Here is a 59,968-nt window from a genome sequence, read left to right on the forward strand (position 1 = left end):
TTTATTGTCTGCCGTTACCATATCTGGATCCACACAGCCAAAATATAACAATTTACTTTCTAGAGGTATATCTTATTCAAATATATGTTCAAGAGCCTCCTGTATTTCTTTCCAGTATTCTTGAATATACATACATTCCCAAAAGATATGATAATGGTTTGCTTTATTGCATCCGCAGTTACGCCAGCATTTTGGAGACTTATTTGTATATTTAGCTGTTAGTGCTGGTGTTTTGAAATATCTAATAATGTTTTTCCAACAGTTTTCTTTCCAGTTTAATGAGCTTGTTGATTTCCATTGAAATTCCCATATATTTGTCTACTCTTCATCAGTGAATGTTGTTCCACTTTCTGTCTCCCATTTTTCTTTTATATAATTTGTGGATTGTGTTTTCATACTTCTCAGACTCTTATATATCAGAGGGACTATTTTGTACTTTATACCTGATGTGTGAGCTTTTTTAATTATATCTATTAGTTAATTATATCTGATAGATATTATTGCTTCTTTCCATGATGGTGGAACAGTCACATTTTTTAGGGTCCAATTATAGGACCGGGCCAAGATGGGTATTATCTCTTTTTGGAATGCCCTATACCACTCCCCAGTAAATCCATCTGGTCCTGGAGATTTGTTAAATTTAAGCTTAGTAATGGCCTTTTTTACTTCGGTTTCTGTTATTTCTGCTGTCAATAATTTGTTTTGTTCATCAGTTAGTGTTGGTAGTTCCAATTTATCAAGAAAAATGTCAATTTCTTTGTTTTTATCTTCAGGCATTTTAGAGTATAATTTTTTTGTAAAACATTTCAAAAACAGTTTGAATATTCTCTTGTTTGTTTTGTATTGTATTGGTCACAGGATCTCTGATTCTATATATTGTTTGGTCTATTTGTTGTTTTCTTAATTTCCATGCCAATATTTTCATAAATGTGGGGCCACTTTCATAATATTTTTGCCTGGGGAATGATATTTTTTTCTCAACCTCTTGAGTATATAGCATATTAATTTCATTCTGTACTTTTTTAATTTGTTTTAATATTTTTGGGTTTTGATTAATCTTGTGTTCCTTTTCTAATGATTTTAGTTGATGCTGTAATTTGTTTAATTCCTGTTGCCGGAGTTTCTTGTTTCGTGAAGCAAATGATATAGTTTTCCCTCTTAATACTGCTTTTGCGGCATCCCACAGTATAGGAGGAGTGACCTCTTTGGATTATTAAGAAGGTTTAGTTTAAATTTCCATAGTGTGTCTTTGTATTTGCTATTTAATTGTAGTTTTAAATAGACTGGAGCATGATCACTAATATCTATAGTTCCAATATCACAACTCGTAACTCTGGCTCTATCTGTTTTAAACATAAGGTAATAATCAATCCTTGAGTAAGTATTATGCGGAGAAGAAAAATGTGTATAATCTTTTGTATTTGGATACAAGTCTCTCCATATATCAATTATGCCAATATCATTCATCATTACATTAATTTTCCGAAGAATAGGTTTGGGAAAAATTATTTTCTTATTTGTGGAGTCTAAATCAGGTTGTAGGTGTATATTTAGATCACCCCCACAGATCAGAATACCCTGCGTTTCAGAGGCTATGGTCTGAAATATATTTTGAAAGAGATTAATTTTACTATTAGGAGGACCATAAATATTAACAAAATAACATATGTTCCATTTAGTTTGCCCTTACCCAGAATAAAACGACCTTCTTTGTCAGCATATTCATATTTTTTTTCAAAAATAACTTTATGAGAAATCAATATTATAACCCCTCTCCTGTACCCTGTAGGGTATGATGAGTAATAGATCTGGGTAAATTCCATTCTTTTAAGTTTTTCATGTTCTGAATTATTCAGGTGTGTCTATTGTAAGTATACTATATGGGCATTTTCTTTCTTCATTTTAGTCAATATTTTTTTCCTTTTGATTGGATTAAGTAGGCCATTAACATTAAATGAAATTATTTTTGTCTCGTCACTTATGTTGGTTTAGTATTTCAATATCTCTTGAGTAAGGAAGACAATAACCCTGGAGAACAATATACGAAACAATAACAAACACTACAAGAACCTGATGAACATATTGAGCTTCCAAGTTAGGGGTCTCAAACAAACAACCCTGGGACAGTCTGATGATATCTAGCGTGGGAGGGAGACCTTTCTTTCTGTGGTGATATTCAGGGCCCCCCAGTTCACCGTATTTACATGAGATGAAAGAAAACATACCTCACGTGTCCGACGTAATATGACATTATTGAGCGATACAGAGAAAAAAAAAAGAAAAAAAAGAGCAGAAATTATCTCAAGTTTTGCGGTTCATAAAAATGTACCAATTCAAGTGTTTGTTGCAGATGGCGTAGACAGACTTAAATTATCTTCTATATGCCTGTAGACGCTCTCGGATGTCAGTCGCTTGTTGATTTGTTTTCTCTTTTGTCTTTTTATGCGAGACAGTTTCCCACGACGTGTGTTTGAGTTGTTCCATTAACGATTCTGTCTGCGGCTTTTTTTCCATCGGAACCCTTTTTTCACCATGTCTGTGTATGCCTCTTCAGCTGTATGGTACGTGTGAACCCCGTCCTCATAGTACACCCGTAGTCTTGCTGGATATGGAGTTTGGAATCGGATCTTCTTTTCTTTAAGTACTTTTTTCACCTGTGAGTAATCCTTCCTTTTCTGGAGAACCGCGGGAGGATAGTCATGATCGAAGTATATTTTTTGCTCTCCCATGAGGATTTCTTTTTTCGCCCATGCCTTCCGGATCACTTCTTCTTTCGTTCTGTACCTGAGGAATTTTACTATGATCGATCTAGGTTTTGCATTCGTTCTGGGTTTCGGCACGAGCGCCCGATGGGCTCTTTCTACATACAGCTCCCTGTCTGGGGGAAAATCCAAAGTGTCCCGCAACAGTTGTTCTACGAAATCAACCATAGAGTTTTTCTCTGCATCTTCAGGCACGTTGTATATCCTTATATTGTCTCTTCTTGATCTGCCTTCTTGGTCAATTTGTTTGTTTTCCAATTGCGATTGTATTTTAATGATTTTTTGCATGATTTCCTCCACGTTTTGCAATCGGGTTTCAGTTTCTTCAATACGATCCTCTGCGTGGCTGATTCTTTGATTAGTTTTATTTAATTCGGTTTTGATTTCATCCAACTGGCGGTTGTTGTCCTTCCGAAAGTCTTGAATTTCCTCCAGGATTCGTTCCAGATTGATATACGTGTTGTCAGGGTTACTAGGCTGTTGACGATTAGCATTGTGTTGCTGTGCTAACGCATGTGTTCCAGCGGTGCCTACTTGCTGTCTGCCTTCAATTTCCACAAGTTCCGTGTTGGTTTTCCTGCTCTTTTTTTTCGTCTCCATTGTTGCCCCACTATTATCGATTATTTTGAAACAGTTAGGGGTTTTTCTCAAGTTTAAGTGGGGTTATTAATATCTTCGTCGGAGGAGACGATGCACTATGCTGCCATTCCCTCACTCGCCGGAACCGGAAGCCGCAGATGGCATTTTGGAACATTCCTTCTTGCAAAAGTTTGTGCCAAGCACAAACAGTGCTTTTCAAATCAATCCATAAATTTTCGATGATGTTCAAGTTATGCTCAGACACGACAAAATGTTCTAGAATGGCCATCCCAGCATTCTAGAACATTGTATCGTGTCTAAGCATGAATTACTTGGTAAATCTGGAACCATGTTCTGGGTCATTGTCGTGCTGAAACATCCAACCCTGCCGTAACCTCAGCCCGTTTGCTGATTTCTGAACATTATTCTTCAGAATCTGCTGATACTGGGTGGAATCCATGCGACCTTTAACTCTGACAAGGTTTCCAGTAGCTGTGCTTGCCACATATTCACACAGCATGATGCACCCTTCACCATATTTACAGTAGGGAGTTTTTTCTTCTCATGAAATGCTGTGTTTTATTTCCACCATGCAAAGTGCCTTTGGATGGGGCATCTGTCCACAGCATATTTTCCAAAATGATTCAGGCTTGTCCAGATGAACGTTAGCATATCTCAAACAACTCTTCTCGTTGGCAGAACACAGAAAAGGCTTCTTCTGCATCGCCTTCCATTAAGCTGTTCTTTGTGAAGAATGCGCTGAACTGTGGAATAAATCACAATGACAATATCATCAAGATGTTCCTGCAGCTCTTTAGAGTTGGTCTGTGGTTTGTCTGTGACTATTCTAACCATTCTTCGTCTTTGACTTTCAGATATTTTTCTTGGTCTAGCTAGCACATCTTTCCTTCACAAGAACTGTTCCTGTGGCCTTCCATTATCTTACTATATTTCTGGCTACATGTACATGTGATTTTCAGGGTTTTTATTTGTAATAAATTTGCAACAGTTTCAAAAAATAGTTTTTTACATTGTCATTACAGGATATTGTGTATAGAATTTTGAGGAAATAAATTAATCAATTTTGGAATAAGGCAGTAACATAAATAAATGTGGAAAAAGCTAAGCGCTATAAATACTTTACGGATACAGCTGATGCCAGACATTTCTTATTAGTTCTGTGCTATGGCACTGGCCTACACACACTGTCTTCTGTGGTTAAATGAGTGTTGACATTATTCTGCAAGACTTACCTCAGATGAGAAAGTGTCAGCCCAGAAGGTTTCGAGCACAACTCTTTTCTACTGGAGCTCGACTGGCTGGATCATCTGGATGTTTTGCCTTACCCGATTCTTCGCCTCCGATCAAAGTTAGACAGACAAGTGACATATAGAGGGTGAAACAAAAAATGTTAAAGAGCGCAAAACAGCAGTAGGGATATAGCCTAGCTAGTGATGCCGGCAGGCTAAGGTTAAAAGTGGATGCTCAAGAAATTAGATAAGACTAGTGATGCAAGATGCGAAGTTTGAGTACATTTTGTTGTAAAACAATATGAAGGGTATGTTCACCCTTTGTAAGACTTTTTGCAAAGAGAAGATGGGGACGTGTTTATGAAAAGAATGAAAATGACAAATTCACTCAATGGTGCTCTAAACACAAACAACACCTCTGCAACAAACAATGTCACTCGAGCATACTCTCAAGGTTTAGTACTCAATGAGCTTGGTCATTCAGAGAAAAAGATGCTAGGCCAAAGGGAGCCCATTAAGACAAGTAGTATTCACTCCAGAGCCAAATGGAACTCCAGATCCTTATTGCTGCACTTCCTCTGCAAGTGATATAACTGGGAATTGGGTTTAAATCAGCTTACATGTATCTCTTCAGCAAGCACACTCTTTATCAAAGACCAGCACAGGCCTGTTTGCAGGGTTAGCTATAATGAATTTCTATACAGCAGGATACATTTAACTGTTTGGTGGGCATTCTGTCCCATTTGCTGCAAGTAGATAGACAAAAACAGTGCAACATGTTGCCTCTCTGTGTCTGTGCTTGCACTTTGAGCATTGTAACAGCATTTTTGTGTGGTTCATTTATCGTTGCAGGAAGGCTGAATAAACTTCACAACAACTACATCAAATAACCATTTGGAAACTTCCTGCTTCGGTCTGAACTTTGGAACTCGTGACTGTGGCTTTCTGCTTCATCAGTCTCTCAGTCTCTATTTGTCATTTTGCTGTGCTCATCTGACACCTAAAGTTTGGTTTTATTCTAAACCAACATCCCTAGGAGTGGGCAGGGAGAACCAGCTCATTTGCATTTACATCATAGGCGTAAACAGCTAAAATTCCATCTAGTCCAAAAATTGTCATTTTTAACAGGGTAAAATAAATGATCTGAGGAGTACTTTGCCCGGTAAATTTACAAAGATAAAAAGTAGAAGTTAATATTTTCAAGACATAAATACCTTGGGCTACAAACACTGTTTTTGTAGATAACTTGATTAAATTTGTGTTATTTTTAAAAAAATGTTGCTGGATGTTTGGAAATAGTAGAAGATTTATCTTAAAGACACTAAATGCACTTGCAATATGAAAATTTTCTTTGCATTCATAAAGTACAGCTTTATTTAAAGTTTGTGCCAACACTGGCAGGTGCTCTGGGGCTGGAGTCGTCAATGGCAGGTGCTTCGGGGACTGGAGCCGTCATCGGCAGGCGCTCTGGGGCTGGAGCCGACACTGGCTGGCACTCCTGGGTTAATTGCTGAAACTGGTAGATGCTCTGAGGCTGGAACTGCGTTTTTAACAAGTTCACTGGCCTATTCTGTCATAATTACTCACACTCACATTTTTACAAACCCCCTTTTGTTCAGTTTTGGAAGACAAATTAGAATAATTTGGATAAAAACTGAACATCGCAAGATATTCAGTGTCTGCAAAGTAAGGCACACATTCACATGGACTGTGCAGAGAAGATGTATACTGATGTACTGAAAAGTTGCTTTCAGGCATTTGGAGTATACATTGCACTGTGCTTGTGAACGTGTGCTCTGAATAAAGGTCTCAGGGGTTTGGAATGGCATGAGGGTAAGTAATTAAAGACAGAATTAACATTTCTTGGCAGTTTCACAAGCAGCAATACATTTCTTCAATTCTATATGCATTTTAGGAAGAAAGTTGGTTAGTCAAGGCCACACAGAGTTCACATGTATCAAAACAGCTTCTAAAATACAGTTCATCAACCGTAAGGCAAGCCTTATAGACAGATATGTTGTAGTATTATAGATACATTATACAGAGGGCTTACTGTATGTACTGAATGTTATTGTCATTGTGTTGTTAGTGTCATTATCTCACCTTTAGGTACATAGGCGTGGACAGCTATTTGACCCAAACGATCACCCACAGATTTCACTGTGCTTTCAAGAGCATGTCGTAAGCATGTTGTGCCAATGTGGTGTGGATGCACTTCTGGTTCTGTAAGAAAAACAGTTTTGAGGTTAGTAAACAGCAGTGAAGCACACTCAAAAGAAAATCAAACTCTAAATTGCTTGGGTTTCTGTCCTAGAGGTTTTCTAGTCCCTCTCTGACATTTAGGCTTTTGTCTACTCACAGTAAACGTCTGTCAAAAAACTGTGAAAAGACAAAGGAAAACTTACCCTTGATTCGGAGTCCCAGTCCAAAGTCAATAAGCTTGATCTGCATCAAAGCTGTATTGATTAAAATGTTGTTGGAGTGCATGTCATTATGGAAAACCCTATGGTTTATGCACTCTTGAGCACAACGGACAACCTGGACCATCAATCTCTTCGCAACACTATCCTCCAAGTGTCCGCAGTGGCAAAGAAAACTTGCCAGTGGTTCACAGGGCTCTGGATACTCCATGACCAGGTGAAAGCATTTTTTCTCTTGAAACCACTCAAAAAGGCGTACAGTGTAGGTGCTTGGAGGTTCCATGAGCATACTCAGTAGCACCACTTCTCTGGGACAGCCAGGCTGGAGAAAAAATATAATTAAATGTCTTATATTCAATATAATTTGTATTCAGTGTCATATACTAATATGCATTGTTGTTAAATCTGTTGTTACATTCTTCGCTTTTTGCTTTCTTTCAATGAACTTGATGGCAACCTGTGGATGAAAAGATGGAGAACATTAGTAAACTTCTTGCATAAACATTCAATCTTGTATTGCGAGCACAGGTCTATTGATCTGCAGTCACTGTACTAAAAAAGAAAACAGAGGAAGTGTAGAAGAGGTATACCTTTTGCTGATCTGACTTTCGTATTGCCATTTTGACGATGCCATAGCGTCCTCGTCCCAGCTCTCTCACCATATCATACTTGTTTTTCACTGAAAGATATAAGAGATGTTCATTTAAGATTCTTGTTATGCCTGAACAAGCAGAATAAAAAGTCTGTGTACAAAGTAATGTAAGAGATGTAAAAAAGAGTTATTCTGTATTTGGGTGCCTGTCTTTATTTGAAATAATGTTTGGAGTGTTCTAATTGTTACAGAAATCCTTAGCTATTATTTAAAACCATCTAAAACCAGAATCCACTTTGTTCTGTACTTTACAAGTATCAATGCTAATAATAAATGCTGTTAAAAAACACCAATAAAAAAGAATCATTGTTTCAGATGTACCTGATCCAGGCGATCGGTTGATTAGCCTTGAACCTGATGTAGCCTGTGTAGGGTGCAGTCCTGATGGGCCTGGGACTGGCTCAGTCTCCTCATTTCTTCTCAAACCTGGTGCACAGTTGGGATGATATATATCAGTACATTTTATAAACATTCTTAATATAATCACTTAAAAAATAACTCAAACATGTATACAGCATTAGTTACAAAAACACAATAAATACTTGGCAAAAATACTTCTCCACCCATTGCAGCTTCTCTCAGAAAAACATTGCATAACTTTAGTCTTTTTTACACTTATAAATAAAACTTTACTCTACAATCTAGGGCTGGACAATCATTTATTATTAATATAAATTTGGCATTGGTTGGTAATTGCCTCAAATAGCACTGAAATAAATACTTATTGTTTTATTAAATAATCAGATTTTGTAGGACTTTCTAAATTTAACTCAATAAATTAGGTTACTAATTTAAAAAAAAATCCAAGCCAATAAAATAAACACATTTGTAACCCTGGAGCACAAACCAGTCTTATGCTGCGCAAGAATATTTTTAGCAATAGCCAGAAATACATTTTATGTATCAAAATTGTTGATCTTTCTTTTATGAAAACAATCATTAGAATATTAAGTAAAGAAGATCATGTTCCTTGAAGATTATTATCTGTACATTTCTACTGTAAATCTATCAAAACAATAAATAATTCATTTAGACAGCTTTAAAGGCAGTTTTGAACCTTCAGATTGTAGATGTTCAAATAATTTTATCTCAGCCAAATATTGTCCTATCCTAACAGATTATATACATCAACAGAAAGAGTAAAACCAGAATGCTGGACAGAGTGACACCAGTTAACCGGTTTTAGCTGTTTTTTTTTTAGCCGAATATTAGGGGCATTTCTACAATTTAGCTTTAATCTAATTAAACACACCTGCTCAAACTGATTAAGTCTTTCATACTTGTATGAAACCTATAGTTAGGTAGGTGTGTTGGAGCATGTTGTAACTAAAATTGGAAATCTGAGTTTGACACAGCTGCTCTAATACTGATCTATATGATCACACAGATGATGATAACAGATGAAAAGGTAACATTCTGCTGTTATAGTGTTTTGTAAAAACTACAGTACTAGTGCACAAACATTTTTGTCAAAACACATGCGTTCTACCCTCTTTGCCAAAAACAATATTGCTGATTGTAAGAATGCACATTAATGTGTAGACAACTACTGTAATGTATGTCTATATTTTCCCCCAGTACTGCGGCAAAATATAAAGTCCAGCTACTCCCAGCAGAAAGACACTGACTGACACCATGAGAAAAAGACTACAATATTGATACTGCATTATTATCCAAAGTGTGAAATGTATTTATTCATACACTTTTTGTGTGCCCACTTATCCCAGTTTAATGTGCAGACAATTTTAAAAGCTGAAAATTACGTTTTTCTCCAGAAAAAAAGTTGGCACTTAATATAGTAATAATTTGATTTCTACTTTAAAATGTTTCTTTTCAGATTTATTTTAAACGATTGTTGTTATAGATATTTACATTTATAATAAGGGACATAACCCTAACATTGTTGCATGTAAAGTATATTCTCTCATGCACAACAGCATTGGCACTTCTATACACTGTAGTATGTGTTCCTGCATCTTTACATAAGCGATTAACACATTTTATTTGTTTATAAGGTAGGTAAAGTACAGTATATTACTCTTTTTTTTTTTTTTTACAATCACAATTAACTTGTTTTCAGTGTAAATATACACCCATACAGTATACTGATGCATCTAAATTCTATTGACTATTAGTGTAAATAGTGTAAATTAGTGTAAATAGCATCGACCTTCTTATAAACACAATGTAAATAGCCTCTATTGGAATAACCAGACAAATCTGAGGATTTAAGGGTTTATCTATGTAAAACTCATGTTTCTTGTTTGTATGCTAATTTAAATAAAAGGTGAACTATTAATTGCACTGGTCTTATTTCTAAAATAATACAGAGCTCTAAAGGGGAAGGTTTTAATTTTTTTTCTTCATAAGCATTTTTGGCAGTTTTTCTGAGGCTTTTAAATATTGTTTATATCTTTATCAGAATTATATAATATTGATGGAAATTTAAAAAAATATATATATATTGTGATAAACATTTTAGTCATATCATCCAGACCCACTACAAAATATGCAGATTTCATATTTGGCCCAAACGAGTAATTAAATAACATTTATAAAACATGGAGGGATAAATCTGTTCCAAAAATACCTGATACACTCGATGACTCGACTGGCATTGAAGCAAATTCAGTCAACGGTCCTTCAGTCATTGATGATGGCCCTGCAATGGGCTCGGAGTCCTGATTTTCTGTCATAGCTGTAAACAGATGCACAATGTGGTTATCTGTACATTATGATATATTCATAATATAAAGACTTATAAAAATAACAAACATTTATACAATAATAGTTATACAAAATACGACTACAACATAAAACTACTCTAAAAACTGGGCTAAACAATAATTCACGATCACTTTATATCACAAGATGTTTTTCAATAACAGTGATATAGGATTTTTAAAATAATATCTGATATTAAAGCATTTGACAGTCAACTGGTGCAATTGTAGACTTTCAGTGTCAAGTCTTTCAGAGGCTTTTTGACCCCTTTTGTGGTCTTAGTTTGCCCTTTAAGCATCAAAAATGACCAGTCTTCACTAAACCACTAAAATAAAGCAATTTTAATTACAATCCTCAAATCCATTTTGCATGAAGAAACAACTTCATTATTGATTACAAGCTATGAGAATGTCTAGATTTTCACTGGTCATTGTGTACGTTTTTTTTAATCAATATTATCAGTATATACAACAGAATCAGTAAGTACCACTCTTATTTTTTTACTAAAGTAAATGAAAATATTTTCTTATGCTATAGGGACCTGCATATGTGCAAAAACGTAATCATAAAAAACATAATTTTATGTGCTGTTAAAATGATCACGGGTCCTTTTCGATGCTTAAGTCATCAGGAGGATTGAATATTGTTTATCTCAATATCAGAATTATATTATATCAACAGATACTAAGAAATATATTGTGATAAACATTTACAACACCCACAAATGGAAACATTTTTTTTCTAAAACATTGAGGAATAAATCTGTTCCAAATGTACCTGATACACTCGATGACTCGACTGGCATTGAAGCAAATTCAGTCAACGGTCCTTCAGTCTTTGATGGCCCTGGAACGGGCTCGGTGTCTTGATTTTCTGTCATAGCTGTAAACAGATGCACAATGTGGTTATCTGTACATTATGATACATTCATAATATAAAAAAAACAAACATTTATACAATAATAGTTACACAAAATACAACTGATATTTGATCATCCTTTCAGGAACCATTTCAGCTTCTCTCACAAAGACAAAGACAGTCATTTTAACAGTTAAACATGTACAAACTAGGGCTAAGCAATAATTCACGATCAGATTATCTAACATTATGTTTTTCAATAAGTCATATAGGATTTTTAAAAATATATCTGATATTTCAATATACACTGTAAATTCTAACATGTTCAGTTTACTTAAAAAAAGTTTGGAAACCGATTGCCTTATTTTTGCAATATAAACTTACAAGGAAATCTTAAGTTAAGTTTAATTATTGCCTTGAAGTAAGAAAACTAAAACTTATAAAGTAAACTAACTGTTAAAAATTAAGTAAGTTTAATAGAAAATTCTAGTTAACATACTTGTCATTATTTAGTAATCTTACTTAGGGTTTTATAGTAAGATTACTTTAATAGCTCTATTTAACTAATACTGTTCTACCATGTTCAGTTAACATCTTGAATGCTAGTAGTCTCAACATTGTTTTAATCCACTATTTTAAGTAATGTCAACTAAAGAAACTACGTGCAATCGGTTTCCACATTTTCTTCAATTAAACTGAACATAAAATATGTAGTTCAACCTACAAGTAATGACATTATACAGGTCTTAAATGTAAACATTTTATTTGACAAAATTAGCAGAATTTCACAATACACTTGTGATATTTTAGTATCACAATACACTTGTACACAATACAGTTTTGTAAAAACCTGTTGTAAAGTGCTGTAATATACTGTAAACAGCAATACAGACAAAAAATATAATAAACATGTTCAACCCTAAAACACAAGTTTTCGAAAAGGTTTGAAAATCTATCAAAAAAACTTTAAATACTTGACACTTGGAAAAAAGATACTTGAATTAGTGTAATTAAACATCCCATTGCACCAGCACCTTAAACATGGCAGCATATAGACACTCACAGAGGAACAGATATTAAGCTTTAAAGCTAATTTGTTAGACTGTGTAGTTTAGATTTTCCTACAGAAAATATCACATTAGTGTGGTCAAAAGTATTGAGTTTGGTATCAATCAATACTGAAATATTAAAAATATCCATTTTCCACCAGCATTTGAGTGCTACTGAGCTCGTTCTTAAACACCATTGATTGGCCACTGTGTTCACATGCTCAACAGAAATGATTGTGATTGGCTGTGACTGTCATAGGTTTACCATTTTTCACTGAGTCCAAACAAAGTTACACAGACACTGAAGTGTTTCAAAGCCATGTCGATAGCTGATTTGTTTAGAAGCTAACATATAAGCTATCTGGTGATGAATCGACTGATCGACAGTGCTTTGAAGTTATCCAGTGTCTTTGTATCTTTGCACCTGGTGAACAGTGGTGAAGTGTGGTAAAAATAATGACCTTCAAAGCCAATCAGTCATATCTACTGAGCATGTGAACACAATGGCCAATCAGTTCTTGCAATGTTAGTGGGAAATGGATGGACTTTTTTTTTTTTTATTTCAGTACCGATTGGTACCAAACTCAATACTTTTGACAACCCTATAAATCACAATACACTTTTTTGGTAAAAAAAAAAAAAGTGTTTTAAACACCAAAATGCTGCAGTCCTAAATGTAACACTGCAAACAGCAACATGTTAAAAAGCAACACTTTGTAATTAAACATGCCATTATACCTGAACCTTTAAACATAAAGCACAGCAGTATATAGGCACTCGCCGAATAAAACACATTACGCTTCCCTCCCAGCAAAAGCAACACACGTTGAACAAATTCAAATGCATTGCTCAAAGTCTTTGTGGTAGTCCGAATTCAGTGTGTAAATCAAAGCAAAAAAAGAGACATACTGCATGTGGCAAAGTCCATAACCACTTTTCCTTCCAGTATAAAGGCCCACATTGCATCCATAATGAGGTTCTTTAGACATCTTCACACACGACAGTCAGCAGGCCAACATCTTCTGCACTGAAGTCCGACTCTACAATTACATCCTATGAATAGAGAAAGAAAAATAAGTAAAGTTTGATATTCTAAATGGCACTAATAAAGCCTGTAGTGGCCAGGAGACCAAAAGCAGAGGTGAAAAAAATACAATTCCTTGTGCTTAATTTAGTAACACTTTAGTAGGAACCAATTACCCTATTAACTAGTTGCTTATTAGCATGACTATTTGTGTTTATAGTACATTTTACATTCAAATACTTCTTATAAGAAGGCCTTGCTATGGTGCTCCTTCTTCAATGTAGACCAACACGATGGATTTGCCTGTACTGCTTCTACTAGGCTTGTCATGATAGTGGAATTTATTACCAATCCATATAGTAATTTTAAAAACATCCATTTCCTGCTAACATTTGAGCATTGTTGAGTGTCATTTCTGTTAAGCATGTGAACAGAATGGCAAAACAGGGCTGTTTAAAAATTGTGCTCAAAAGTGCTTAAAATGTTAGCAGGAAATTTGCTGCTTAAAATTGCAGCAGAGATTGGTACTAAATTCCAGTATCTTGAACATGAAACTATTCTAAAGAAACAATAATTTTTTTTAATTAAAGAAACACTGTAATGTAATAAAACAAACTGCAGTAAAAGTACTTTTAAAACATTTTCAAGAAATTAAATGCAAATGTGTGAGAGACCAATTGGTGCTACATAATCAATATAAATATTTTGTAGGGAAAACTTAATAAATTGGGAACCGATTCATGAATGCATTTGGTTTTGCTAGATTAAAGCAGTGAGTCAAGTTTGCATTATTTAGCACACTTTTTAAAAATGTATTAATAACTATTTTTTAATAAGAAAATTGATGTTTTAGTATGGCTTTTAGAACAAGGGTGCAGCCATCTACAATCCCACAGCAGGTGACTTCACAGGGTTGGTTATAATACGGAGCATCTTTGACTTTGTGGCTTTTAACACTATCTTTTTACATCTTAATCCAGCAGGTTCTTTCAACTGAAATTATATTTCTCTCAACATATTACATAGGTATTACACTTATTAAGATTTTTTTTCAAGCTAATCTTCCTCCTTTTCAAAACAAGTGTGTTTAAAAATTAAAGAAATGCATTCATTACTTCACTGGCCTATGAAGCTAACTGACCCTGTGACGGCACAAGCTGCTGTATTTGCAACATAGCAATGCTCTTGCTCCAAAGGCCATAATATAACATCCCTCTTACTTTCAAATACTTACATTAAATGCATTTGTTTTATTTTTATAAAATTGAAAATTTTTATTAATAAGTGAAGTAAACTGGAATGACTGCTTCATTTCCAGTCTAAGAAAGCAGAAACAATAATACTACTTACAAAACACATCCTGAAAATTTCTTTAGACTCATCCCTCTAAAGGACTGAAAGACTCCGGAGAACTGCTGCCAGATGACCTTGAAAAAGTAAAGACAGGTAGACATGCATTATAGCCCAATGAAAACATCAAATGCAATTTATTGCAATCAAATGCAAATTATGATTCAAAGATGATGTCACAAAAATACCTTTGAATTAACATGTTGAAAATTTCTTCTAGTTTTCTTCTGCAATTTTCTCCTTTTTTTTAATTTTTTTTATTTCAATCAATTGAGGAGTGTTTGTCCAATGCAGCGTAGAACTTGGATCTCACATTTCTTCCTGATATTCGATTGAATTCTGCAAAGATCCAATCAAAACATTATTAGTCATTAATAACATTCAAAAACACAAATTCACAAAATCACACAAAGTTTTGAAAAGAAAACAAACCTTCTGCAGCACTTGCATCAGCTGGTGTTTCCTCTATGACTTCCTTCTGGATGTCACTGTTGTGCACAAAAACGTAAAGTGTTATTGACATGGCTAAGCGAAATTCTAAAACAAAAAACAGAAATCAGAAACACATGCAATGATACAATGCAATGCCATTTAGCAACAGATGTTACACTTTAACATGACATAGTTAAATGTTCTTGAATAATAAAAGCTGCCAAATACTCCCGGCACCTGTCATCAAAAGCATGAGCTATACTTGTCACCAAACAGTAATAAACACAACCCCCAATTAAATATAATCATGGCATTGTTGCTGGTGTGCCTTACTTTTATGCGCATTGAAAGTGGAATAAATATTTGTCTCAATTGATGTCTTTAAAAGGACACTGAACTTTCTGACTAGGGTTGCACGGTTTACCGGTACTATGGTAGTATCGTGATACTATGGCTCCAAGATACTGGCGGTGCCACTGTAGTTTGTAAACGGTAGTATTGTCATTAACAGTCTGCCCACAATACATAATGCTGCATGTGAAAAAGTCACTAAAATACTTACACGATTCAGCAACAATAGATCATTGTATTTTAATAGTCTATGGAGCCTTCTAAGGTTGTAAAACTGTAGAATTTGCGCCCTTTATAGTAGCCTATTGCATATTTTCTGATGGTTCATTTCAAATCGGAATTAATTTATTTCTGTTCCTGTCAATATGATATAATAGCTACAACAACCGTGACAATCTATTAAAAAGAATGACTCATAAAGTGAAATTTTGAATTACTTTGGATTCTTATCCGATAATAAGTGTGAAAAAAGTATGACAGATGAAAAACCCAAAATAGCAACAGGAAACAATTTTTGACCACTTCATATAGCCTAGGTTTGTTGGAAAAATGCTCTTTTCTTTATGTATCTTTATTTTAATGTATTTTTTTTGCTGGAATGAATACATTTTAGGTAAAGAGATGTGCAAATACTTTTTTCAACAATAAGGGAATTATTTAAATTCAAGTAGGCCTATAATAACATATACAATATATTATTTCTGACATTTTTCTTTATTTCATGGATTTAAGTTATGAATTACAGTATTGCAATACTACTTGGTATCACCATACTTCAGCTGGTATAGTATTGTAACATAAATTAATGGTATCACAACACAACAACCCTATTTCTAACTAGTCCTCAGATGATTATTCAAATGGACAAAATATTCGGACTATTCTTGATCATGCAGTTCTTTGCTGAGAATTTTGTTAAATGTACTTTTAATGCATTAAACGATTTAAAATTACCCTGACACTCAGTATGGAGACAAGGTAACGTTAATAGAACAATTCATGAATATGTTCTATGGCTTGTGCGGTATTGTTCAAAAAGTTTTCTTTGATGTGTAAGTGCAAAACTTACATTTCCACTGCATATCAGCTCACAAACTGGTAGTCTGAAATAAAAAATAAATAAAGGGTATAATGATATTACAAACCAAATATGCCACTCGCAATACTCTAATGGTGTGCTACATTTTAAACAACCTTGTAATTGTTCAAATTTATTTGCCCTAAATTGTTAAAAATTAGTGAAACCTTCTTTAAAAATGCAAACTAACAGGTTTGGCAAAGCCTGTTTCTTTACAGAAAGTTTGCTTATAACAAAGGCTTGTTGATGCCTTTGTGTGATATTGAGCAAACAAAGGGATGTTTCTGTGCTTGGTTGTACGAGTTATACCACTTCATCATTAACGTTATCCATCACACATATTCAGTCGCGTCTGGTCAGATTTATTTGTCATTACAGCAATAAAAAACACTCAATAACGTAACGGCAACACTGGAATAAACCTTCAAAACGGCATAAAGAAAAGACAAATAGCATATAAAACAAATAAATGAGTTAATTAAATATCTCTCGCATTTTCATAAGTTTAACTTTAAGTTTCATAGAGATTGTTAGCATAAGCACACTTTAGCATCATGTGTAAATATGTATCTGCCTCATACAGTGACACGAATCGTAATCGCATCGAAATCCTAAATTACCTACGACACTCACGGGTCCATTTTGAGCTGAAACTGCTTTATAATGTTCTAAAAGCCTCGGCGGGTTAAAACTGCTGCTGCCCCGGCGATCATGGAGAAAAAAACGACTGGTCTGGTCATGAGCCGCTCGCTGACACCGGACCGAATCACAGCTGATCTCCTCACCTGCTTCCTGCAGGTGATCTCATAAAAGTAAATCTTAAAAAAAAAACACGCATATTTTCGTCACAACAAGCGCCACTAAAGTTCAGCGATAACTAACGTTACTGTATTTGTAATGCGGATAAATAGGTTTCGTTTTCTTTTTTAAAAATGTAGACCTACAGCTATGTGTTAACTTTACATCTATTTGAACGGATCATTGCGCGCGCTCTTGCTCTCTCAGTGCATCATTTAAAATGGCGCGGCCCGCTCTTTTAGAGCATAACGCCCACTTTACAAATTACTACTAACTTTACAAATTATTAATAGTTATTAAAAAGGACTAAGCAGCTAAAAATAGCTTATCTAGTAAAGTAGACAGTATTGCAAATAACGTGCAGTGGTCAAAACGTTTAGTCACAACATCATGGGCTATTAATTAGTTCACAAAACAGCAAACAATTTCAAAAGTGCAGGAAATAAACAGATTACTGATACTATACAAATAAAATCAAAGTAGTAATTAAAACGAAAAGTTTACCTTGATTTACAGCAGTACATCTTCTCAATATGAAATCCTGTCCTTCAATGGCGGTGCTGGGTGGCGGTTGGTTGTGACTCGGGATGGGGGATGGGAAATCACCACCCAGTACGCATGCGTAACAGCATGGCTTAGCCCTTATAAGCAATTTTACTCAAATTACATTAGTTATGGGAACTTTATACCTTACTATGTCAGCAACACTAATGCATTTTTAGTAAACTCAACAATTAGCTTAAAATTAAGTAAACACACTAGAATTTTGACATTAAGGAATACTATTCGCATTTACAGTGTAGTAGGCTACATTAAATATGTATAGTAGGTTACATTTTGAGAGTTACACCTCGTTAACTGTAGTTTTTTCTTGCATCCAAAGAACTGACAAAATTAAGTCACTTTAAAACGGGATTTAATTGCATTGACAATTCAATTGTCAAATTGAAAATTTTTTCAGGGACAGTCACAAACTTAGCCTGAAACAACACCGAATAGTGGATGATCCGATTAACGTTAGGCCTAAAATATTTAAAGCAAAAGTATCAAATGATTTTAATATTTTACAAAAATACTATTTCGAAATACCTGTAATTCTTCCAACTGATGTTGAAGCTGGTCCGGCGATCGGAGTTAGTTTAGTTAGATTAGTTGATGAAGAATTCATAAGTGGAAATTTTTCAAAAAAACAAGTCAAAGATTTAACTGTGCTATAAAAACTCTGGAGGTCTGTCGAGATACACTACAGATTTTCTTGCAAGTTCAGTAACAACTGAGAGATTGGCTTCGCGCGTTCGAATTTTTTTTTTTTTTTTTTTTAATTAATATACGAAAGTGAGAATATATAATCACAGTATGTTAACAAGAAATCAAAGAGACAAAAAGAGCAACAATTTTGGAAAAAGAAACAACAACAGATAACAAAAAAATAAACAAACAAACAACAAAAAAACAGGAGGGGTAAATACATTACAAGTTAAAGAAAAATATTATATAATTTACAAATTTCAGTTGTTTTTAAAGCCTTTTTTGTAAAAGAGACACTGTTTCAAAGTAATACTGCATTTCAGTAAGCAAAATATAAAAAAAAGGTTTTTGGTTTGAAAATTTACATTTATGGATGTAAAATTTTGTTAATAAGACAAGAAGATTAAGAAAATATGTTTTCTTTTTATGTAAAGCCCCCGTTCCATAATCAACAAAACCAAATAAAACATTCTCCCACAGCAAGGAAAATTCCTCATCAACATTCTCAATTATAAAAAGTGAGAAGTCTTTCCAAAGCAACTTAGAGTAATTGCATTGCCAAAATAAGTGAACCAGGGACTCAGGGTGCTGCCCACAAAATGAACAATTAATATTAAGATCTTTTTTATATCGTACTAAAAGAGTATTGACTGGGTATGTACGGTGAATAATTCTGAATGAAACTTCTTTTATCTTATTTGTAATTAAGTAGTTATTTGGGATGAGCCATATTTTTCTCCAATCAACATCCGAAACAAAATAATTCCAGTAAAAAGTAACATTTGGAACTGATACAGTTCCATTAAGAAATAAAAAACGTATTGTTTTGTTTGAAGAAGTTGCAGAGAAACAATATTTTCCAATCATTGTAGTAGAAGGGTCTAAAAGAGGTAAAACAGAAGGATAGGGGATGCCTTGGAATAATCTAATAACACCAGATGGTATAGCATCAAATACCACAGCAAATTCTTTAGGGGGGATGGGAATATTGAATCGATTAAGAAATTCGTTATAATTTAATAAATGGCCATTTGAGTTAAATAATTGACTAACAAGCAGAATATTTGCTTCAAACCAGCGCTGAAAGAAAAGAGATTTGTTTTTATATACAATATTTTGGTTGTTCCAAATAAAATATTTGTGAGGAGAAAAGTTGTGCTTGTATAATAGTGACCAGGCAAGAAGAAATTGTTTATGAAATTGAGATAATTTAGCTGGTATTTTCTCAACCTTATAGTTACAGAGTAATAAGAAATTAAGCCCTCCAAATTTAGAAAATATGTAATTTGGAATAAAATTCCAGATTGAGGTTGGATTTTTGAGAAAATTTTTTCCCCATTTAATTTTGATAGTATTATTAAATGTACAAAAATCCAGCATATTAAGACCCCCATTCTCAAAGCTATTCATAATTACCGATTTTTTTATATAATGGATACCATTTTTCCAAATAAAATTAAATAATATTTTATCAGTATGATTTAAAATGGATTTGTCAACATGGAGAGATTGAGCAGCATACGAAAGTCTGGAGATACCTTCCCCTTTAGTAAGAAGAATTCTTCCCCTCAGAGATAAATCCCTCTGGAGCCATAAGTTTAATTTTCTATGAGTTTTCTCAATAATAGGGTCAAAATTAATAGAGCATCTAACTTTTTCATTTGTACAAATAGAGATACCCAAGTAAACTATATTATCTTTAACTGGGATATTATTAATAGTAGAAAGACTAGATTCTTTTACTGAAAGTAATTCACATTTAGATAAATTTAAAAAAAGACCAGAAGCTTTGGAGAAGGATTGAATTGTATTAATAGCAAAGGGGACACAAGATGCGTCTCTTAAAAAGAGAGCAGTATCGTCTGCTAGTTGGCTGATTTTTAATTCCCTTTCCGCAATGATAATTCCTTTTAAGGCACTTGTTTTAATATATTGAGAAAGTACTTGAGTGGCCAAAAGAAAAAGATAGGGTGAAATGGGACATCCTTGTCTGATACCCCTCTGAAGGCTAAAGCGACTTGAAGTACCAAAACAAAATTTCAAGGAGCAATTACTGTTAGCATAAAGTGTCGTGATAGCATTATAAAAAAAATCACCAAAACCAAATTTTTTAATACAACGAAAAATAAAATTGTGCTCTACCATGTCAAATGCTTTGTAAAAGTCTAGAAATAATATAAAACTTTCATCAGAAATAAAATCAGAATAATCAATTATGTCTAAAATTAATCTTATATTATTAGAGATTAATCTGTTTTTTAAGAAACCAGACTGCGATTCATCAATTAAATAACTCATTACCTTTTGTAATCTTTGGGCAAAAATTTGAGCTAAAATTTTGTAATCGGTATTAAGTAAACAAATTGGACGCCAGTTCTCAATATGTAGTGGATCCTTTTTGGCCTTTGGAATTAGATTAATTAAGCGCGTTCGAATTTATGGAACTAGTTCCATAAACCGTGACGTCACGGCCCAAAGACAAACCAAAGAAATGTTTATATTTGATTTTCATGAGAAGGATGTAGCTAAAAAAAAAATTACATTTCTGTGTTAAATCTCTTACATTTTAGGCAAGTTTTACCAAAACAAATACAATTGGACCACACTAACTATCTTGACTCTCTTGCTCATTTAAAATTAAAACCCTTAAAAGACTTTCGACTTTACGATGTGGATGTCATAATTACAAGACTTTAGTTTGACTGTTAAATATACAACACACAGTAATGAATGTTAAATGATTTTAAAACAATTATGTTATATGATGTTCGTAATTTAAAAACAATAATAAAAAACTCAGCGCTTATTTTCACAACATCAAAGATGTGTGGGAGGTCTAGATAATCTAGCCTATTTCTGTAATAAAAACATAAAAAATAAATAAATAAAAACTTCATTAAATAAATAAATAAATAAAACATGAATAAATAAATAAATAAATATTATTTTTATTTTAAGTCTCCCTAAACCCCATATGGTTTATTCCATTTTCAATGCATGAACATTAAAATATCTTAATATTTATTTTAAAGTATTAACAATAACATTGTACTAAAGTTGTTATTATTTCAGAATTCAGCATTTAATTTAAATAAATAAACATTAATAATGATTATTATTATTATTATTCATCTCTCCGCCAAAGCCAAGGTTAAGTCTAGATAGGATACAGCTGCGGATACGCACTTCAATATAGCAATTTTTGTAAGACTGTATAATAATAAGTAATATTTTACAGTTATGTGACGGTTGGGTTTAGGGTTTGGGTAGGGGTAGACGTCAATAAAATACAATTTATTGAGTAATTTATTAAATAACGTAAATAATTCTCGTTAACTTCCGGCCGCAATCGTATCTGATCTAGCAAAAACCGCCATAGCGGTTAACCATCGGAGAATGGAGGGAAGCAACAGGTGGACAAAGAGCACATAGAAATAAAGAGTTTAAAGAAGAAAAGAAGCAAAATGTTGCTAAATTATCCGTCTGTCTAGTGCTTCATGTACAGGTCAGGTGTTCATCTGTAAATATGCCTGCTGTATATATTCTCTCTTTAGCGCTATAACTCGGGGTATCTACTGTACGTTAAAGCTAATATTTGCTAGAAGTGTGCTGTAGCGCAATTACTATCATCACGTTAAATAAACGTTGATTTTATTAATTGTAAAGTTACATGAGTGTTTAAAGACATAAGATATTTACGGAATACACAGCAGGGGAATGGAGCTGTAGTGTGTAACATGTTAATGACAAATGCGATCACGTTTAATGATTTTCCTTTAAAAAAACAGCCTCATTATTAATTATCAAACTAGTTTAGAAGTTTTTGAAAATTTTGTTGGCCAATTTATGAGGTTTAAAGCTTGTAAAAGTAGCACTAAGTTAGCTCTGGTGGTGCAGTAAACATCAGATACAGCCAGGGGCTGACATGCAGGCAGAAGGAAAATAAGACCATTTATCTTAACATATTGAATAAAATGTATTGTTTTACTAAATGTTGGCTTTAAGCTATTTTATGATTGAGTAAATACAGGTTTGTTTAAATATGTGTATTTTATATTTAATATATGCATCTAAATACAGTTTGTAAGTGCTCCTTTATCTTTATTTCTTTTCTCCTATCTCAGAAAACCGATGTGCAGTTGTCCTATAAGATTCAGGCGGCCAAGGAGCAGCAAAAGATCCGACTGGATGGGATTAAGGTGTTGATCCTCAGGATGAATAAAGAACTGATTGATACTGTAAGGAGACCAACTGAGGCTGAAGCCTTCAAGATGAAGCAGCTCGCAGAGGCAAATAAGTGAGTAACACATTTGAGGCCCTGTTTCCACCTGCCATTGTCAAAAATGGTCTGCTGAGATGCAGTATTGCTCATTACTTGTGAATGAATTTCATTGAAATTATTTTCTGTGTGTTTCATCTACATTACTTTCACGGAAGCACTCACAATGCAATCCAGCGGCACTACTAAATTAATGAATATTGAGCAATTGGGAAAGTAATTCATGTGTTTGTTACAATACAGTGAAGAATGAAGTCCTTGTGATTTATTGCTCTTTCTGACAACACACCCTCTAACAGATGTGGGAGTATGTGATTTTTTTGTGGTCATTCAAACATCTTACTCTTAATCTTTACTACAAGAAACTTTAGTCCTTTTCTAAACATGAACAAAAACAGTCCACTCAGTTTTTTGAATTCTTCTAGATGTTGAAAGCAGATCATTACAAAATGTTTGAAACCCTCTTAATAAAATGGGGTTTGATTTGGATTAAGTTGTAAAATATGAGGCTGTTATAATTTAGGCCCTGTATATTCCTGGAATTAAGATGACATTTGAATTAAGATTAAGATAGTAAGATTTTGGACAATGCTAAATACTGCTGTAAACATGGTGGAAGGTCCTGAGCTTGTCTTTGCTGCCCCTTTCAGAAGTAGTTGAAATCTCATTCTGTCAGATTGCTTTCATTGCTAAAATGTTTATGTGGTTCAACGCATTCAAACAGCCATGAAAGATTACCTTCCCTTTGCCTTCTGTTTGAGCTGTGCTACCTAGAAAGGGTAGGGTTTAAAAAATAGAAAAGCACAACTACCAGACATAATATTGTGGAAAAAACAGGGAAATCAGAAAAACCTCAGCATAAGTAAAGCAGGAAACCTCAGCTGACTGTGCTCCACCTTGGGGGGATTCAAAGAGGGGTGGCACTACAACACCATTGCACTTAAATGCAGTGATTTTGCAAGCTGCAGACCACTTCTTTGTTCATTGTAAGTAATGAATTAATATAATAAAATATCTTCATCTTTGAGGAAAGCTCCTGTAGTTTTTCAGCTGTGATGCACCAGGACCTCTTAAAGTAGAAATGATTACTTTTCCCCTGTTGTTTAAAATATTAAAGACACACTCACTTTCCCAAATCATCTGCAGTAATGTGGTAAATACTAAAATGTGGGGTTTTAATATTGTTTTGACATGTTAAACATGTAGAATGCATGGTAGTCTTGTTTTTGGTTTTCATTTGGAATGCCCATACAGAAATCTTATGTATGGGAATGCAAATTACAAAAACATACAAGAAGTTTAGATTCCACATATGTAAAATATATGTCATATTTGCAACCTATATTTTAAAAATATTGCAAAAATGCCCGTTTACATTTATTTTTTTAAACATTGGAATTGCAAAAATACACACACCGGCCACTTTATTAGGTACACCTGCCCAACTGCTCGTTAACAGAAACTTTGAATCAGCCAATCACATGGCAGCAACTTAATGCATTTAGGCATGTAGACATGGTCAAGACGATCTGCTGCAGTTCAAACCGAGCAACAGAATGGGGAAGAAAGGTGATTTAAGGGACTTTGAACGTGGCATGGTTGTTGGTGACAGATGGGCTGGACTGAGTATTTCAGAAACTGCTGATCTACTAGAATTTACATGCACAACCATCTCTAGGGTTTACAGAGAATGGTCCGAAAAAGAGAAAATATCCAGTGAGCGGCAGTTCTGTGGGCGCAAATGCCTTGTTGATGCCAGAGGTCAGAGGAGAATAGCCAGACCTGCTTGAGCTTATAGAAAGACAACAGTAACTTAAATATCCACTCGTTACAACCGATGTATGCAGAAGAGCATCTCTGAATGCACAAAACATCAAACCTTATGGCAGATGGGTTACAACAGTCGAAGACCACACAGGGTGGCACTTCCTGGGTGGACAATAGAATATTGGAAAAAGTGTTGCCTGGTTTGATGAGTCTCAATTATGCAGTGACATTCGGATGGTACGGTCACAATTTGGTGTCAACCACATGAAAGCATGGATCCGTCCTGCCTTGTATCAATGGTTCAGGCTGGTGGTGGCGGTGTAATGGTGTGAGAAATATTTTCTTGGCACACTTTGGGCCCATTGGTACCAATTGAGCATTGTGTCAATGCCACAGACTTTGGACCTTTTATGACTACAGTTTACCCATATTCTGATGGCTGCTTTCAGTAGGATAACACACAAAGTCATAAAGTGCGAATCATCTCAGACTGGTTTCTTTAACATGACAATGAGTTAACTGTACTCAAATGGACTCTACATTCACCAAACTCAATCCAATAGAGCACCTTTAGGATGTGGTGGAACGGGAGATTCGTATCATGGGTGTGTAGCCAACAAATCTGCAGCAACTGGACCAAAATCTCTGAGAAATGTTTCCTTGTTGAATCTATGCCTCGAAGGATTAAGACAGTGCTGAAGTCAAAAGGGGCTCCAACCCAGTTCTAGTAATGTGTACCTAATAAAGTGGCCGGTGAGTGTAAATGTACAAATGTGTTAAATATATTGAAAAAACAAAAATTGGATCCAAGATGGCCGACTTTAAAATTACCACTATGGTCACCACCCATATTGAAAAGTTTGCCCCCTCACATATACTAATGTGCCACAAACAGGACGTTAATATCACCAATCATTCCCATTTTATTAAGGTGTATCTATATAAATGACCCACCCTGTAAAATGCAGAACAACTACTGCAATGGTACTGAAGTACTATAACTACTAAAAGTCAGTTCTGCTACTGCAATACTTTTTAAATAATTTATTACACGTGGGTACATAAGTATTAAAAGTGCGCTTTAGTTTTGTTACGTCTTGCAGTATTGTAGATGTATTTCTGTGGTTAGTTATACTTTTGAAAAGTGCAATACAATATACTATACCAAGTTATTAGAGCTCATTGAATCTAAAGCAGATTTCAATTCTTCTATAGGGCTATACAATTTATCCCTCTAATAATCATTTAACTTGGGAAGATTTAACTGTTTAAGAAATAGTTTTATATTTTGGGAGTCCAAATCCCATTCTGAGGAATATACATGTTGATAATAATTTTTAAATACAACATTGATATCCTATAGGTTGGGTGTATATCGAGCCATCATGCCTAATAGCTGGTATATTAGCTTTAGGGTGCTTTCACACCAGTGAATCGATTCAGTTGTTCCGAAACAGCGGTTACAAATGTTACATTGTTGCTCTTTGCTCTTGGAGCGGTTCGCTTTCACACTGCAAAGTTTCTAATCGGACCAAAATAGCTAAAACAAGTCACGTGCGAGTAAACTGTCCTCACATTGGTCAGAGTGTCAGGGTTTATTTTGCAGCGTCCCGCTAAACTGTCAGGAGAGGTGGTGGTTTGGTGGTGATTGACAGGGTGCATGCGCGCGATGTGTCTGAGGAGAGATGCGGTGGGGAGGGGTGAGAAGGGTGCGCGACGATGCCTATTTGAGGACTGGGAGGGAGACTCGAGATTACCGGGAGATCATCACTCGTTTACTGGCATCCGGAGACTCGCGAAACTTCCCGCCATACTCATAATTCTCTCTTCAAACGGCCGTAAGCCTATTACATATCCATAAAACACTGTGATATAACCGCGCTCGGATCGGATCGCTTTCTCACTGCAATCGAACCGCTCCAGGGTTCGTTTCAATCGAGCCGAGACCACCTTACTCAAGCGATCTCGGAGCGATTACTTTGGCGCGGAACAGAGTGCGATTGCCCTGTTCACATATGCCAATCGAACCGCGCTAACTGGGCAAACGAGACACGTTCCGAAACAAAAGTGTAGGTGTGAAAGCACCCTTAGATTCATCTTAAAGCCAGTAGTTTAGAAGGGCGTTCTTTATGAAAATAATATGATTGTCTAGTGCAGTGTATAATGAACTCACCTCTCTGTAAAAATAATGCTGCATTCACACCAGACGCGGAACGGGCGGATAAATCGTGCGTAAATAGCCGCGTGAACATAAGTTTACTCGCTTCATTCGCGCGTCAAACCCTGCTTCATTAGCGCGTCAAATCCGCTTCATTCGCACGTTAAATTCACTTCAGATTCGCATGATGGGAAGGGCTTCTGTCTGCTCGGTGACTCTAGCTTCGTTGCTAAATGGCTATTATGGATTTTATGAAGAAAATAAGTGTTTATGTGCTTTATGAAGGCTAAAAAACAGCGTGGATACATTTAGGGCCGTTTCCGAGTCCACTAAATACTTTCAGATGTGCATCCAGCTCTGTGAGCACATAAACCCCTTCAGAAACTGAACCTGGATGACGGAGGCTTTCAGCGGTGCTTCTGACTGAGCCAAGCCCAGTTTGATGACCTTTTTGTCGGTGTCAGCTAGAGGATTTTCCCCGGGACACTGACAACAGGCGATACGTCACAATCATGCCCCCACAAGAGCAAGCTCCTGATTGGTTAACGCAATGCTAATGTCCGCTGAAGTTCAGATTTTCAAACTCGAGAGATTTGCACGAAACGCGCATCAAAAGCGAAAAACGCTCAATTCGCGCGGATCGTGCCGCAGGATGTCTATTCGCACGTTTTCATTAGCCCCTTTCACACAGTGATACCGGTAAATATCTGGAAAATTTCCGGAACGACTTTACCGGTATATTCAAAAAAGCGCTGTTCACACAGGCGAGGACGTTACGGAAATTTTCCGGAAAAGAGCATTCACACATCCATTCCAAAATACCGGTAAATTCTGACATCATTCACCACAAATGAGCTTTAAACGGCTGCGCTTGTATTTGTAATTATTTGACTAAATTACAAACTCTGTGGATGATCAATATTGTGAACAACCTTCGCAGGATCACTTTCGCATGTCGAGATGTTCATAATATGTGCATGTGCAGGCGCTCACAGGCACACGCAAAGCTTGAAGGTAAACAAACAACGGCTTATCATAAGCATCTCATCGATGATTATTTACACAGTTGGCATAAAGAAGAACATATAAACGTGATCTGACTAACTTCTAGCAGCTAAATGTGTCTGGAAAAATATTAAAAGGTTTTTATTCTCACAAACCGCGCGGACGTAAATGCGTCTGACTGTTGTGATTGGCTAAAGCAGACGTCTCACGTCAGCACGTTCTAGACGTGCACGCGCTTATTACGGTAATCTTCCTTCTGCATTCACACAGCGCAGCATTCCGGCAAATTGCCGGTAATGTTACAACTTCTCTTTCCGGAAAATAGCCAGAACGAATTTACCGGTATTTTCAAAAAGGACCTGTTCACACATACAACCTTTCCGGTCTGTGTCTGTATGTGTGAAAGGGGCTATAGACTTAACATGTAAATCACTCGCGCTTGATGCGCGTCTGGTGTGAACGCAGCTTAAGGATTTTAATTTTGATTTAAGTATATTTACCGTTTTGGCTTTGGTTTCACAAAATGTATCTTTTAATTTCTTTTTTAAATAATCAATTTGTTTTTCTAATTACGTTTTGCTTTTATCTTTACGCTTTTTGTTAAAGGATGAAAAGCTTATACACTTGCCTTTAATAAAGCGTTTGTGTGTGTGTGTGTGTGCGCGTGCGTGTGTTTGTGTGTGTGTGTGTGTGTGCGCGCGCACGTGTGTGTGTGTGTGTGTGTGTGTGTGTGTGTGTGTGTGTGTGTGTGTGTGTGTGTGTGTGTGTGTGCATGTGTGTGTGTGTCTCATGGGAATCAAAATTTTAATGTGGAAAAAAGTGAATGTGAATTTGAAAGTGAATTTTCAGTTCGGTCCTACAGTTATTAGTATGTGCAGTAACTTTTTCTTCACTGTGTCTTAACTGTCTTTACTGTGTCATTAAAACAAATTACAAAACATTAAGCATTTTGTTTACATTATTTGCAAATAATAATTTTTCATTCATTCATTCATTCATTCATTCATTTATTTATTTATTTATTTATTTATTTATTTATTTATTTATTTATTTATTTATTTATTTATTTATTTATTTATTTATTTATGCTGTTTCATAGCCTAACCAGACTTTCTCTACATTCATGTGGCATTGTATGGGCCAAACACTGGTGACTATTGCACATTCTATATTGTATGCATAATCATACATAATATGCAAACCCAAAATATTAATAATTTTCTCTACAAAGAAATAAAAAAATAGTCAGTGAATTTCTTATATTGTGATTTGTGCAACTGTTTTCATGGAAGGTGTGACTGTTGCGTTTGTGAGAGAGAAATAATAATATGATATACTTATATCAGAGAAAGAATATTTTATGATTTATGATAAATTTATAATTTACTGTATTTAACAAATGATTAGGCTACTCAATGATTGATTGATTGTTGATAACCCTTTTAATCGATATTGATGACCTATTACTCTTATTTTTGATCATACAGTTAACAAACATGCACTCGTTTTCCATATTAACTGAAATATGTAAACGGCACATTCACACTGTAAAAAATAATACCCAATATCTACTCAATAAAATTGAGGTAACAGATTACAACCAATATTATTTATTAAATTCAACAAATAAATAAATTAGCTTATTTAAAATAAGTAACTGCAAAGAGTACTTAAAAAAATAAGCAAATTTTAAACATTCATTTTCTTTTTGGCTTAGTCTCTTTATTATTCTGGGGTCGCCACAGCAGAACAAACTGCCAACTTATCCAGCACGTTTTTACGCAGCGGATGCCCTTTCAGCTGCAACCCATCTCTGGGAAACAAATTTTTAAACAAAAATATGAATTTAATGGAACAGAAAAACCAACACAATGTTAATGAAAACTACTTGTTTTTATTTAAATTTAACACAAGATTTGTCGAGTCTGTTTTTCAGCTCTAAAAAAATAACACCCTATTGCCCCAAATTTTCCGGAAAGGTCTGTATGTGTGAACAGGCCCTTTTTGAAAATAACAGTACATTTGTTTTGCCAATTTTCCAGAAAGAGAAGTTGTATCATTACCAGTAATTTGCTGGAATACTGCGCTGTGTGAATGCAGAAGGAAGATTGCCGGAAAGAGCACGTTCAGTTCTAGAACGTGCTGACATGAGATGCATACTTTAGCCAATCAGAACACTCAGATTCTAGAGTGTTTACTAGACAGTCACCTGTAAAAACACCTTTTCTTTGTCACAGTTAAAATGCATAGATTTAACCCAGGAGGACACAAGCTCTGGAAAAGAAGTCAAGAGCCGTGTTTCCACTCTCGCCAGGCCAATCGCGTTTGCACAGTCACTTCCGGGGCCTGATTGAATACCTTGGGCCAAAGTGGGCCAGTGGGGGCTTTGAGGTCAAATCAAATCAAATCACTTTTATTTTCACATCATCAGCAGCACGTGTGCTATGATTAGTGAAAAGCTTAGGTGCTGGCTCCAGACATTACAAAATACAGATTCAGTGCAAATACAACGGCAGTGCAAAATACAGACAGTGCAAATAAAATGACAGTGCATATACAATGACAGTGCAAATACAACGACATTGTGAAATTGACAGCGTTATGTACGATGAATAGGTGTCCATATAGTTGTAGGCAGTATTGTTTAAAGTATTGATTGGAATAGTGGAATGAAAGCAAAGTTTACCTGAGTCTTTTAAAGATAAGGGGCTCTTTTTTGACGATCCATGCGCAAAGCACAGGATGCAAACGTATTAAGGGCATGTCAGAATCCACTTTTGCTATTTTAAGGATGGAAAAATCCGCTTTGTGCTGTGGCGCATGGTCTTACAGGGTTGAGCTTATTCTCTTAATGAGTTATAGGTGTTTTGAGAATAAACCAATCAGAGTCTCATCTCCCATTCCCTTTAAGAGTCAGCTGCATTGCGCCATGGTGCATTTCCTATTTACATGACGGACTTTGTAAGTGGAAAAACTGAGTGCTTCACTAGCAAGAAAACAGTTAAACAGAGCATCTACAGCGCGAGAATAAGAGATGAGCCTCCTCGTTCTTTACTTTCACTTTCACTCTCGTGGATAAGGAAATGTGTTGTACGCGCGGACATCTATTAGCCTATACATAATTAATTTTGTTCGTTAAGCGCAAAGATTTGTTTAAAAATTTCAAAATTCAGTTCTAATTTTCAACAAACGAATAAATGAAGAATAATAACGAAGTGTGCTCAAAAACTTGTTAGCTATTTGCAAATACACATGCTATGCCCCATATGGTCTTAAACCTGACAGTTGGGCAAATCTAAGCTTGTTTTAAATAAAACAAATATAAATATGCATATAATAAATAATACTGTTAATAATAATACCATTATACAAAAGCAAAATGTTATGAAATAACTGAAAAGACATGAAAGTGTGGTTTTTATATTTATGTAGGCTAGAAAATATTATTTTAAAATTTTTTAAATTTATTTTAATTCTTTTTCATTTATTAAGATATTTGCATATTGCTGTACACCCTGTGTGTATTAAGCAGTGTGTAAGCAAGGCGCACAACTAATGCTCTCTGCGCTGGACTATAGAACTGATTTGATCTGGTCTATTGAACAGTCTATTTAAGTTCCTCAAAATAGCAATGTGCCTCAACACGCCTCCTTTTTTTAGCCCAGAACATATGAGCGCAAATGCATTTGCTATTTTAACAGCGTGGCGCAAAATGTCAAAACGACTCTTGTACCAAGCTGAAACTAGCTAACAACAATTGTGTCACACCGCATTGCGCCGGGTGTATGATAGGGCCCAATTTCTATAAGAACTTTAACACCTTTGATGATGATGATGTCAGTGTCTTTAGGTGGCCACTTGTAGAAGACAGCCATTCTGGTCAACATTACTGCCATCACAAGCCGTTCAGTTCCTTATTGTCCAACACTACTGAGCAACAGTAAGAAAAAAATTTATAAAAAATTAAATATGTTAACAATCTGTTATCATGTTATGATGTGTATAAAGCCCAAAATATTAAATGTCATAAACTCTACCTTTAGTCTTAGTTAAGTCAGTTAAGTCTCACTCCATGAGCTCCCCAGCAGCTGTAAAGATTCACAGGTCACAGTGGCTTCTCTCTCAAATTTAACACTCACCTTAAAAATGTAATGACTGAAAAAACAACTTTTTTTTTTATACACTGTAAAATATTTGACCCTAAATTCACAGTAAATTACTGACTAATAATTGCATTAACTTTACCAGTAAGCTACTGTGACTTGTTTTACACTAAATCACTGTGAAATTACAGCCATATGTGACTTCAAGGTAGATAGTAAAGCCCATTACTGTGATTTGACAGTATTCTCTTGTAGAATTAACTATTTTACTGTGAAGTTACTATTAATGGCAATATTCAGTCATCTGTCAGACAAAAGTCTTTCTCCAGGCTGCATGGCAGAATGAACTGATCCTTTGTCATCCCACTCCCTGAGAACACGACAGTGTAGGTAAGAAACTTGTTGAATGCTCGAAAGTGTATTTTAGAATTTCTAAGTTCATATTTGCAAACATGGAGCCTGTAGTGTCAAACCATGCTCAAAAACACAATTTCACCACGTGCTGAAATACTTAACCGGCTGTTTCTTTTCACACATTTATATATTCATATGTTTATTATTTGAAAATTCTCTGTAGTTTTATTGTACATTTATAAGTTAATAATTAATAAAATGTTCCTGTTTTCTGACTAACATTAATATAGTAACTGCAGTAAATGTATGTTTCTTACTGTTGATTCTTACTGTTGCACACAATAAATGCATTTTATAGTTAATTTGCTGTTAAGTTTTTAAACATTTGTATAAAATAAATCAATCTGCAAAGTAGTTTTTATACCTGTGATGAATATTGTGATACTGCATATCCTGATAAAACCTTAAGTAAATAATTGCAACTAGAAAAGTTCATGTCATCATAAACCTGATGTTAGCTACTGGTCTGTCTCCAGCAGGTCTGCATGTTCTGTTAAGAGACTGGATTCTGTGAAGTCTCCATCAAAGTTAAAGAGAACAATTGAGTCAGCGTAAGTTTTAAATGTAACAGAATATGTGTCTCTGTCTGTTTAGAGCAGATGTCTTAAACTCGATTTACCTGGGGGCCGCTGGAGGCAGTCTGGGTGAGGCTGGGCCGCATCAGGTTTTCCACAAGAAATGAATTATTAATTATTAGAAGATTTGATTTTTTTTTTACACAAAATAAGATAAAAAAATAAACAAATAAAAAATGTATAAGAAAATAAATCAATCAGTAATAAATAGTAGTAATAATAATTATAATAATTAGATTTAGAGGGATTACTCTGACTGTGATTTTGGTGTTACATTTAGGTGTAGCAACTATAATGAGTTGGTGGAAGCCGTAGCACCAGGAGGAAATACATGCAAACACAGGAAGAACATGAAAACTCCACACAGAAATGCCAACTGACCCAGCCAGGGCTCGAACCAGGGACCTTTTTGCTGTGAGGTGTTTCTGCTAACCACTGCTCCACCGTGCAGCCCATTTTCTGCTTAATATTTTGGGAAAATATATTTTATTACCCCAACAATTAACCCAGTTCTTAATATTATTTAAATTCTGGATTTAATCTGCTATGCATCATTGTATATCTCTTTAAAGACATGGCTGTTTTGCTGTTTTAATGTTCAGATGTTTTAAAATGTTTATACAGATTCAGACTGAAAATATTACATTAAATTATAATTTCAGTGTAAGCCATGAGTGGCAGTCTTTGCTTGTCACAAAACTGTGGACTTGGGTGAACATGTGGATATGGACACTTGTAAAATGATGAGTGGGGGGGAAAGTTTATGTATTGCCATTAGTTAACATTGCTACTCTGCACATTGCTGTTCATTCATGAAACATGACAATAATCCTAGACCTTTTGTAAGTTTTTAGTTGTAGGATCGTGCAAAATCATAGTCCTCTCACTCAGATGCTGTGAAGTCCAAATGCTAGACACAGAAAAAGATGCAGGAATGGAGGAACACAGCAAGCACCTTACAGGAAGAGCTGGAGGATATTAGAATTAAAGACTCCACATTAAAATTTCACTTGTGTTGTTTTATTAACTTATTATGTGTGTCTGTTTGGCAGTGATGTAAATCTGTCACTATGTTAAAACTACTAATATGCACAATAAATAATTTTGCTAAATTGTAACACTATTGAATCCTCAAATGACATATTAATTATGATGTACACGTGATTACAATGTTGTAAAGACGTTCAGGTCTGACTGGACTGAAATTAAACTTTTTAAGAACCTGATTGCCGTTGACAGCTTTATATAATGAGTGTGATTATTTTATATGTATAATTAGGCTATTAAAACACTTAAATTACGCAGCAACATATCTTAAAAACAACCAGAATAAGGCATATTTACACGTTCAGATGACGTGCAGAAAAGACTTTTCTTTTTTTATTAATGTCTGGGTAACAATAACATCATAGAAATGCAAGAATGTACATGAGTTTTACAGAGGAGCAAAGAATCAAATAAGCACATAAAAGAGAAAAGAAAACAACAATAAGAAGAAAAACAAATTAACTTATGTGTTAAGAAAATTAAAAATGAAAATAACCGTTCTAATGGCTTTAATATTTTTAGAGGAAGCAATAGTTCTAATGTACTGTTGAATTTCCTTTTCAAAAACAATAATACAAGGTATACGCTGAGAATTTACAGCAGAAAAGACATTTTTTTTTTTTTTTTTTTTTTTTTTTTTTTTTTTTTTTTTTTTTTTTATTGTAGTATTTACAAACATAGTACAATAGAATACATCTCACAACAATTATGAACATAATAAAAATAAATAAAATAAAATGAAATAAATTCTTTCATTTATACAATGCATAAACATGCCAGGGGTAGAACAAAGAATAGGTAAGATAATGATAATCATATAAAAAAAAAAAAACTTATTCAATCAAATGAAATTTACATAATGCCTCATATGTTTTTTTAGCTTTTCTGTTTTTTATGTTACATAATGTAGTACCATATTGTTTAATCTCCTTTATAAAATGAACACAATTTGGCTTAGCTTTGGCCCATTTCTTGACATGGATATGGTATTTTCCAAGTAATATTATTAGTTGTATAAGAAAACATGTTTTGGAGTCAATTCCATCTTGTACAAAAGCAAGTATGACATCATATAACCCAATTTGTATTAGTGTACCAAATGTCCTTGAAATAAAGTTAGAAACATCAATCCAAAATAATCTTGAGTATACACATTGAAAAAAAAGATGAGTAACAGATTCTTTAATAATTCCACAAAAATCGCAAAAGTTTTCTCTATCAACTCCAAATCGTTCAAATAATTCTTTTACAGGATAAATTCGGTGTAAAATTTTAAATGATACCTGTCTTACTTTATTACTTATAAAGAACTTATTTGTAAGTAACCATACTTTTTTCCACTCAATACTTCCAAATTTTGATGACCAGAAGACTGTTGAAGATGGTATTTGATTCTTTTTTAATACATCTCTAATATATTTATTACTACATTTATCTTTAAGAATGTTAATATCACCAATATATAATACATCATCACTTGTCTTTGGCTGTTGGTCCACATTGTATATTGAATTACGTAACAGTGATACAACTTTATTTGGTATTGCATCAAAAATAACAGCATAGTCTTTTGGTTTTACAGGAACTTTAAATTTTTTAAGGAATTCCGAGTATGAATAAAGCAATCCATGTTCGTCAAGTAATTGACTGACTGTACATATTCCATTGTCATACCATGATTGAATAAATATAGATTTCCTTTTGTACAAGATATCTTTATTATTCCACAGAAAATACCGATGAGGTGTAAAATTATGTTTATAGACCAACTGCCAAGCCAACAATGCCTGCTTATGAAAACTTGCCAATTTAATAGGGATTTTATCAATAGAGAAATTACATTTTAAAAGAAAATTTATGCCACCCAAAGAGTTAAATATAAAATTTGGAAAGATATGCCACAAAGTTTCTTTATTTTTAATGTATTCAATTATCCATTTTATCTTAAATACCTCATTGAGATCTGTAAAATTTAACACTTCAAGTCCTCCAAAGTCTTTGCTGTTATTTAAAATATCTTTTTTTAAATAGTGAGCCTTTTTACGCCAAATAAAATCATAAAGAATTTTATCCAATTCCTTAACAACATTTTTCGAAGTTTCCATTGACAATAATATATATACAGACCTTGAAATTCCTTCTGCTTTAGACAGCAACACACGACCATATAAGGACAGATCTCTCATTAACCACATATTATATCTGTTTTTGATCTTTTCAATGGTGGGCTTAAAATTTAATTCATTTCTTTGTTTCAAATCCTTGCTTATTATTACACCGAGGTATGTAACAGTGTCTTTTATTGGAATACCACTAACTTCTTTTAAGGGACAGTCTTTAAGAGCAAATAAAATAGATTTACTCTTATTCATCCTTAATCCAGAGACCTCAGAAAATTCCTCAATACAATTAATAACACTCTTCACTTCTTTACTATTTTTTACAAAAATTGTAGTGTCATCAGCTAATTGACTGAGTTTTATTTCTTTGTCAAACACTGAAATTCCTTGAAAATCAGCTTTTTTAATATGAGTAGCCATTACTTGTGCAACTAATAAAAAAAGAAAAGGCGATATAGGGCAACCTTGCCTTATCCCACGGCTCATTTTAAATCTTGGACAAGTCCCATGAGATAATTGGACTGAGCTATTACAACCATTATAAAGAGTTTGAATTGCATTTTGAAAAAAAATGCCAAAGCCAAAAAATTCAATAACTTTGAATATAAAAGAGTGTTCAATAGTATCAAACGCTTTATAAAAGTCGATAAATAATATTAAACTGTCCTCTAGTATAAAATGGTTATAGTCAATTAGGTCAAGAATTAATCTAATGTTATTTCCAATAAACCGTCCCTTCAGAAAGCCTGATTGTTCTTGATCAATTATCATATTTAAAGATTTTTTAATTCTTTTGGCCAATATCAGAGAGTAAATTTTTGTATCATTGTTTAGCAAACTAATTGGTCTCCAATTTTCCAAGTACAATTTGTCTTTATTAGATTTTGGTATTAGTGTAATTACTCCTTGTTTTAGTGAAGCTGGAAGCTCTCCAATTATAACTGATTCTTTATAAACAGCAAGTAAAAAAGGTGCAAGAATATTATCAAAAGTTTTATAAAATTCCCCTGTCAACCCATCACTTCCAGGAGATTTATTTTCTTTAAGGCTCTTTATACAATCTATTACTTCTACTAAATTGAAATCTTCATCACATGAATTTCTAAAATCAGAGTCAATTTTATTACTATTTTCTGATAAACTACTAAGGAAAAGTTCTATATTAGTGGGTTGATTAAAGGAACTATATAATTTACTATAAAATTGAGATACATAGTTAGAAATCTCCTTAGGATTTTCATTGATAGAATTATTTATTATTAATTTATTAACAGATGAAATTTCCCGATTCCTTTTTTCTAAGCTAAAAAAATATTTAGTATTCTTTTCTCCGGCTTCCATCCATTGTTTTCTTGACCTAACAAATGCACCTTTTGCTTTTTCTTCATAAATATTGTCTAGATCGTTCTGCAATGTTGTAAGTTTTAATACATCATTGCTTGACATATCTTGGTTACTTCTGCACATAATAGAATAAATTTCACTAATTATCTTGTTTTCGTTTTCTTTTTTCCTCTTTGCAATAGACTTTCCATAGGATATAGCGAGTTTTCTTATTTCAAATTTAGTTTGTTCCCAGTATTTTCCATACATTTGGGTCATACATGCCTGTTTCCAATATTTAATAATTAAGGTTTTAATTTGAGCTTCAAACTCTTTACATTTCAGCAAATTATTATTTAATTTCCAGTATCCCCTCTTAACCCTGTCTGACTGATGGCCTGAAATACAAATTTTTATTGATATGCCCTTGTGATCAGTTAAAACAGATGGTTCAATATTCACATATTCTACTTTTTCTTTCATACTTTCTGATATAAGCCAAAAGTCAATACGCGATTGGAGAGATCCATCCCTATTAGACCAAGTATATGCTAAGGAATTTGTATTCTTATACCTCCAAATGTCAACTATATTTAACCTTAAACATACGTTGCTTAATTCATTTGCACTATAGTCAACTTTCGGGGGCAATCTATCTTGTTGTCCATCAAAAATAGTGTTAAAGTCACCACCCCAAATAACTTCAGCTGAAGGGAATTTTAATTGCAAGTTATTAATATGACCTTCAATATCTTGAAAAATTAATCCATTTATTTTTTTATTGTTGGTGGCATAAATATTTACAATAATAAATTGTACCTGGTTTATTTCAACAAGTAGAATGACCCAGCGGCCATTATCATCCGATTTTTGAGTTATTGTCTTCCCTAAAAACTTATCCTTTAAAATAGCGACACCTGCTGATCTATTTGAAGCGCCAAAAGAAAACCAAATGTCACAACCCCATTGACTCTTCCAAAAAGACACATCTTCTTTGCAGGCATGAGTTTCTTGAATAAAGCAAAAGTCAGCCTTTTTACTTTTACAAAACAGAAACAAAGCCTTTCTTTTTAGCAAATCTCGTATACCCCTGGCATTAACAGAAAATATTGTTATTGACATAACTCAAAAAAATATACAATCCTTAATTATAAAAAAAAAACAATCAAGTGAACAAGTGAACAACAACCGAATAAGGTTTAAGAGTGTTGAGAGTGTATAACGGGTAAAAAATTCTCTCCGTCTTTGAAAAAACAGTCACGTTAACTTAGTCCTGAAATCCTTTTCGCTTTGATTAAAAAAAAAAAAGATAAATGACCTCCTTTGTTTTTTTGTTTTTTTTCTGTGTACCACAAAACAAAGTAACTATTTTTTATGGAAAATATGTTATTGAAATTATCAGTAACAAATATGTATACATCTAAAGAGTGAAAGGAAAATAAATTATATATATTTTAAAGAGGTCACATCATTAACAAAATTACAATGTAGCTAGAACTTTTTGTGTTACAAAAAAATCAGTGTCTAAAACCTATATTTAGAGCAATTTATATCTTAATTTCTTTACCATCAACTATTGCCTTGATTCCAACAAAGAAGGCCTTTTTTCCCTCTTTCCTGGCTTTGTCGATTGACGGCCAAAGGAGATTCCGCGTAGCCCTGTCTTTGATCGTGAAGTCTTCTTTGAAGTACATCTTGTTCTTCTTGAGAAAGTCATTTCCCTTGGCTCCTTTCCATGTGAGGTCTCGCGCTGTTCTGGAAGTGAATCTTATTATCACTGGCCTTGGTTTCTTTCCTTTGCCGCCGTCTGCACTGGATCTTCCAACTCGATGAGCAATGTCCACATTACTTGCTACAAAGTCACGCTCTTGCTCGACGACCACCTCTTTGCAAATTTCCATTATTCGCGCCTTGACATTCTCATCTGGACGCTCAGGCATCCCTTCCAAACGAAGATTCCATCTCCGGCCGTAACGATCCTGCTCATTCATTCTGTCCTCCAATTCTGAGATGCGCTTCAGATTAGCTTCATTCTTGTTTTTTAACTCTTCGTTCTCCTTCCGAATGTCGAATATTTCTGAATGCACCGCCTCTAGGGCATCTTTCAATAAGTTGATGCTATTCGAATTTTCTTTAACCATGTCTTTTATTTCTTCAGATGATTGTCGAATTATTTGAATGATACTTTGCTGTACCTGGCTTAATGTGAGGTCATCCGTTGCATCACCTTTTGCCACCCTTTTCGTTGGAGGTGCTTTTGATGGGGTATTCGGAGCAGAATCATTTTCTTCTCCTTCTTTGCCGTGACAACTATATGAATGAGTTTCACTAATGAGCCTTTTTTCCGTCGATCGCTGAAGTTCAATGTCCATCTTTACGGAGTCAGACGAGTCCATGGTAACTTTCAGGAGTTTTCAATACGAGTAAAAAAAATATGTAAATATGACTACTTAACTGTAACACGTTCTAACCACTGATATAAAACTTAAATATAAAGTGTGACTGATTAATTACATCGAAATCTGTAAGATACCCGCTTTTATTTTCAGAGCCAAAGCATGTGCGTCTAATCAAGCCGCCATCTTGCGCCGCCCCCCGCCGCAGAAAAGACATTTTATTAACGTCCAGAAGACGTCCATGACGTCATTTCAATTCCCGTTTTGGATATATTTTTCAACCATGACGCAGTGTCAGAGAGACGTCTTTTTTCAATGGTCAGCGGAGGTTCAAATGTTTGCCGGGAACCTTTATGTAGGCCGCCATCCTGAATAAGCCCTACTATCAGAGTTTTCCAAAGTGGCGCTCACTGCAGAGCTGAGCGCGGTTTTCGGAACGCGCGTTCTAATGATGACGTTACAGAACACGGGCTTCGCAGGCTCACGCACACAGAGTTTTCATTAGTAATCTTCCAATCCGTTCAAGCACAAGTTGTACTTACAGCTGTAAAATCGAGTTTGTAAAAAAAGCTCAGTGCGAAAACGATCGAGATTCGCTTTGCTATTTTGAATTTCTATATTTACTTGTTGTTGTAACAAACATAAATGGAGTACATTTGGACATTGATTGATTTTTTTAAAGGGGACAGAAGCAATTGTTCCCGCCCTGTAGCAGAAAACACCAGCTCAGGTGAGTTAAGTGACAAGTTTACTATGACCCTTCATTTCTCCTATTCTACTTTGATAAATGTTTTCCATAAATACAGTTTGTTCATATGAGCAACATGAAATGCTGGTTGTGATTCAGAAAGTGTGTCATAGGGAACAAACTAAAGCCATCCCTTACAAAAATACCCTGTGGTACTCCATATGATAAAAGAGAAGAACCACAAAAACTGCAGTGGTTATTGTGTAGTGCTGTGTTGTTTTATAAGGTTTTGCTGTATGTAATACTGTAATAAAGTGTATAACTTTGATATATCTGAAATATTTACCACATAATTTTGTTTACTGTAATATTGTCCAGATACAATGTAATAATTTCACATTTTTGTAGTATTTACCACAGGATTTTCTTGTACTGTATGCAATATTCCTGTATGTTCTTGTGGTAATGAGTTGCTATTGCCACGTGAAAACAACTGAAAAATCACACGCATAATTCTAAATTCTTGTGATACTCCTACTACAAGTGCTGTGGTGATCCTGTCATGCATGTTTTGCTCTGCTTATTTGTTCTGTGGTAAATTTATTCTCAGCAGGACCGCAGGATTACCAAAGCCCATTTTTGTAAAGTATATAACATGGATAGGAGTGTAAAATTGGGTTTATGCGACCATTTGATGACACAATATGTAAAATGTATAGACTCAACCACAGTGTCTTAAAAATCCTTTTGTTTGAGGAAACTGTCACAGATTACAATTACTTGTCAATTGATTTTAAAGAAAATGTTGATAATATAAAGAATATCAAATCTATATTATGAAAATTGAATAAAATGTTTATTGTGTCTAATCTATTTTAGGAGGCAATAAAAGAAAAGCAGAGGAAGCTTTTCAGGATGATAAAGATCAGGAGGACTTGATGCCAGCAAAACGCTGTAAACCACCACAGTTCCCTGATGAAAATGATGAACCCGGCCCCAGCTCAGGTCAGTTTACTATGACAAGACCCTTAATTTCTCCAATTCTACAAAAAAAAAATATATATATTTAAGGCCCTGCGCAAACTGTTTTTATTAGGGATGCTCAAAATAACCGACTAACTTAACTGAAAGGGTGTGTTTGTAACTGATTAATAGTATCAGTTTAACGATTAAAAATATTATTTTATATATTTTTAAAGCTTGGCTGCATAAGAGGTCAATCACAGCGAACGCGCTTTTGTGTTGAGAGGGGCATCTGTTGAATGGTTTACTAACTGCTGCCAGTGTTTTACATGCTGCTTATGCGCTCTGAGCGCCTCACGTTTTGCTGTCGAGCGAAAAAAGCTTGTTATGTCAGTCGCATCTTTTTTTTTCTTCAATCAAATGGAAGCACTGCAGGGTTTCTGTTGAGGTGACAGCTTGTGTTGTCAAGGCGACTACAGCGAACTTTTAATGATGAGGAGAGACTTGTGGTCGCTGTTTCAAGTTATCCAGGGCTGTATTACTTTACAGATCTTGAATATCACAATATTATTAAAAATTACAATTATAACATTAACAGCAACACGACTCATGCACAATACTGGTCAGCGGATTCAGTTGTTTCCTAGTGACATACAAAAAAACACCGCGATTCTTTTTTTCTTGTCAACATAAAGGCAGTGCAGTGTGCCTTGCGCTTTTGGAACAGAAAGGCGTGCTCTTTGTGATCGGCCCCTAAATGAAAAATATAAATACAAATATTTGTTAGTGCAAACACACGTGTCTACAGACGTATTTTGCCAAAGAAGTAAAATGAAAGAGGAATATTTATGGTCACATTTTGATACAGATGAGTTGACATAAACCATTGCTGATGCTGATGGCCGTTGTGCTGCTTGGAGCCGCGTCAGAAAGCCCAGTCACAAACCTTTTTTTCCATTTGTAAAATTACAGTTATTAGTGATTCTTACATAGTATCAGTTTAAAAAAAAAACTACATAATCTACGAATCAATCAAATCCATTGTCTTGATTTTTCTATAATGATAACTCAACACCAAACTGAGGCTTTGATTTTGCAGCTTATAAAACATGTATGCAAATTAATGCAATATCATATGTAAACAACAAAATTGTTATACAAAAAAAGTCATCAAATGAGCCTTGAGTTTCATTGTCATTTTCTTTCATAACACGCAGCGTGCGCACAGTAAGTCATAATCATGAGACATAATCTTTAATCTAATGACTTTTATTAAAAATGTTGACGGGTTTTGTTTAATAATTATAACAGCGGAGCATTTATTAAATGCATATTTTCTGTGGAGTGATCGATTTGAGGTAGCCTGATATTTTTATTTGCCGGAGGAAATGGAGTTTGCAGGACTTTGCGTACAACCCAAAACAAAAAAAATAAGTGATAATGGCCTTGATTTCACTTCAAATTTTCCGTTTAGCAATTCAGTTCTTGGCGAGGCAGTGGCGCAGTAGGTAGTGCTGTCGCCTCACAGCAAGAAGGTTGCTGGTTCGAACCTCGGCTCAGTTGGCGTTTCTGTGTGGAGTTTGCATGTTCTCCCTGCCTTCGCGTGGGTTTCCTCCAGGTGCTCCGGTTTCCCCCACAGTCCAAAGACATGTGGTATAGTTGAATTGGGTAGGCTAAATTGTCCGTAGTGTGTGTGTGTAAATGTGTGTGTGGATTTTTCCCAGAGATGGGTTGCGGCTAGAAGGGCATCTGCTGTGTAAAAACTTGCTGGACATGTTGGCGGTTCATTCCGCTGTGGCGACCCTGGATTAATAAAGGGACTAAGCCGACAAGAAAATGAATGAATGAATTTAGTTCTTTAGCCCTTTTAGCACTTGTTATTTAAGCACTTTAAGCACTTGTTATTTAGAAGAAAACACTTTATTTGACATTGTACTTTTAAAGTATTGTGCAAAGCATAATCATTGAAGAGAGTCTACCTCCGTCTCAGTTTACCAGTTTTTTTAGCACTTTAAGCTCTTGTTACATTATTTGTGTTATTATCGTCAATATTTGAAGTAAGTCCTTCTGTACAGTTTCTCTAAATAAAATTAGCCAAAATTAAGAGCATTAAAAAGTATTAAAAATAATAAACGTTATCTGACGAAGTATTACATTTTCGAGCCCAACAATTGTAACCATACCGAGAAACAACCGTAACCGTACCGATCTGTTCGTAGAAGAGCGACTATTGACATTGACGACATGGACAAAGGCCCATTGTGACACTTTGATTAATGCCACTGCAGTTGAAGCTTGTGCAAATCGTGCTGGTATTGAACTTTTTTTGAAGGTATTAAAAAAGGTAGTAAAATGTATTAAATTCAACTTAAGAAGTTCTGTATATACCCTGGATAATCTGTAATTAACTCTTCCATATTTTGATGCACTTTAGGAGGCAGGAAAAGAAAAGTCAAAGAAGCTTTTCAGGATGACGAAGATCAGGAGGACTTGATGCCAGCAAAACGCTGTAAACCAACACAGTTCCCTGATGAAAGTGATAACCCCGGCCCCAGCTCAGGTCAGTTTACTACCACAAGAACACACTTTTCCACAGCTTTGTTAAAGAGATATACTTCACCCTAACATGAAAATTTTGTCTTCATTTTCTGACTCTTGATCCAAGCCTTTATGATTTTCTTTTTTCTGTCAAACTAAAAAGACGATATTCTGAAGAAAGCTGGAAACCTGTCATCATTGAATTCAATAGTATTTGTTTTCCTGCCGTGGAAGTCAATGGTTAGAGTTTTTTTCTTCAAACTATATTCTTTTGGCTTCACCAGAAAAAATAAACTCATAAAGGTTTGGAACCACTTGAGGGGAGTGAATTGTGAGGAAAAATGTGATTTTTGGGGTGAACTATCCCTTGAATTTGGTGCTTTAAATTCTACATTGTGATGTAGGAAGTGAAGCGTTTTAATCAATTAACCAAGAAACAAACTAAAAAAGTTAATTAAAATAAATTAGAAATAACCAATTAATAGGAGTGTCCCTGAATCAGGATTTACATAGTCGAATCTAAATTTACAAATTCTGTATTCGACTGATAGTCAAATCATATGGTTTGGGGCTTGCGTAGAGGAGGGCTGGTGTTTGTGGTAGTGGAGATTGACAGAGTCTTATAATAAAATAAATAATTAAATAAATGTTTACAAATGGAGTGCAAAACTGACATGCAGAAAAACAAATATCTGGTAAAGGTTGGTATAAAAATAGGCTATATACGAACTTAAGGGGTAAAAACTGGTGGTTCGATGTGAAATCAGACATTGAGGAACCCCCATATAGCCACAATGGCATGATCCTCATTTCATAATTTACCTCTGCAAATATTCGACTGAGAGATTGGTAGTTGCGAAGCTTTGACTATTCGGGGTCACCCTATAGCGAGTAGTATTAAATGAAGATTAACAAAAATAAGTGATAATCTGTAATTAACACTTTCATATTTTGATCCACTTAAGGAGGCAGAAAAAGAAAAGTTGAGAAAGCTTTTCAGGATGAAGAAGATCAGGAGGACTTGATGCCAGCAAAACGCTGTAAACCAACACAGTTCCCTGATGAAAGTGATGAACCCGGCCCCAGCTCAGGTCAGTTTACTATCACAAGAACACAATTTTCTACAGCTTTGTTAAAGAGATATACTTCACCCAAATGTGAAAATTCTGTCATCATGTTCTGACCCTTTACTTGTTCCAATCCTTTATGATTTTAATTTTTTCTGTCAAACTAAAAAGACGATATTCTGAAGAAAGCTGGAAACCTGCCATCATTAAATTCAATAGTATTTGTTTTCCTGCTGTGGAAGTCAATGGTTAGAGTTTTTTTCTTCAAAATATCTTCTTTTGGGTTCACCAGAAAAAATAAACTCATAAAGGTTTGGAACCACTTGAGGGGAGTAAATTGTGAGGAAAAAATTTTATTTTTGGGTAAACTTTTTATTTTTATTTTGGTGCTTTAAATTCTACATTGTGATGTAGGGAGTAAAGTGTTTTAATTAATTAACCAAGAAACAAACTAAAAAAGTTCATTAAAATAAATTAAAAATAACCGATTAATAGGAGTGTCCCTGAATCAGGATTTACATAGTCGAATCTAAATTTACCAATTCTGTATTCGACTTATAGTCAAATCATATGGTTTGGGGCTGGGGTAGATGAGGGCTGGTGTTAGTGGGAGCGGAGATTAACGGGGTCTTATAATAAAATAAATAAATAATCACATACGGAGTGCAAAACTGGCTCGCAGTAAAACATATCTTCTAAAGTTTGGTATAACAATAGGCTATATACGAACCTAAGGGGCAAAAACTGGTGGTTCGATGTGAAATCAGACATAGAGGAACCACCATATAGCCAAAATGTCATGATGCTACTTTCATAATTTACCTCTGCACATATTCGACTGAGAGATTGGTAGTTGCGAAGCTTCGACTATTAGGGTTTACCCTATAGCGAGTAGTAATGAATAAAGGCAGATTACCAAAATAAGTGATAATCTGTGATGAAGTCGTCACGATACCATTAATTCAGCCCACGATACTATACCAGCTGAAGTATCATGATACCAAGTAGTATTGCAATACTGTATTAATTCAGAACTCAAATCTATGAAATAAAGCAAATAGTCAGAAATACTATATTTTAAATGCCATAATACTTCAATTCAATTCCATTATTATTAAAAAAGTAATTTTTGTACAGACTTTTTCTGCTTTTTTGTATTTACTGTGACTCTTTTGTTGTTATTGCAATGATAATAATAAAATAAATTAATTAATAGTTGATCATGCTAAATGATCTGTCATGACTGCAGCAAACTATGTCCCGTATGCAGACAATTAAAATGAAAGTAAAATAAAGTGGTCTATTGATTATTTGCTGGCACAAATGTTTGAGCATTTCAGTAACTTTTCCACATATAAGAAATTGTAGAATCGTTAATGATGATACTACCATTTGCAAACTACAGTGGCACCAAAATTTTGGAGCCATAATATTGCGGTGCAACCAAAGTATCGGTAAACTGCAAACCTGAAATGATCTCTTCCATATTTTGATGCACTTTAGGAGGCAGAAAAAGAAAAGTCAAAGAAGCTTTTCAGGATGACGAAGATCAGGAGGACTTGATGCCAGCAAAACGCTGTAAACCAACACAGTTCCCTGATGAAAGTGATGAACCCGGCCCCAGCTCAGGTCAGTTTACTACCACAAGAACACACTTTTCTACAGCTTTGTTAAAGAGATATACTTCACCCAAACGTGAAAATTCTGTCATAATTTACTGACCCTTTACTTGTTGCAAGCCTATTTGATTTTCTTTTTTCTGTCACACAAAAAAGACGATATTCTGAACAAAGCTGGAAACCTGTCATCATTGAATTCAATAGTATTTGTTTTCCTGCTATGGAAGTCAGTGGTTAGGTTTTTAGCTTTTTTCAGAATATCTTCTTTTGGGTTCACCAGAAAAAATTTTGGTTGAACTCTCTCTTGAATTTGGTGCTTTAAATTCTACATTGTGATGTAGGAAGTGAAGCGTTTTAATCAATTAACCAAAAAAAAACTAAAGAAGTTAATTAAAATATTAAAAATTACCAATTAATAGGAGTGTCCCTGAATCAGGATTTACATAGTCGAATCTAAATTTACAAATTCTGTATTCGACTGATAGTCAAATCATATGGTTTGGGGCTGGCGTAGAGGAGGGCTGGTGTTTGTGGTAGTGGAGATTGACAGAGTCTTATAATAAAATAAATAATTAAATAAATATTTACAAATGGAGTGCAAAACTGACATGCAGAAAAACAAATATCTGGTAAAGGTTGGTATAAAAATAGGCTATATACGAACTTAAGGGATGAAAACTGGGGATTCGATGTGTAATCAGACATTGAGGAACCCCCATATAGCCAAAATGGCATGATCCTCATTTCATAATTTACCTCTGCAAATATTTAACTGAGAGATTGGTAGTTGCGAAGCTTTGACTATTTGGGGTCACCCTATAGCAAATAGTAATAAATGAAGATTACCAAAATAAGCGATAATCTGTTATTAACTCTTTCATATTTTGATCCACTTAAGGAGGCAGAAAAAGAAAAGTTGAGGAAGCTTTTCAGGATGACGAAGATCAGGAGGACTTGATGCCAGCAAAACGCTGTAAACCAACACAGTTCCCTGACGAAAGTGATGAACCCGGCCCCAGCTCAGGTCAGTTTACTATCACAAGAACACACTTTTCTACAGCTTTGTTAAAGAGATATACTTCACCCAAATGTGAAAATTCTGTCATCATGTTCTGACCCTTTACTTGTTCCAATCCTTTATGATTTTCATTTTTTCTGTCAAACTAAAAAGACGATATTCTGAAGAAAGCTGGAAACCTGTCATCATTAAATTCAATAGTATTTGTTTTCCTGCTGTGGAAGTCAATGGTTAGAGTTTTTTTCTTCAAAATATCTTCTTTTGGGTTCACCAGAAAAAATAAACTCATAAAGGTTTGGAACCACTTGAGGGGAGTAAATTGTGAGGAAAATTTTTTATTTTTGGGTAAACTTTTTATTTTTATTTTGGTGCTTTAAATTCTACATTGTGATGTAGGGAGTAAAGTGTTTTAATTAATTAACCAAGAAACAAACTAAAAAAGTTCATTAAAATAAATTAAAAATAACCGATTAATAGGAGTGTCCCTGAATCAGGATTTACATAGTCGAATCTAAATTTACCAATTCTGTATTCGACTTATAGTCAAATCATATGGTTTGGGGCGGGGGTAGATGAGGGCTGGTGTTAGTGGGAGCGGAGATTAACGGGGTCTTATAATAAAATAAATAAATAATCACATACGGAGTGCAAAACTGGCTCGCAGTAAAACATATCTTCTAAAGTTTGGTATAACAATAGGCTATATACGAACCTAAGGGGCAAAAACTGGTGGTTCGATGTGAAATCAGACATAGAGGAACCCCCATATAGCCAAAATGTCATGATGCTCCTTTCATAATTTACTTCTGCACATATTCGACTGAGAGATTGGTAGTTGCGAAGCTTCGACTATTAGGGTTTACCCTATAGAGAGTAGTAATGAATGAAGGCAGATTACCAAAATAAGTGATAATCTGTAATGGGGTCATCACAATACCATTAATTCAGCCCACGATACTATACCAGCTGAAGTATCATGATACCAAGTAGTATTGCAATACTGTATTAATTCAGAACTCAAATCTATGAAATAAAGCAAATAGTCAGAAATACTATATTTTAAATGCCATAATACTTCAATTCAATTCCATTATTATTAAAAAAGTAATTTTTGTACAGACTTTTTCTGCTTTTTTGTATTTACTGTGACTCTTTTGTTGTTATTGCAATAATAATAATAAAATAAATTAATTAATAGTTGATCATGCTATATGATCTGTCATGACTGCAGCAAACTATGTCCCGTATGCAGACAATTAAAATGAAAGTAAAATAAAGTGGTCTATTGATTATTTGCTGGCACAAATGTTTGAGCATTTCAGTAACTTTTCCACATATAAGAAATTGTAGAATCGTTAATGATGATACTACCATTTGCAAACTACAGTGGCACCAAAATTTTGGAGCCATAATATTGCGGTGCAACCAAAGTATCGGTAAACTGCAAACCTGAAATGATCTCTTCCATATTTTGATGCACTTTAGGAGGCAGAAAAAGAAAAGTCAAAGAAGCTTTTCAGGATGACGAAGATCAGGAGGACTTGATGCCAGCAAAACGCTGTAAACCAACACAGTTCCCTGATGAAAGTGATGAACCCGGCCCCAGCTCAGGTCAGTTTACTACCACAAGAACACACTTTTCTACAGCTTTGTTAAAGAGATATACTTCACCCAAACGTGAAAATTCTGTCATAATTTACTGACCCTTTACTTGTTGCAAGCCTATTTGATTTTCTTTTTTCTGTCACACAAAAAAGACGATATTCTGAACAAAGCTGGAAACCTGTCATCATTGAATTCAATAGTATTTGTTTTCCTGCTATGGAAGTCAGTGGTTAGGTTTTTAGCTTTTTTCAGAATATCTTCTTTTGGGTTCACCAGAAAAAATTTTGGGTGAACTCTCTCTTGAATTTGGTGCTTTAAATTCTACATTGTGATGTAGGAAGTGAAGCGTTTTAATCAATTAACCAAAAAAAAAACTAAAGAAGTTAATTAAAATATTAAAAATTACCAATTAATAGGAGTGTCCCTGAATCAGGATTTACATAGTCGAATCTAAATTTACAAATTCTGTATTCGACTGATAGTCAAATCATATGGTTTGGGGCTGGCGTAGAGGAGGGCTGGTGTTTGTGGTAGTGGAGATTGACAGAGTCTTATAATAAAATAAATAATTAAATAAATATTTACAAATGGAGTGCAAAACTGACATGCAGAAAAACAAATATCTGGTAAAGGTTGGTATAAAAATAGGCTATATACGAACTTAAGGGATGAAAACTGGGGATTCGATGTGTAATCAGACATTGAAGAACCCCCATATAGCCAAAATGGCATGATCCTCATTTCATAATTTACCTCTGCAAATATTTAACTGAGAGATTGGTAGTTGCGAAGCTTTGACTATTCGGGGTCACCCTATAGCGAGTAGTAATGAATGAAGATTACCAAAATAAGTGATAATCTGTAATTAACACTTTCATATTTTGATCCACTTAAGGAGGCAGAAAAAGAAAAGTTGAGAAAGCTTTTCAGGATGACGAAGATCAGGAGGACTTGATGCCAGCAAAACGCTGTAAACCAACACAGTTCCCTGACGAAAGTTATGAACCCGGCCCCAGCTCAGGTCAGTTTACTATCACAAGAACACAATTTTCTACAGCTTTGTTAAAGAGATATACTTCACCCAAAAATTTAAATTCTGTCATAATTTACTGACCCTTTACTTGTTCCAAGCCTTTATGATTTTCTTTTTTCTGTCAAACAAAAAAAGACGATATTCTGAAGAAAGCTGGAAACCTGCCATCATTAAATTCAATAGTTTTTGTTTTCCTGCTGTGGAAGTGAATGGTTAGAGGTTTTCAGCTTTCTTCTTCTTTTGGGTTCATCAGAAACATTAAACTCATAAAGGTTTGGAACCACTTGAGAGGGAGTAAATTGTGCGTAAAATCTTTTTTTTTTTGGGGGGGTGGTTAACTTGGTGCTTAAAATTCTGCATTGTAAGGTTGGGAGTGAAGTATTTTTAATCAATTAATCGATAACCTAATCAAATGAAAATAGTTAATAAAATTACAAGTAGTAGGAGTGTCCCTGAATCAGGATTTACATAGTCAAATGATATGGTTTGGGGCTGGGTTGGGGAGGGCTGGTGTTTGTGGGAGTAGAGATTGGTGGGGGTCTGATAATTAAATAAATAAATAATCACATATGGAGCACATAACTGACACACAGAAAAACATATCTGGTAAAGGTTGGTATAACAGCAGGCTATGTACCAACTTAAGGGGTGAAAACCAGTGATTCGATGTGAAATCAGACATAGAGGAACCCCCATATAGCCAAAATGTCATGATGCTCTTTTCATAATTTACCTCTGCAAATATTCGACTGAGAGATTGGTAGTTGCGAAGCTTGGACTATTCGGGGTTACCTAATTGCGAGTAGTAATGAATATAAACAGATTACCAAAATAAATGATAATCTGTAATTAACTCATCCATATTTTGGTCCACTTTAGGAGGCAGAGGCAGAAAAAGAAAGGTCGAGGAAGCTTTTGAGGATGATGAAGATCAGGAGAACTTGATGCTGACAACATGGCGTGAACCACCACAGTTCCCTGATGACAGTGATGAATCCGGCACCAGCTCAGGTCAGTTTACTATGAGAAGACCCTTCATTTCTCCAATTCTACTATGATTAATTTGGTCCTTAAAATACAGTTTGTTAAATTGAGTGATATCAGATGACTGTCATTGCTGATTTTGATTCAGAAAGAGTGCTATGGGTAATAAACAAAAGCCATCCCTTACCAACATATCCGGTGTTATTCCATATGATAAGACAGAAGAAGAGTTGTATGTATTATTCTTGTAATGTTCTTGTAGTAATTAGCGGTGTTACTTTCATATTTTTTTAAAATATTTGCCACAATATTTTGTTTACTGTAATATTCTCCAGTTGAATGTGGTATTAATTTCACATTTCTGTAGTATATACCACAGGATTTTCTTGTACTGTATGCAATCTTCCTGTATGTTCTTGTGGTAATGAGTTGATATTGCCACATGAAAACAACAGAAAAATCACACGCATAATTCTAAATTCTTGTAATACTCTACTACAGAAAGTGCTGTGGTGATCCTGTCATATTTTGCTCTGCTTATTTGGTCTGTCATCAATTTATTTTGTTCAGCAGGACCGCAAGATTACTAAAGCCCGTTTTTGTAAGGGATATAACATGGATAGGAGTGTGAAATTGGGTTTATGTTATCGTTCAGTGGCACAAATTTGTAAAATGCATAGAAACAGCCACAGTGTCTTGAATCCTTTCATTTGAAGAAAGGGTCACAGATTATAATGACTTGTTAAAATTAAATAAAATATAGAATATAAAATCTATTTATATTATAAAAATTATTAAAATGTTTGTACATCTAATGCACTGTAGATGAAGGAGCTTCTCAGGATGATGAAGATCTGGAGGACTTCCAGGATCCGTCACAGTTCCCTAATGAAGATGATGAAGATGAGGATGATTCTTCCAAATGCAAGTCAGATGTTAGAACAACAGACTCCAGCCAAGGTTAGTCTTTTATCACGAGACATCACATTTCTCCTGTAATTCCTTTAACATGGTATCATTTTTTCTTGAAAAATCTCCGGTAAATTCTGGATAATTTTTATTAGTGTTGGGCAGAGCAAGGATTCATGAAACACTGAAATCCAAATCACCACCAAATCTATAGGTCTGAAACCACTTTGACAGAGAAACAGTTAAGCAAATGAAAGAATTAAAATATGTTGTGTTAACTATTCATTCCATCAAGAGGTGGAGAGTGGATAATGTTCACTCCTGGAATGCAGTTGTCATGAGTTTGAATCCAGGGCAAAGCATGTTATAAACATTTAAAATATGTGTCTTTTATGGTTCTGTTCTTGTAATGTGTTCGGTCTGACATCTGAATAAACTTTGTAAAGAAATGCAGAGTTTAAGAGAAAGAGTAGGAAGGTCCACAGGCCAGGATTCAGAGCATCTGCAATGTGCTGTAGTTGTGGTACATGTTGGAGCACTGCCTACTAGGCTATGTGCGATTGTTTGGTTTTTCAGACTCTCAATCAAATGCAGATTCAGAAGGCATGTCAAGTCTCGGATCACAGAGTGAATGTGACATGGGTGTTTTAAATCAGTGTTTGAATAGTGCTGAGCACAGGTTAACTGCAATTAATCACATCCAAAGTAAAAATTTGTTTTGACATATTATGTGTGTGTGTGTGTGTGTGTGTGTGTGTGTGTGTGTGTGTGTGTGTGTGTGTGTGTGTGTGTGTGTGTGTGTGTTATATATACAGTTATATATACAGTGTTGGGGTAACGTGTTACAAGTAACCTGAGTTACCTAATAATCATACTTTTCTAAGTAATGAGTAAAGTAACACATTACTAAAAAAAATAGGTAATAATAGTTGAGTTACTTTTATTGTAATGTGATGTAATGCGAGTTAAAAAAAATTGCTGAATTAAAATTGATGTTGAATCCCGCACTCAGTGATTGTTTTCCTGCAGAAACAGACAGAAACCAAGATGGCAGAGCTTTCATTTTCTTTAATGGAAATATTCTCATTATTCTCAACACATGGAAGAAAAGGAAAAGGGGCTTATAGTCTTAGTGCTCATTTAACTTCACCAATAAAACAAAAAGTACACAAGCATCAGACACATTGCTTTTAACGTTCATTACTCTGTAAATATGGCATGTATACCTCTGGGGTCAGGAAGTTCTCAGAAGATAACATTAATCCTACATTATTAGTTGTTGGTGTGTTTTTATGCGGTGTGTTGTTAATTGCAGAGCTCCTCTATTTAAAAAAAAAAACCTGTTAAAGGAATCAAACCAGGTCAGAAAAAGTAACATAACCAATTACTAAACAGAAAAAGTAACTGAGTAATGCAAGGGCGACGCGGTGGCCTTGGCAGAGTCAGTTGGCATTTCTAAGTAGTTTGCTTGTTCTACCCGTGTTCGCGTGGGTTTTTTCCGGGTGCTCCGATTTTCCCTACAGTCCAAAGACATGTGGTACAGGTGAATTGGCCATAGTGTATGTGTTTGTGATTAAATGTGTATGGATGTTTCCCAGTGAGGGGTTGCGGCTGGAAGGGCATCCGCTGTGTGAAACAGTTGCTGGATAAGTTGGTGGATTAATAAAGGGACTGAGCCGAAAAGGAAATGAATAAATAAGTGAATGAGTAATGCAACTAGTTGCTTTTTGGGGATTAACTTGATATTGCAATGCATTACTTTCCAAAGTAACTTTTCCCGACACTTTATAAATATATATGCACAGTGAGTACAGAAAGTATTCAGACCTCTTTAAGTTTTCACTCTTTGTTATATTGCAGCAATTTGCTACAATCATTTAAGTTCATTTTTTCCTGAAAAAAAAACACAGAATTGTTGACATTTGTGCAGATTTAATAAAAAAGAAAAACTGAAATATCACATGGTCCTTTGCTGTGACACTCATACATTTAACCCAGGTGCTGTCCCTTTCTTCTGATCATCCTCATACATAAAACAAAATTCTAAATTATACAAAACTATTTTGTTACATTGATATATAAGTTGCTATACATTCTTTAATATTCTATACATTTTCTCAGATATATGCGTACAAGTGTCTATTTGTATATACATAATAAATATACTGGGGTTAATCATGATACATTTTTGCCCTTCACTAGTTTTGAAACATCTGTGCTTTGGCATCTTGTCGCTAAAATGTCAGTTTTATTAGTTTGTCAGTAAGCAAACACCGTTTTATGGCACAATGAAACTCAACTGAAATATATTTCCTGGTAAACTATCATATCCATTTTGTTTTGTTTTTTTCAGGATCTCCTCTTGACAATTATGAGCTTGGAAGGAAGCTGGGAAAGGGACACACTGGCACTGTCTACTTGGCAACACGCAAATCTGATGGAAAAAAGGTAAGTCACTTTTGCGGTACATGTTGTTTACTTAATCTTTCTTCTTGTAAAAGGAGTGGCGTGTATGTTGACGCATGTCCATGTTGTATTATACACATGTGTTATTGGATTTATTATGATTTGTTTTTCATTGCTTTAGGAAAAAGTATTAATATTTTGTTGCTTTTGCAGGTTGCCCTGAAATTCGTTCATGAGTCAGACTTAGATCCAGAATACATAGTGGAGATGGTAAGTAAACAACATAATAAATATATCTGAACACGTGTTGAATCTTTGGTGTAGGAATCTATATTATACACATTACATAATACAGTTATAATTATGCAGTTACATCTTACAGTACACATACATAACATTTTTCTAATATTTTTCTCTAGCCTGGATATGCCTATTATGCACCTTTGGAGGCTGAACTACTTCTTGAACTGCAGACGTCTCCCATATGTCCCCACATCATAGAGTTATATGACTTTTTTGACGTGGGAGAACATTATATCTATGTCCTGGAGTACATGCAGCCGAGCATGACCTTGACTGCATTCATCAGAAGAAACAATGGCCGCTTGACTGAAAGTGTAGCACGTCACCTGACCCTGCAGATCCTACTTGCATTACAGAACTGCTTGGAGCATGGCATTTACCATAAAGCAGTCCATGAAGATAACATCCTGGTGAATCCAAAGACCCTTCAAGTCAAGTTGATTGATTTTGGCAACAGTGACTATTTTCGGGGCCGCTTAAAACCGCACGTTGGTAAGATGCTTTTCTTTCTACCTCCCCTGCTGAAACCTCTGGTATTGCTGGTCACCGGCAGTTCTAGATTGCAGAATTTATGCTGGCTGTTTTGTTTTTCATTTTTAATGCCACTTATTAACATCCCAGCTTATTGATCTTCTACTATTATTACACTGATCACTTGTAATGAAATAGTTTTGATGGCATTATTATAATAAATTGCTGTTCTACTCTTCTAACTTAAAATCTGTTGCTTTACAGGACTTGACCAGATCTACTGCAGATGTCACCAGCATTCTCGTCTAGTAAAATCTTGTGGCTTTAGGCCTGTACATTTTGCTCTAGAAGAAAATGTTACGTCTGTGGCAAGACTCCTGGCAAGGATGGTGAATGGATATTGGCCCCTTCGCTCTGTGGTTGAGTATCCAAGATTTCACCCCAGTGTATCCAAAGGTGAGACAATAGCTCAACATAAAGTGCTGTTACAGATATAAAAGGACTGTGTTGTCATGGCTGTAAAAATAGAAAATTATGTATAACTTTTATAAACAGTTTTCATGTTAAGCATGTGAGAATATACAAGACTAATCAGTTCTCTCCTTTTCTACAGAATGCCGAGATCTTCTGACGATGTGCTTCAGATTCCGTTTTGACTTTGGACCCACTATAGAGGATGTTATTGATCATAAGTGGTTCAGCTTGAAAGAGAAAGACATCTAATTGACAGAAACCACTGGCACCTTCGGATTAGGCTTATTGACACTTCTGGTGGCACATCTGGAGGGCTTGATTGGGGATATGGTGCAGGTCCAAGTAGATCACCAGGCAGGTGTTTAGACTAGCCAACAAAATCAATTCGTCCATACCTTTAGTTAAGTGACAGGACATCTGACGCACAGAAACCATTGCACCTGTTAATATGCTTGGCGACTGGTGTCAGTGGATAGTGGCCCTAGCCACTGGAGCTTGTGACGTGTGCTGAAGCGTTGTGTCCTGTGTCACTGAGATTGTCGCAGTACGTGTCGCTGTGTGGCTCCTCTAGTGGTGACTGACAGCGACTGCTGCTGCTGCTGACCGTTGACCCAACATGAAGTAGGTTGTGTAACGCACACACTTAACGACAGAACAACATTTTATTAATAATATAAAAACCGCCAAAAAATAATATTTATTACATTGCAGAGTTTGTTTATACAACATACTGGGCTTAGTATTATTATTATTATTATTTTTACTGCACTGAAATGATAAAACAGCGTAAGATAAGTTGTTTAAAGAAAAAAAAATCAAAAAAGAATGTAAAATATGTCGTTTAATCACCAAATTGGAGATTTGTGGAGAAGTGTTTTATTATTTTGTCGTTCACTAAACATACTGTCAAGTAATTGTGGTAATGTCAGCAACAATTCTTTTAAAAATGAAATATAATGCAAAAAAATAATTTATTAATAATTATAAATTATAATCCTAAAAATATATATTGATATTATCTAAATTATGTAAATTAGAGTGATAATTTCTAAGTTATAACGGAAACTTATATAATGCACAAAAGTAATAATAAACATATTTTAAAGTATTTTTGATTAAAGCAAAACAATAAATAAGTGTGTCATTTTTGAATGTTTAGTTTCACTTCGTTCATTTCACAAAGCATAAAATGCAAAAATATCTAATGCCATAATTTGGATGAGAAGTGCAGTTTTGTTTGACTTTTAAAAAAAAAAAGCATAAAAATATGACATTATTTTTAGAATAATTTTAATCATTTAAAATTAATTAACTGATTTTAAAATACAAAAGGCTTAGTAATATTATTATTATTATTATTTCTGCACTGTAATGCTAAAACAGCGTAAGATAAGTTGTTTAAAGAAAAAAATCTGAAAAGAATGTAAAATATGTAGTTTAATCGCCAAATTGGAGATTTTACTGAAGTGTTTTATTATTTTGTCGTTCACTAAACAAACATAGTCAAGTAATTGTGGTAATGTCAGCAACAATGCTTTTAAAAATGAAATATAATGCAAAAAAGATTTATAAATATTTATAAATTATAATTCTAAAAATATAATAATATTATCAAAATTATGTAAATTACAGTGATCATTTCTAAGTTATAACTGGAAACTTATATAATGCACAAAAGTAATAATAAACATATTTTAAAGTAATTTTGATTGAAGCAAAACAATAAATAAGTGTGTCATTTTTGAATGTTTAATTTTCACTTCGTTCATTTCACAAAGCATAAAATGCAAAAATATCTAATGCCATAATTTGGATGAGAAGTGCAGTTTTGTTTGAATTTTTAAAAAAAGCACAAAAATAAAAAAAAACAAAAATTTTAGAATAATTTTAATCATTTAAAATGAATTAACTGATTTTAAATTACAAAAGCCTAATATTGTTGTACAAATGAACACTGCAATGTACGCTGACATCACTTTGCATTTTCACCGTCACACATGACTAAAATAAATATTATTAATATTGTCAATTTAACATTTCTCACATAATTCACTTTTTTAAAACCACTACTAAATTAAGTTTTGATGTCATCTGGTGTGACACCCTAAATTATAGTTTATTATTATATGAATTATATATGTTCATTATATAACTAATGCATTAACTAGTGTGTTAAATAATGTATTTTACTTGTGAGATTTAGTATTGCTGAATAAATAGGTTGTTCATTGTTAGGTCAGGTTATCTAATCCATGAACAAATGCATTAGTGTATGTGTAAGTAAACATTATCTAATTATAAAGAATGAATGTAAAGTGGTGCATTAGAAGACGTGTAAATTAAAGAGTAATGTCCACTAATAGTCATTTTACAGCATCGTGTTACCTAATTTATTAAATAACAGATTAATATATGTTTAGTTAACATTAACAAAGTTTAAGTAATGCACAACAGATGTGTTGTTCACGGTTAATTCATGTTACCTAATGCAATAACTAACATCAACTAAATCGCCCTTATTGTTAAGTGTCACCAAGACATTTGTTATTAGAAATTAGTTATTCAAACTACTATGTTTAAAATACTTTAACATTATTTTTCAAGTTAGCAACACGTGTATATATAAAAATGTATGGATAAAGTTATGTAAATGTATTTTTTCACAGCAGGACTAATCATTTTAATATTTTATACTGTAAATATTAGATTATTATATAATTATTATTATATTATATATTATTATATCATTTTGATCTCTAGCTAGACTAATACAATATTATATTGATATTTAGTTTTAATATAATAGCCTATATGTTATTCTGTCGTTAAGTGTGTGCGTTACACAACCTACTTCATGCTCGGTCGGCGGTCAGCAGCAGCAGCAGTCGCTGTCAGTCACCACTAGAGGAGCCACACAGCGACACGTACTGCGACAATCTCAGTGACACAGGACACAACGCTTCAGCACACGTCACAAGCTCCAGTGGCACGGGCCACTATCCACTGACACCAGTCGCCAAGCATATTAACAGGTGCAACGGCTTCTGTCTGTCAGATGTTGTGTCACTATACTAAAGGTTTAGATGAATCTTTGCATTGATCCTGTTGGCTGTCTAAACACCTGCCTGGTGATCTACTTGGACCTACACCCTATCCCCAGTCAAGCCCTCCAGATGTGTCACCAAAAGTGTCAATAAGCCTGTCAGCGGGTATTTCGACCTGCACCATATCCACGATGGATGCTCATACTTATCAACTCCTCCAACATCCAGACTACAGCTTCGCCCAATTGAATTCATCTGAAGTGAATGAAACTGAAGCAGCTTCAACAGTGACATTTGTATTGAACTGATGTGAATGAAACTAAACCGGGCCAGACAGCACAGATACCCTTTCATTTTCCACCGTCTTGCTGCAGAGCTCTTTGGAACATTACACAAATCGCATTAGTCATTGCCTGTGTAACGAAATGTAAACGGCTCCTTTTGTTCAATAAAGTTTAAATAAAATCAGAAACTAATTTTTTCATGTTCATAAAAGCGAAAGCAACCATGTGACTAAGCACGGTTTTGCTGCTCTTTTATATAGGGGTGCTAAATTTAGCTACTTGCCACAGAACCACTAATTATTTAGAGGTCATATGTTATGCGGCACTGGGCAAATTTTATTTGGAGGGAAAATAACCAAAATGTAACGTGAAATAAACAATGAAAAAACAATAATAATGCAACAATATTTGTGTATTTGTATTAGTGGCCGAAATATATTTTTGGACAGGTCTTGTCAAAAGTGAGCGGGCACTTTCACTAATAAAAAATATACCACAAATTTTTCATTTTTAATAATCAATTTCATTGCACAGCGATTTTATATCCAAAGTTATACAACAAAAAGAATACTACATTTTGATGTTAAAATATAACCATTTAAACAATGACTGTTATTTGTTTCAGTATTCAAACCTTAAATAATGAATGCAGCATGTGAAATAATGAACTAATATGAAACAACACAGCCTATCAACATATAAAGGACTTATATTTAGCAAAATGCTCTTTTTATTTTTTTATTTTTATAATTTTATTTTAATTATTTATTGTCTTCATAATTAATTAGAGCTTTAGACAA

At 34.4% G+C, this 59,968-nt stretch overlaps 2 protein-coding genes and 3 long non-coding RNA genes across 35 annotated transcripts; 2 read left to right on the forward strand and 3 right to left on the reverse strand.

Moving 5' to 3' along the window:
- Positions 1–2,639: 2,639 nt before the first annotated feature.
- LOC137490154 (serine/threonine-protein kinase pim-2-like) lies at positions 2,640–20,997 on the reverse strand. 4 transcript variants are annotated; one of them, XM_073951218.1, is made up of 10 exons: positions 20,877–20,993; positions 11,165–11,269; positions 10,254–10,361; positions 7,985–8,089; positions 7,602–7,690; positions 7,427–7,468; positions 6,997–7,333; positions 6,695–6,814; positions 4,595–4,699; positions 2,640–4,105 (listed from the first exon to the last, which is right to left on the reverse strand). In XM_073951218.1, the coding sequence occupies exons 2-9, from the start codon at positions 11,265–11,267 to the stop codon at positions 4,611–4,613; spliced, it is 993 nt and encodes a 330-aa protein (XP_073807319.1). In that variant the 5' UTR covers positions 11,268–11,269; positions 20,877–20,993; the 3' UTR covers positions 2,640–4,105; positions 4,595–4,610. The 4 variants fall into 4 exon arrangements, with proteins under 4 accessions (XP_073807319.1, XP_073807320.1, XP_073807321.1 ...); XM_073951219.1 differs by lacking the exons at positions 2,640–4,105; positions 4,595–4,699 and adding exons at positions 5,945–6,491; positions 18,417–18,443 and having other exon boundaries at positions 20,877–20,988; XM_073951220.1 differs by lacking the exons at positions 2,640–4,105; positions 4,595–4,699 and adding an exon at positions 5,945–6,491 and having other exon boundaries at positions 20,877–20,997.
- LOC141385569 (uncharacterized) lies at positions 9,719–18,788 on the forward strand. Its single transcript, XR_012406193.1, has 2 exons — positions 9,719–11,554; positions 18,131–18,788. It is a non-coding gene; the product is annotated as an uncharacterized lncRNA (long non-coding RNA).
- Positions 11,992–14,942, reverse strand: LOC137490153 (uncharacterized). The gene is made up of 3 exons (XR_012406191.1): positions 14,857–14,942; positions 14,669–14,745; positions 11,992–13,347 (listed from the first exon to the last, which is right to left on the reverse strand). It is a non-coding gene; the product is annotated as an uncharacterized lncRNA (long non-coding RNA).
- Positions 14,941–17,880, reverse strand: LOC141375037 (uncharacterized). 3 transcript variants are annotated; one of them, XR_011009537.2, is made up of 4 exons: positions 17,832–17,880; positions 16,521–16,554; positions 15,101–15,156; positions 14,941–15,007 (listed from the first exon to the last, which is right to left on the reverse strand). It is a non-coding gene; the product is annotated as an uncharacterized lncRNA (long non-coding RNA). The 3 variants fall into 3 exon arrangements; XR_012406189.1 differs by lacking the exon at positions 17,832–17,880 and adding an exon at positions 17,163–17,287; XR_012406190.1 differs by lacking the exon at positions 17,832–17,880 and adding an exon at positions 17,150–17,287.
- Positions 20,998–21,072: 75 nt separating the features above from the next.
- Positions 21,073–59,648, forward strand: LOC110438664 (uncharacterized). Of its 26 annotated transcripts, none has more exons than XM_073951202.1 (17): positions 21,723–22,080; positions 22,700–22,872; positions 41,330–41,455; positions 43,848–43,973; positions 44,917–45,042; positions 46,522–46,647; positions 47,536–47,661; positions 49,141–49,266; positions 50,156–50,281; positions 51,173–51,304; positions 52,103–52,237; positions 54,540–54,634; positions 54,806–54,862; positions 55,012–55,387; positions 55,631–55,822; positions 55,980–56,105; positions 59,029–59,648. In XM_073951202.1, exons 3-16 carry the CDS (start codon positions 41,389–41,391, stop codon positions 56,087–56,089), a joined length of 1,920 nt encoding a protein of 639 aa, XP_073807303.1. In that variant the 5' UTR covers positions 21,723–22,080; positions 22,700–22,872; positions 41,330–41,388; the 3' UTR covers positions 56,090–56,105; positions 59,029–59,648. The 26 variants fall into 26 exon arrangements, with proteins under 26 accessions (XP_073807300.1, XP_073807314.1, XP_073807313.1 ...); XM_073951201.1 differs by having other exon boundaries at positions 59,001–59,358; XM_073951199.1 differs by lacking the exons at positions 21,723–22,080; positions 59,029–59,648 and adding an exon at positions 21,073–21,145 and having other exon boundaries at positions 55,980–56,800.
- The last annotated feature ends 320 nt before the right edge of the window (positions 59,649–59,968 follow it).

This window comes from Danio rerio, chromosome 5 (assembly GCF_049306965.1).
Source record: "Danio rerio strain Tuebingen ecotype United States chromosome 5, GRCz12tu, whole genome shotgun sequence".
Taxonomy (NCBI): domain Eukaryota; kingdom Metazoa; phylum Chordata; class Actinopteri; order Cypriniformes; family Danionidae; genus Danio; species Danio rerio.

What these genes read in the sequence shown, in the direction of transcription:
- LOC137490154 (XM_073951217.1), bottom strand. Translation starts at nt 18,495, where the DNA reads ATGAATTCTTCATCAACTAATCTAACTAAACTAACTCCGATCGCCGGA. An exon ending in GAAAGTCAGATCAGCAAAAG is followed by an intron (nt 7,469 to 7,601) that starts GTATACCTCTTC and finishes TTTCATCCACAG; the next exon opens with GTTGCCATCAAGTTCATTGA. An exon ending in ACTGGGACTCCGAATCAAGG is followed by an intron (nt 6,815 to 6,996) that starts GTAAGTTTTCCT and finishes TTTTTCTTACAG; the next exon opens with AACCAGAAGTGCATCCACAC.
- LOC110438664 (XM_073951191.1), top strand. Translation starts at nt 40,408, where the DNA reads ATGGAGTACATTTGGACATTGATTGATTTTTTTAAAGGGGACAGAAGC. An exon ending in TGAACCCGGCCCCAGCTCAG is followed by an intron (nt 49,267 to 50,155) that starts GTCAGTTTACTA and finishes GATCCACTTAAG; the next exon opens with GAGGCAGAAAAAGAAAAGTT. An exon ending in CCGCTTAAAACCGCACGTTG is followed by an intron (nt 55,388 to 55,630) that starts GTAAGATGCTTT and finishes GTTGCTTTACAG; the next exon opens with GACTTGACCAGATCTACTGC.